Source organism: Corythoichthys intestinalis, chromosome 10, assembly GCF_030265065.1.
Source record: "Corythoichthys intestinalis isolate RoL2023-P3 chromosome 10, ASM3026506v1, whole genome shotgun sequence".
NCBI classification, from domain to species: Eukaryota; Metazoa; Chordata; class Actinopteri; order Syngnathiformes; family Syngnathidae; genus Corythoichthys; species Corythoichthys intestinalis.
Window position 1 is genome coordinate 58,673,678 of NC_080404.1, and position 72,089 is coordinate 58,745,766.

General features: G+C 40.9%; 1 protein-coding gene across 2 annotated transcripts; it reads right to left on the minus strand.

Moving 5' to 3' along the window:
* Positions 1-28,022: 28,022 nt before the first annotated feature.
* Positions 28,023-34,873, minus strand: etaa1b (ETAA1 activator of ATR kinase b). Of its 2 annotated transcripts, none has more exons than XM_057847368.1 (6): positions 34,465-34,873; positions 30,610-30,732; positions 30,478-30,542; positions 30,306-30,409; positions 29,433-30,226; positions 28,023-28,707 (listed from the first exon to the last, which is right to left on the minus strand). In XM_057847368.1, exons 1-6 carry the CDS (start codon positions 34,610-34,612, stop codon positions 28,565-28,567), a joined length of 1,377 nt encoding a protein of 458 aa, XP_057703351.1. In that variant the 5' UTR covers positions 34,613-34,873; the 3' UTR covers positions 28,023-28,564. The 2 variants fall into 2 exon arrangements, with proteins under 2 accessions (XP_057703351.1, XP_057703352.1); XM_057847369.1 differs by having other exon boundaries at positions 28,025-28,707; positions 29,433-30,199; positions 34,465-34,872.
* Between the last annotated feature and the right edge of the window lie 37,216 nt (positions 34,874-72,089).

A 72,089-nucleotide genomic window follows, 5' to 3' on the forward strand; every position in this document is an offset into this window, starting at 1 on the left:
GGCGCGCAGAGAACAGGTCCTGGGGCGAGAGAAAAAACAAGTCGTGAGCCGGTGATCAGAGGAACGTATCTAAGCAATGCGAGAAACAACTGACGGTGGAACCAGACGAGTTGATCGGGCGACGAGGTGGAGCGTCTGCTTGGCTTTTAAAGCTGGCTGATGTTAATTGCCCTCAGGTGTGGCCGCTCCACTCGTCTGACCTGTAATCAAGTAAAAACATGCACACCTGCTGGAGGTGGGCATGTCTCAAAAGGAAGGGGAAGAGGACCTAACACGGTATGACGGAAAATTTTGGCAGTTTTGAAATCATGACGTTTTCATACAACGGTATACCTTCAAACCAGTAATCGATCTTTCCAGTTTGCCATGTGGTTAATTGGGATGCTTGTTTATCGCTTTTCGTCTTACTGCGAAGAAAGAGGAAATGACGGTAGGCCCGCCGTGATATTTACAGTACGTCATCAGGCTTTGCGCTGTGATCCGGGAATTAAACGGCTGCTTTCACACATGCCGCATCCCGGGTAAGTCCCGGACATTATACCAGAATGCGACCCGGTTAATGTCCGTGTCAGTCAACCAGGGAAATTGCTTTCAGACATGGGCACTTCAAGGATTTCTGCTTAAGTCTGAAAGGGGTTTATGTACGCTTGTCCTTGATAATGACGTTGGTGCATCAGATTTGTTAGACATGTTAGACAAGTTATTCCCTGCTGCCACTAGAAGGCAGTGTATCCACCCAAATCAATACAACTAAATGCAACACTTTCAAAACAAACCATAACAACGTCACTCTAAATGAATCCTCAATGCAGCTTTATTCTAATCTAATGAAGGGAATAGTCTGTTTTCTCGTATTTTCCGATCGACTGTTTGTATTACAGTAACACACCCAATATAAAATAAATGGCACTTATACCATAGTTTAAGGAAAACAAGCAGATATAGGGCATAAGAGATACATGACAACTTCTTATCACGGAAGCCCAACGTGTTCGTCATGCAGCTGACTGAGCAAGATTGACGTTGACTACCTGGTGATAGGCAAGACAACTACAAGCCCACGTCTCCACGTCAGTTCTTCCAGACAGTCCAGAACAAATGGCAGGACGTCCTGTCCTAACACAAGGAACACCGGAGAACGCCTGATATTCAACTGATAACACGACTGGTAAGACTCCATGAACCCCTTTGACGCTGATGCGGGTAAAATCTCCCACTGCGGTTGCACCAGTAACGGTGACTCAGCAACTGTGACGCACAAACTAAATAGCCCAAACTGCAATACAAGATTATACTAAACCCACGCCCCGTGAGAGCCTTCAAAAGACTGAATGTATTGTCACCTTTCTCAGGAACCTTTTGTTGACTTGTGATATGGTGACTCTGAATCCTCGCCTGGGTCCCTCTGTGCTGTATGATTGCTGTCGACTTACAATAAATTGTCAACTTGTGCTTCGAAGCCTTTTTCCAGCTTTCAAAATGGAGTCAGTACAAGGGGTTAAGACTAAGGTGAACGTGCGGGGTTTGGCCTTTTGGCCGGGTCGTTGGATCTGTGCCAGTGCGGCTCCGGCGGTTCGGCTGGCGTGATTCCGGCAATCTGGCTAAAGGGTCAGATTCCTTCACCAATGACTCGAGTTCATCGATTAATCGTTTTAGCACTACTCACATCACGCTGGTCTGTGGTGCAAAAAAAGTTGAGGACCCCCGTCTTAACTGTCTGCAAATATCAAAATGATAATCAATAATTTTATGTATTTTCCAGCAAATATTTTAATTATAACCACGTTGGTTAATAACAATAAGATAAATCAGAACAATTTATTAAAGAAAAATGTTATTACAATGTTAATGATTATTCTATAAATAGATTTTAATTCAATTATCTCACTTCTTCATTAGAGATTATACCAATCTAAAATGTTCTAATCATTTTAGTTATTATAATAAATCCCAAATGGCAAGAAGAAGATTAAAATGTCCATTTTCCTTTTACCTTACATACAAATGACTTATTTGTCAAATCAATAAATCATCTAATGTGCCTTCTGCCGCTCTAGTCTCTTAAAAAGCCACAACGATGGACGCCAGCGCGTTTGGATACGAGAAACGCAACATTAAAGCAAAGACAAACGCGTACGGTATGCGTGCACGCGCAGGCCTGCCTGCCGTCCATCCATCCGAGCTCCTTTGATTAGATCAGCCGTTATTAATGGCGGGCCTGCCAGGCGAGCAGACAGCGGGGTCGCGGCGAGTTTAATTCCATTGCGGCCTAACCTGATTTGGCCTGATGCGATTGTTATTGCCCTGGTGCTAGATGTTTAGAGGAAACAATAGCCCCATAACACATCCAGACATCCCATTTAAGGAGGGGGTCGACTGGGGGCACCGCACACACACGCCCGGCGACAAAGTAACTTTCAAACTTACTTACGGAGGACTTTCAGTGTTGAAATCGCACGATGCCCTTGTTGCTGTAGTTCACTTGTCATCATGAACATTTTCCTTTCTGGCTTCTTCCCTTCAATAATCAGAGCCTCCAAAGAAAAGGTAATAAACATTTCAAATGTCAATCGTCTTACTTCTTGCATTCGTTCTGGACTTTTCCGTGCAGTTTCGGTTCACTTTCCGAGTTGCTGGACTTTCATTCAAGTGTATTGGAAAAGCAGAAAGTCTATTGGTTTTGGATATTCGGATACAGTTGGTGGTCTACGCTTTTTTCTCTTTATTGCGCAAGTTCCCCTTCTGATGAAAAGGTTACAGAAACACTGCACTAAGGCTTTGTTCAGACTAGCGGGCAAAGTCCCATTTTTGGCCCATTCAGATTGAATGGATGGCTCTTTTGTAGTCTGAACAGTCACAAAGCACAGAAGTCCCATTTTGCGAGACAGATCGAAACCGCATACTAGAGGTAGTTACACATTCGAGATGGACAACACGCTTCTTCATCTGAACAGCTCAGATGGGATTTGACTGTCTGTGACGTCACTCTGTGTGACGGAAAAGCAATGCAGCAGAGAGCGCCAATCCAAGTGCAGAGTGGTTAAAAGAATGGAGCCAGTCGGAGACCTGGCAGTCACAGTAATAGGGCAATGTATGGGTCCCACACTTTTCTATATGGCGGGGCTCCCGGGGCAAGGCCTCCTCTTCGCTGTTGGTTGCGGGGGTGGGGTCGGGACTCGGGTCCCACGGTGGCCCCTCTGCGTTCTCCCACTGTTAGGTTTTGTGTTGGTTCCCTCCTAGTGTGTCCCTGTGATTGTTTCTCATATTTACGGATTGACTGTTTGCATTACTCTAAAACACCCAATATAAAATAAATAGCACTTATACCATAGTTTAAGGAAAATAAGCAGAATACGTATATGACATAAAAGATACATGACACCTTCTTATCAGGGAAGCCCAACGAATGCGTCGTGCAACTGAATGAGCAAGATTGACGCTGACAATCCCACCTCTGCACCACCAACTCTCACAATCAGTTCTCCCGGACAGTCCAGAACAAATGGCGGGACGCCCTGTCCCAACACAAGGAACACCAGTGAACGCCCGATATCCAACTGATCCATGAACCACGACTAAAAAGACTCCAAGAGCCCCTTTGACACTGCGGTGGCAAAATCCACAACCCTCGTTGCCCTGACAACAGTAACTCCGTAATCCTCCTGTCCAATCCACAAACAGACAATAATCCTAAACAACGCCCAAACACACCCTTCTTCTGCCCACAGCCTGCCCCGCGAGAGCCTTCAAAAAGACTGAATGTTTAACTAATCGGTTTCATTTTTCTCGGGAACCTTTTGTTGACGTGTGATAGCGTGACCTTGCCTCCCAGCCTAAGTCTGTTTCTGTTTCGCCTTGTTGTTTAATCGCTGTCGACCTGAATACATTGTCAACTTGTTTTCGGTGAGCCTTCTTTAAACCTTTCAAAATGGTGTCAGTACAAAGGGTTAAGACTAAGGTGAACGTGCAGAGTTTGGCCTTTTGGCCAGGATGTCGGTGTCCTGCCGGCCCGGGTCATTGGAGCTGCGCCAGCGCAGGTCCGGTGGGCGTGATTCCGGCAGTCTGGCTAAAAGTTGAAATTCCTTCAACTAGAATGTTAACATCACCAAACTTACAGGTGATTTAGATAATAATGGGTTCCCCACCTTGGTGGAGGGATATATAAATAATGGCAATGCAGGTAAGTAACGTTAATGTTTGTTAACGAGGTAAACTGCTGTATACTGGATACTATAATGGTATCGTTACGTTGGTTCCCTACCTTGTAGATACTTTGTTGCATGTTGCATATTTGTTGCCGCTGTCGCAATTGTATGACATCTAACAATACTACCGCTGAATGACACCTTAGTTGCCGTAGCAACCTGTCAGATGTGTCAATCTGAACAAGCCCAATTCGGATTAGGACACTTCCTTAAAAAATGCGACTTGAGGATGAAAACAGATTGGAATCAGATATGCCTGCAGTCTGAATGCAGCCAAAGTAAGCTTCTGAGACAGGTTTGGCTTTCATAAGAGGGTTTGGTATGGTTTTGAGTAGTGAGGTCCCGATGCGATACTAGGTATCGGTATCAACACCGTATACAGCTATTTTTAGAGTATCGGATTTGGTTGTTGCATGTTTATTGCAGCTGTCGCAATTTTATGACGTCAAACACTACACGCGGTGGATGACTCTTTTGTTGCCACAGCGACCCGTCAGATAGGTCATTAATGTGGCCCGGTCTGAAAAGGCCCAATTCCGATTTGGACACAAAAAAAAAATGTGAACAGCCAGCCCTAAAAATCAGATCTGAGGACGAAACAGATTGGAATCAGCTATGCCTGCAGTCTGATCGCAGCCTAATGGGTTTTCTTATAGTAGTAAGAAATTTGAGACTTCAGAACCAGGTGATGCATTACGCTATGTCACAGCGCCTGACGTTTCTGTTGGCACTTCATTAGGACAGCATGTGAGAAAACATAACAAAACAAAAAAAAAAACGTATAAACTGCCCGTCGTGTATCGTATGTCGTCTTGCCGTTCTGTGATGGATGGCTATGGCTCCGGCTGTGACCTTGTTGATTGCGTGCACATTTCACAGACCTGAAGCTTCTTTCCCTCCCGATAACATCTCCGACACAATCAAGACGCAATGACATTCGATTCCCGCAGTGGAATTCGGATGGAAAAATGTGCAGGACTTCAACAAATGCGTTTGATTCAACAGGGTGTCAAATTTGGGCGAAGGGATTTAAAGGTTAGCAATTCCAAGACGAGGGTTTAAAAAAAAAATGCAGTTCTAAGCCTAGGTTGTAGTTTAAATCAAGAGGTGCGACATCACACTTTATGTCCAAAACAAACATTTAAACAGGTAACCAGCGTTTATCTTATGTAGATAACAACCACGACTGTTTGTTTAACACCCTTCGCCATCAAGGCTGAGAAAGTAGATACTCCAGACTCTCCTGCTCTGTTTTCACCTGGTCGTCACGGTAACCCCATAACACAGGGGCGGCCCTGAATGAAATTCCTGCGTGTCATCAATCACCTGCCAACAAAGCGACCACTGTTGTGGCGGTACTGGGGGATGGGAGAGGGCGGTATGCCAGCTGAACCCAGTTCTTAACTCCCTGGATGTTTACACGACCCTAACACCAGCGCTGATCCTGGTGAATTTCAAGCAAGGGATGAGACAAATTTTTGTGGAGCGGCTTGTAGCGTGTCGAGGAATGTGGGCGGTTCCACTACAGTGTGGTAAACGGTAGGGAAGCAACAGTGCTGAGCTATATTCATTTTTGACAAGTCATCCAACAGTGAGATGAACGCAAAAACTTTTCACGATAATTTTACATCTCTGATTAACATATTGAATATCATGTTTCAGGGCCATTGATGGTGATGGATCTATTTCGCTCAACTGAAATGAATGATTGCTGCTAGCTCTCCCGGCCAAAATTGAGTGGGAGGCCAAGATGGGTGTTGATGGCAACCAACCAATTAATTAATTGTTCAGTCCTGTAAGCGATTTTGATGCTAACAAATGAACATCCACTTGGTTAAGATGTCTTCCTGTTCAATTTTAAGACTTTTTTTGGTTCATACTGTTGTGATAGACAATACTGTCCAAAACTGGCTGCCACTGACAGTGTTAGACATCCAATCCGTTTTGATTGTGAGGAACTGATGGTCCACTGTCCACTGTAAAATCTAGATCAGGGTTCACGAAATCTGGACCTCGGTGCCACTTTTCCTGTCGTGTATGCCACGTCTCTCTTCCCTAACACACCTGAATCAAATGATTATGTCATCAGCAACCTCTCCAGAAGCCTGATAATGAGCCTGATTATTTTGATTCAGGTGTGTTGGAGGAGGGAGACATGGAAAACACGACAGAAAAAGTGGCACCGAGGTCCGGATTTAGTGAACCCTGATCTAGAATCCGTTTGATTGTCGTAGTTTTTGGTCATGCGTTCAATGAATGCATGTTTTGTTTTGCAGTGGACCAGCTCTACACCCTCGGCAGGGTCCTCGAGGGTGCTTGGGAGTTCGCCCAACAGGTCCCAATGTGTTTTGTGGATCCGGAGAAGGCGTTTGACCGTGTGCCTCGCGGGGTCCTGTGGGGGGGGCGCTCCGGCAGTAAACGGTACCGAGCCCCTCGGTAAGGGCTTTTCGGTCCCTGTACGACCGGTGTCAGAGTTTGGTCCGCATTGACGGCAGTAAATCAAATTCGTTCCTAGTGAGGGTTGGACTCCGTCAAGGCTGCGCTTTGTCATTGATTCCTTTCATCATTTTTATGGAAAGAATTTCAAGGTGCAGCCGAAGCATTGAGGGGTTCGTGTTTTCGTGACCGAAAGAACAAAATCCCGGATACAAGCGGCCGAAGTGAGTTTACTCAGCAGGGTGTCCGGGCTCTCCCTTAGAAATAGGCCACGCACCATGTTTGACTGTGTGGACCGTGTTCTTTTCGTTGAAGGCCTCGTTTTTTTCCCCCTGTAAACTCTATGTTGAAGCCTTTTCCCAAAAAGCTCTACTTTTGTCTCATCTGACTAGAAAACATTCTTCCAAAACGTTTTTGGTTTTCTCAGGTAAGTTTTGGCAATCTCCACCCTGGCTTTTTTGTGTCTCGGGACAGAAGTGGGGTCTTCCTGAGTAGTGTCCCTTTTCATTCAGATGCCGACTGCTGTACCCTCGGACTGCGGGACAGCTTGAACTTGTTTGGATATTAGTCAAGGTTCTTTATCCACCATCCGCACAATCTTTCGTTGAAATATATCATCAATTTTTCTTTTCTGTCCACATCTAGGGAGGTGAGCCGCAGTGCCGTGGCCTTTACACTGATTGATAACACTGCGCACGGTAGACACAGGAACATTCAGGACTTTTAGCATTGAGATTGCCCATGCTTCCTCGCAATTTTGCTTATCAGGTCCTCAGACAGTTCTATGGTCTTCTTTCTTTTCTCCATGCCCAATGTGGTACACACAAGGACAGAGGTTGAGTCAACTTGAATCCATTTTAACTGGCTGCAAGTGTGATTTAGTTACTGCAAAATTTGTTGGTCGTCTTCAGACTTCATAGAGCCATACACACAGTCAAGCAGTCCAGTGCCAGAGGCAGCAAAGTAACCCCAAAACATCACCGCCATATCTGATTGTGGGGACCGTGTTCTTTTCTTTGAAGGCCTTGTTTTTTTTCCCTGTAAACTTTATGTTGATGCCTCTTATTGATGACACTTCATTCAGGTCAGACGCAGGAACATTCGGGTCTTTGGAGATGGACTTGTAGCCTTGACATTGCCCATGCTTCCTCACAATTTTGCTTCTCAAGTCCTCAGACAGTTCTATGGTCTTCTTTCTTTTCTCCATGCCCAATGTGGTACACACAAGGACAGAGGTTGAGTCAACTTGAATCCATTTTAACTGGCTGCAAGTGTGATTTAGTTACTGCAAAATTTGTTGGTCGTCTTCAGACTTCATAGAGCCATACACACAGTCAAGCAGTCCAGTGCCAGAGGCAGCAAAGTAACCCCAAAACATCACCGCCATATCTGATTGTGGGGACCGTGTTCTTTTCTTTGAAGGCCTTGTTTTTTTTCCCTGTAAACTTTATGTTGATCCTCTTATTGATGACACTTCATTCAGGTCAGACGCAGGAACATTCGGGTCTTTGGAGATGGACTTGTAGCCTTGACATTGCCCATGCTTCCTCACAATTTTGCTTCTCAAGTCCTCAGACAGTTCTTTGGTCTTCTTTGTTTTCTCCATGCTCAATGTGGTCCACACAAGGACAGAGTTGAGTCAACTTTAATCCATTTTAACTGGCTGCAAGTGTGGTTTAGTTATTGCCGACCTGTTATGTGCCACAGGTAAGTAACAGGTGCAGGTGAAGTATCACATGATTTTTCAAAGGGTGCCAATACTTTTGGCCAGCAGTGTGTATATATAAAATATTTTTCTTCTATCACTCTTGGCTTTATCGGATTGTTTAAAAGTTTCCATTTTTGGGAGGTTGGGGGGGTCTCCCTGTATTTAAATGTATATATTTTGGGTGTTATTAAATTAAAATGTAATAGTTTCTATGTAATACATTTAAAATATTGGTATTTTTTTATGTAACGTATTTCAAATGTAATAGTACTTGTTCGATTTAATGCAATTCAAATGTATTCAAAATACTGTTATGTGAGGGTATGATTTAAAATCTATTTCTGATCAAAACAGAACTACAAAAATCCGTGTATTTAACGTAACACATTTATTTCAGCACCATCTTATTTTTCAAACTGGTCTTGAAGGCAGTCTGCACTAGAGGTCACTGTTGTAGCTGTGGAAAAGCAACATGCACAACTTAAATCCCAAATGACCTGCCCATGATTTATGTTTTTTTTTTTTTTTTTAAATATATATTTCCCTGCCGGTCATCTATAGGTGAATGAATACAAAATACCATGCATGCTTTTTCGATTTTACAATAATAAAAAGGGTGAAAAGACTCCACTTTTCTGTCATTATGCTAACTAAACTTTCACTGTGCATATATTGTGTTCTTATTTTCACTCGTCAACACGTTGAATTCTTCTATTAACTTGTGCTTTCCTCTGTTAAGGTCAGAGCAAGGTCTTTAATATTTCATATGGTCATTGAGTAAATGTAATGCATTACAAGGAGTTCATAAATATCAACTACATGTCCAGCAAAATATGTTTCGAGCCATGTTAAGCGAAATAAAGTTGGGTTGTTATCAGCTTAAATATCGTGAAGGTATTTCATCACCTTCCAAAAGTGTGGCGACATGAAAGTAATTCATTATTCAGACATTACCTTGGACGTGCGGCTGCTTGGCTGTGAAATACATCACCTGCTATTAATCATTCATACGCTCCATCTGTGCATTTCTGACTCAGAGACACACAAGTCATTCACTCAAGCAGGTCCAAGCCAAAGCCGTCTTTCCTTTTTGTCAAGTTCTCGTCGTTTATTGGACAAGGTATTTTATTTGGACACTTTCGATATGAGGCTAGACTGACACCAATGTATAATGCAACTTAATATTTGTGTCGGTTTGCCGGATTCGCCGCTCTTTGGCCGCCTTGGTCGTCCGATGCATTTCGATTGGGAGGGCTGGCCAACAAGTCAACATGGAATGGACGTCTATTGATTTCAATGGCAGTGAATGAAGTAAAGTGGATCAAAAAAGTCAAAAACCAATGAAAACTTTTTTTTTTTCAAGAAATAATACAGTGCTGGCCAACAGTATTGGCACCCCTGCAATTCTAAATGCTATCTTCATTTATTTTGCTTGTAATGAAAAAACACAAAGGAAAATGGGGGGCGGGGGGGGGGGTGGAGAATTAAATAATTATTCATTTTACACAAAACTCCAAACATGGGCCGGACCAAAGTATTGGCACCCTTTGAAAAATCATGTGATGTTTCTCTAATTTGTGTAATTAACAGCACCTGTTACTTACCTGTGGTGGCAATCACTAAATCACACTTGCAGCCAGTTAAAATGGATTAAAGTTGACTCAACCATGTCCTGTGTCCTTGTGTGTACCACATTGAGCAAGGAGAAAAGAAAGAAGCCCAAAGAACTGTCTGAGGATTTGAGTAGCAAAATTGTGAGGAAGCATGGGCAATCTCAAGGCTAAAAGTCCATCTCCAAAGACCTGAATTTTCCTGTGTCTACCGTGCGCAGTGTCATCCATAAGTGTGAAGCCCATGGCACTGTGGCTAACCTCCCTAGATGTGGATGGAAAAGAAAAACTGATGAGAAATATCAACGAAAGATTGTGCGGATGGTGGATAAAGAACCTCAATGAACATCCAAACAAGTTCAAGCTGTCCCGCAGTCCATGGGTACAACAGTGTCAATGCGTACTATCCGTCAGCGTCTGAATGAAAAGGGACTCTATGATAGGATACCCAGGAAGACCCCAGTTCTGACCCAGAGACATAAAAAAAGCCAGGCTGGAGTTTGTCAAAACTTACCCGAGAAAGCCAAAAACGTTTTGGAAGAATGTTCGCTGTTCGCTGTCCTAAAATTAATTAATCGATCAAATAATTAATTTTGTTCTAAATGAATGATAGAAAAATATGGGTGTTGATTTTTTATCAGGGGCAAGTGGGGTCGTGCCCCATCGGATCCAACAGTTAGTGCTTTAGAGAATATTTGAACACTGCGAGTAATTTTTTTTTTTTTTTTAAATTATAATTGATTAATTTAGTCAAGGTGGGCATTTTATTGAAACAGAAAATTAACAGTGATTTTTCGTTTTGGGCAAATGTTTCCTGCAGATGGTGCTGTAGTGACAAAGAAGACACTTAATGTAAGATGACTTATTTAAAGTGCCTATGAAAAAAATCTTAAATAACATTATTATGTGAATTTGAATCATATTTTGACACGATTCGACTATATACAACAATTTGGCAAAGCCAAGATGTTGAGAAATTAGTCTTTTAATCTGCCGTTTAGCCCCTGCCTGTCATGATAGCGCTCTAGCGTCCCCAACAGGAGGATGACGTCGGCAGGGTCACGGTTTCATCTGATTTGGAATTCAGCCCATTCAGGGGGAATTATTCAGTACGAGGAAAATGCGACGAAGAGAGCAAGAAAATGCCATTGTTTCAATCTCTCTACACCAATATTTTTACAGGATATTCTTTTTATCAAAGTATTTTTCCCCAATTGCTAGATAAATGGTATGGTCTTGTGCTAAATGGAATATGAAATATCAAAAATGCATTTATTCAGTATGACATGGCAAAATTACTCCATAATGGTCAAAACTGTCGACTTCTTGCACGTCCCAAACGATATTTTATGCCATCGTAGTTAGTCCGGCTTTTGTCATTTACCTGCCCCGGCTTCGGAGAGCGTAAATAAACCAGGAGGCGTAACAGCTAGCCGACATGCTAACCTGAACCGAGCGGCATTTCAAAGTCTTATTCTCACCTTTCGAAGCGAAAAATCACACAAACCTGCCCGGATCATGCCACACGGCGGCGGGTTCGTCGATTGTCTTTGACGATTGGCAAACTGCCTGGCGGCCAGAAAGTGACAGCGTGTCATTCTACTGCTGCGGGCAGGAGAGTTTGTTTGCCTGGAAGCAGCTAGAGAATGACCGCCGGACAAACTGGCCAACGTCGGAGGAGCGCGTAGCTGCCACATGGTCAACACAAATATGGTGTAAATTAATGCTTCACTTAACGGCGAAGTGAAACATTGAACAGTGAGAGAGCAGCATCAAGTTGTTGTGTTCAGCTAACAAGGCAGGATGTGTCTGAGGAGAACTTTTCTACATGTCCATCCATGATCAAACTTAAGTAAATATCCCTTTAGTTAAAGAAAGTTTGTAGTGTTTACTTTGTAATTGCTGTATTCGCGGCCATTTTTAACACAAAGTTGCAATTTCTGATGGGGTTGAAAATTTAACAGAACACCGGGCACACGAAGAGGGCAATAAGCTGAGTATAGCGACAAGTAGTCGGTCGTCGGCCGAGTGGCATTTTCGGTGGACAATCAGCCACAAAATGCAAGCCCACTACGTATTAAAACGTGTGTGCCGTGATTTGCCCAGTATTTGACATAATACGAAACCCGATGTTTACTCACTTCTTCGTAAGTCCAATGGTCCCACAGTAGTAGGGCTTGTTTTGACCAATATCCGCTGTGAAACCCAAAAAGGCTCACACGCCTCTCCCTGGTGCAGCAACAATTTTCTGCAGTCGTTTGGCTGGCGTGATGTGAGAAATAAACGAATTAATTCGCAAAATCAGTTGAATCTGCAGTCCATCAGCAAGCTATAGAGCAATGCTGTTTTGTGAGACGCTGACCCGGGTGACGTCACATTCGCATTCGTCCTCAACCCGAGACTGAAGCCGGAAGTCACTCATTTTCATGGGATTCAAAAATTGAATATATAAAACGATCGCTTCCACACACATCCAAGCGGTCCATTTCATTCAGAAGTATAAAACACCGCGTGAAATATGAATTAAACATGCTTTTTGGTGTCATACGCACTTTAAGTGATAGCAAGAAAGAAAAACATTTATTTTCCCTGCTAAGGGCAAGCAGAGTAGTGCCCTACCAGATCCAGCAGATGGTACTGTGGTAATAGAAAACATACTATTAGTCAAGGAGAGTTAAGGGCTATTGGCTGAAAGGAATGAATGGGTGGATGGTTTGATGGAGGCTATTTCATCTTTAGTTGGTAACTTACGTTACTTTTAGCCCACGTCTTGTAGAACTGTCAAATTGGCGAGTTTATGAATGGTGGGTGGAACAAGGTGGTGTTTGACTGTGTGCATTTACAGTAGGCTATCCAAGCAGTCACACATTAAATGGATGTGCTAGTGAGCATTTGAATGGCCAAACTCATGCAGGTGCGCGTATAGAAGTCAACACGTGTTCATCACGTGCCAAAGCGCATCACGACCTGCAAGGAGAAAAGAAGACAGGGGAGCTAATTGGCAGCTGAGAACGTTAACACCTGCAAACCGTCCGCGTCTTTTGCACGCGCGCGTACGGCCGTGTTGAAAACAAAGGGCGAGCAGTGAAGCAGAAGAAAAGTGAGAGGAGGAGGTGTCAGTGGGCGAGGCTGACAGGCAATGATTGATGTTCGAAGCCTGACACTCTTCCCTCCCTCCATCTGCAACAACAAAGTCATCCGTGTGTGCGTGTGTTCCAGCCTGAAAGCCATTCAATCAATAGAAACTGAGGCTCTGCATGGCGGCGCTACAGCCAGATTGCTGACGAGACACAAGAAGAGGCGCATTTCACATGCAGATTAAAATCCCGCCGTGATAACCTTTTGCGTGTAGCAGCAGCTCGGGACATGGGGTTAGGCATGTTCTTGCTATATTGATCGGCAACACCGTCCCTACTGGGGTTACTTGTTGAAGGGCGGTACATGGCCTCGAGAAGTGGCAAGGAATTTGAAAATGAATGTGAAACAAATTTCCAATAAAAAAAATCAAATACAACTGTACAAAATTCAGGGGGAAAAAAAGTCATATGGATTCCTATCACCCAAAATCATTTTTTGACGGCACAGTGGAAGAGTGTTTAGCACGTCCACTTTACAGTTCTGGAGAGGCAGCGAGAACCAAAAGTGGTATTTGCCATGTGGCAAAATGGATTTTGCCATGTGGCATATTTTTTTCGCTATGTGGCATTTTTTTTGCCATTTGGCAAAATGGATTTTGACATGTGGCATTTTTGGGGGGGTATGTGGCATTTTGGGGGGTATATGGCGGTTTTACAGGCCATGCACGTCCATGCCATTGACGGCTATGCACGTCCAAATCTTCCATTCATTTTAAAAGGCAGAACAACTAGTATGGCTATGATTTGACAGCCACACTAGAAACGCAGCTTCAGGAGGCATGTGGAGTCATTCAGCTCATTCTTGAAGAATACATCTTTTTGTTGTTTATTTTTTTCTAATCTGTCAGAAACTTGTTCATTCAATGCCTTGAAGGCTTGCTGGTGTCCTTAAAAGTCATGGAAGTCATACAAAATATGGCAGCTTTTGTTAGGGGTTGATTCACTTTTATGCCAACCTTTCTTTCCAACAGCTTTCACCATACTCGTTTTCACTTGTCATTCGACTGTCATTGCACTGCTAATGCCACAACATAGTTACATGCATCTCACGAAGTAAAATGTTCTCAGACACCTGTCTGAAGCTAAGCACTGCTAATCTGGGTACTGCATATGCAATATTTAGGCTACGCGGTTACATTCACAGCATTTTTTTGTTGCACTGTTACGTCAATATCTATGCACAAACTCATATCAAGTGAGCAATCTGCCTCCTAGTCTAAGAACTGTTAATGGTCTTATAAGCACTGTTGTATTACATCACTACTTGGTGCTAGTCACTTATTCACCTTGTTCCCAATCTGTGTACACTGTAACCTGTGTTTAAAAAATAGAAATAAAAAAATTATTGTGCTTTTGCTTTTGTTCTATGTGTGTTATGGCAAGCTTTAAGTACTCTGCACAATGGCAATAAAGGTTTTCTTTTCTAACGATTTTTTTTTTTTTTTTTAAATTTTGTGTTGAAGGTTCTATTGACTCTAAGGCTAGGTTCATACTGCAGGTCTTAACACGAATATGGTTTTTTTTGTGTTTTCACTACTTGAGTGAGGCATTAACTTGACGGTCTGAATGGGACAAGTCGCATAGAAGTGGACCATTTCAAATCCAATCTGGGACACATTTTGAGAGACAGTGAGAACCAAAAGTGGTATTCGCCATGTGGCAAAATGGATTTTGCCATGTAGCATTTTTTTGCCATGTGCCAAAATGGATTTTGCCATATGGCATTTTTTTTACCATGTGGCAAAATGGATTTTGCCATGTGGCATTTTTTTTTTTTTTTGCCATGCGGCATTTTTTTTTTTTTTTTTTTGCCACATGGCATTTTTCCTTTACAATGTGACATTTTTTTTTGCCATGTGGCATTTTTTCTTTGCCATGTGACATTTTTTTGCCACGTGGCAAAATGGATTTTGACATGTGGCCATTTTTGGGGGGTGGATGTCAGTTTTGCAGGCCATGCACATCCATACCATTGACGGCTATGCACATCCAAATGTTCCATTCATTTTAAATGGCAGAAAAATATGTTTGGCTGTGATTTTTGACCATACACTTTACATTAGAGCGCATCGCCATTCAACTGGCACCCAAGTCAGGCTATGCCATTGACGGCTATGCACGTCAAAAATTTTCATTCATTTTAAAAGGCAGAAAAACATGTGCGGCTGTGATTTTTGACCATACACTTTACATTAAAGCGCATTGACATTCAACTGGCACCCAAGTCAATGCGCTGTATTGTCACATGTCAAAAAAGATTCCACATGGCTAAATCAATTTTGCCACATGGCAAATACCACTTTTGGTTCTCAGCCCTGCTGCACATTTTTCCAGAATGTCGCAGCGGTCTGAACTGTCAAGTCTCCCAAATCGGAATTTCTGCAGCAATGACATCATCAAAGAGCGAGAGAAACAGGGTGCTACTGTAGCAGCGCAGCTATGCGTTAGCGCCTAGCTTGCCTGGAAAATGGCTTTCACGGTAATCATTGTATGAAACTCGGTTTTGTGTGCAAAATTTTTATTTTACAAACACAAATTTTTTTTTCGCAAGCATTTTTGTCATGCACTTAAACCGCCTCTGGAAGGAATTTGATCTCATAGAGTATTCATATCCGTTGTAAAATTGTAAAAAGCATTAAGTAAACATTGTAGTCGTACCAGTTTCTATCACGTGTCAATATTGAATTTTTTAAATCAAATAAGCTCACCTGTGTAGTTAAAAACATGACATGACAGTGACAAAAAGAGATCCGTTTTTGATTACGCATATGAGGTATAACAGCTAGAGTTGTGTGTCAAATAAGTTGAGCTCTTTACAGATAAAAGAATAAGTGTGAGCAAATTCCCTCAACAACTTGCATACTTTTGAAGCTGTTTTAAAACAACACTTTGCGAGGAAACTGCAGCCCCGGGAGCAAAATCTTTGATGGAAATGTTTAATTTCTTTGGGTCCCAAAGCAGCGGCTTCTTTAGTTTCTCCTCGTTCGCCTCGGCTCGTCTTATTTGACTGGGGAGCCCCCGTTTGGGGGATCGTGCTTGCAAACACTGTTTATTTATTCATTTGCACTTCTTGTCTGTGGGCCAACATTACAGGGAAATAGCTGCTCAGATGACTAAGCCGCTTTACACCATTTGGAGCTTCCTGGAAAGTTTGGGGAAAAAAACGATGAAAATGGCTCCAGACACTGCTCTTACCAGTCGATGCAAAATTTCATTCAATGACGATGGAACTTTGAGATTTGATTTTAGTGCTGCCATCCCTCCAAGTTCAAATAGATTAGACATCTATTGTCGTCACCTACAGTGGTATGAAAAAGTATCTGAACATTTTGGAATTTCTCACATTTCTGCATAAAATCACCAGCAAATGTGATCTGATTTTTGTCAAAATCACACAGATGAAATTACAGTGTCTGCTTTAACTAAAACCACCCAAACATTTATAGGTTTTCGTATTTTGATGAGGATAGCATGTAAACAATGACAAAAGGGGAAAAGAAGTAAGTGGACCCTCTGCCTAAGGAGACTTAAAGAGGAATTGAAACCAATTTTTACCAAACATTTTAAGTCAGGTGTGTGCCAATCACTGATGAGTGGTTTGACAAAGCGACCCTGCCCACTATAAGACACACACCTGTTAAAAAATGTCTTGATGAGAAGCCATGTCTGATGTGCATCATGGCTCGGTCAAAAGAGATGTCTGAAGACCTGTGATCAAGGATTGTTGATTTGTATAAAGCTGCGAAAGAATACAAAACCATCTCTAAAAGTCTGGATGTTCGTCAATCGACAGTCAGAGAAGTTGTCTACAAATAGGGAGAGTTTGGCACTGTTGCTTCTCTCCCAAGGTGTGGCCGTCCACCAAAGATGGGTTCAGCGCAGATTACTCAGCGAGGTAAAAAGGAACCCTAGAGTGTCTGCTGAAGATTTACAGAAATCACTGGCACAGTCCAATATCTCTGTGCACACATCAACTATATGTAAAACTATGGTGTTCATTGGATGACTCCACGGAGGAAGCCATTGCTGTCCAAAAAAACATTGTTCCTCGTTTGATGTTCGCAAAAAGGCACTTGGACACTCCACAGAAGTTTTGGCAAAATATTTTGTGGACTGATGAAACCAAAGTTGAATTGTTTGGGAGTAACACACAACGTCATGTGTGAGGAAAAATGGAACAGCTCACCAACATCAACACCACCGTGAAGCTTAGTGGAGGGAGCATGATGGTTTGGGGCTGTTTTGCTACCTCAGGGCCTGGATAACCTGCAATCATGAATGAAAGAATGAATTCAAAAGTTTATCAGGATGTTTTGCAGGAAAACCTGAGGCCGTTTGTCAGACAGTTGAAGCTAAAAGCGGATGGATGCTGCAACAAGACAATAAACCAAAACACAGACGTAAATCAACTTCAGAATGGTTTCTGAAGAACAAAATACACATTCTGGAGTGGCCAAGTCAAAGTCCAGACTTGAACCCCATTGAGATGCTGTGGCATGACCTAAAGACAGCGATTCATGCCAGACATCCCGGGAATCTGACTGAAGTAGAGCAATTTTGTGGAGAAGAATGGGCCAAGATTAGTCCTGATTGATGTGCCAGACTGATCTGCAGCTACAAGAAGCGTCTGGTTGAAGTTATTGCTGCCAAAGGGGAGGCCACAAAATATTAAATGTGATGGTTCACTGACTTATCTTTCCCCCCCTCTGTCATTATTTGCAAACTTTCCTCGTTAAAATATGAAAACCTGTAATTGTCTGGGTGGTTTTAGTTGAAGCAGACAATGTTTTTTCATCTGTGTGATTCTGACAAAGATCAGCTCATATTTGAGGGTGATTTTATGCAGAAATTCCAAAAGGTTGAGATACTTTTTCATACCACTGTACAGTGACCAACCGTAGGTAGGACGTGCCAATCCTCTGGTCTGCATCTGCTGCTCGTTTGTCTTCTCGGAAAAGCTTGAAGGTGTCACCGTGGCGCAAGCAAATGACCTCAGCCTAAAGCTGTCAACACTCCATTCCATCCCGCGCTGACTATTAAAGAGCAAGGAACTGCTTTAAGGCCAAAGCCATTGTAGCGCAAAGGTGTTGGCAGATATAAACGGCAGGAATGCTCGTTGACGCGGCCTTATCAGCACGCTTAATAAAGCGTGGCCGTGCCTGCGCATCAATACGGGATCGCCCTCGAAAAATCCCCGCCGCAGAACACAACGTGAAATGCTCGCGCGGGTTGACTCGGGATCGTAAATCTTTCGCAAAGAGATGTTTTGCCGCGACTCCCTTTCCATTCCAAAGCCGTGATTTAGTTTGGAATAACAAGATTTTTCGCCTCTGACGCGTCTGTCTTATCGCTTTTGTCTGGGTGACGTTGACCTACGAATGACTTACATGCCAGACATTAACGACTTTTAACTTATAATGTTGTGTCAGCAGCATAAATACAATGTTTTTTCTCCTCCTCCTCCTCACTCCTAAAAAGTCTCTGAACAATCTCCAACTGCTCGAGTACCAACTAGAAAAGAGATCATGGACTGAATAGAAGTACAAAGAAAACACAGAATAAAAATATGCAGAAATCGCATGAAAAATGTGAAAATTGGAGTTTCATTTTCTTTTCAACATTTCTGTTTAAATTGTCATATACATCTTGCCAGGGGCGGACTGGGACTAAAAAGCAGCCCTGGACTTTGACTCGGCCCAGCCCACAAGAATCGCTATACGAAGGGAAACACAGACCCCTCCTAGGGGGTCCGGGGGCATGCCCAACACGAGACTTTTTTTTTTTTTTTTAAACATTTTATTGTAAAATACATCAATTTCGTGCACTTTGAGAGAAAATGAAGAAAATGTGTCTAGACTGTGACTGTCTGACTTGGGGTGCTCAAAGTATTGCAAGGCTGAACTGGAGTTAGAGCTAGTACAGAAAATGAACCCATGATCACACTGAAAAAAACCAAAGAATCTTTATTTTTCAAAACAAGTTTTATGTCTCCAATTGATTACAATATATCACTCTATATAAAATGATTTCATTGTTTATGCCATAATTCAGTGGTCTCCAAACCATTCCACATAGGGCCGCCGCGGGCGCAGGATTTCATTCCAACAAAACAAGACAACACCTATGCACCAATCTGGTGTCTTACAAGTCAGGTGCTGCTTGTTTTAGCAGAAACTTCATTGGTTAAACTGTCGGTACTCGATCGGTTGAAATAAAAACCAGGCCCCACGGCGGCCCTTGAGGACTGGTTTGGAGACCCCTGCCATAATTAATCTTGCCATACAAATAATAAATTTCAATGAAAATACAATAAACATTTCAAGACAAACCCTGGATATATAACCTTCATTGGAAAGTATTAACCAGAAAACAAAACGATATATACATGATTAAAAATATATATCATATCAATTTAACAAACTAAACTTTAAAGTAAAACCATTCATTTTATGAATATTTTGTTATATTTCTTCTGAATTAATATTGCTGCTGCGTGTGCATACGTTGTTTTACAGCTAAAATATTTCTCCTTAGGAGAGTGATAGTAGGACTAGCATATACTGTAACTTGACACGATTGCAAACGGACTAGCTGGCACTAACCCTTTAATTGTCCTTTATTTCATTTAAAATGTAGCTACCTGGTGGATAACAATTGCCAGTATACCGAGCAAGTCACCCTCTTCATCCCTTTTTACTTGCCCTGCGCTTGTCTGGGGAACTTCCACCAGCTTATCATTACACCCTCCCTCTTCTTTTCTCTCTCCCTGCACCGGCTGCACGTCAGAGTGTCTCCCGCTCCCCCTCTCGCCATCGCCGGGGGCTGAGCTGCTGTTAGCCGACGTGGCCGTCGTATGGACTGCTGCTTGCGAAAATATTTGTCAACATATGACATTTTAATGCTTCGCTCTCCAGTTTCTTTATTTTTTTTCTCCCTAACCTTCTCCGCGCCACCCTTCTCTTTTCTTTTTTGCCACCACCATCCATATTGGGCATTGACGCTCGTCGCTAGTTTGCTTCCACAAAGAACCAATGAAGGCTACTTTGTGCTTTCTTCATTCTTCTATCGGACTGGTGATGAACAGCAGGCGCATTGCTGCCACCTGTCGGATTGGATGCGAACTGTAGATAATCAGAGGCTAGGGGGGATAAAAACAGTGATGTATAATGAATGGCGGCTGCCGGCCGTCCAGGGCACCGGTGTTCTGTCAAAATTTGCTCCCTTATAAAATTTTGCTCCCAAAGCTTTTGTGGCGCTGAAAAACCCCTCTTTTACATTCAAATGGATGTTAATGTTATCCAAAGGTGCTAACTAAACTAGATACATCATAAACATACATGTGCAACACGAAAATGGCGTAAATTAATACTTAACGACACGGCGAAGTCGTTAACAGTGAGAGCACGGGGTGCAGTTGCTGTGTGCAGCTAACATGGTAGGATGTGTTAGAGAACTTTTGTACATGTCTTTAAATGATCAAACTTAAATAAATATTCCTTTCTTTAAAGAAAGTTTGTAGTGTTTACTTTGGAATCGCTGCATTCGCGCGGCCATTTTTAACGTTACGCGCATGCGCAAAACCGCAAGGTAGCAATTTTTGATGGGTTGCAAAATTTGTCAGAACACCGGCCGTTCTGTGATCCTCCAGAACCCACAGATTACCAGTCCGCCCCTGCATCTTGCTTAGTGTTATGATTTCTTTCCTGCTATTCTGATCTACTCTAACTTTGCTTTTAATCTGAAATGGACCGCTTGGATGTGTGTGGAAGCGATCATTTGATTTATTCCATTTTTGAATCCGGCGCCATGCAAATGAGAGACTTCCGGCTCCGGTCCAATGTTGAGGACGAATGCGAATGTGATGTCACCCGTATCAGCATCTCACAATGCAGCATTGCTTTATAGCACGTAGATGAACTGCAGATTCAGCTGATTTTTTGGGATGAATTCGTTTATTTTTCGGATCACGCCAGTCAAATGTGCTGCAGTTTTTTTTTTTTTTCTGCACCAGGGAGAGAGGCTGGTGAGCCTTTTTTGGTTTCAACGGGTTCCCGTGCACCCCGAGATTGGCCAAAACAAGTCCGACAACTGTGTGACCTTTGGACTGACTAGGAAGTGAGTACACATCGTGTTTCGTTTTATGTCAAATATTGGGATCATGGCACATGTTTTAATACGGAGGTGGCATTCATATGCTGACAGTGCTCCTTGTCCACCGAGAATGCCACTCGGCCGACGACCTGTCACACACACCATGGTCACTTCCACCCCCTCGGCACAAGCATTGACCACGGAAAACTGGAGATATGATCCTTTTAGTTTCACAACGGGAAATATGTTTTCTCCACTAGAGGGCACTCATTCTCTTTGGACAAATAATGCTTCATTTCTGTGGATTTTTTCCTGTCAATATGATTATTATTTTTTAATTTTTTTTGGCTTAATGTGGTAATGTAATAGGTCATAGTACAGTACAATACAGGTAGTCTCTGGGTTACGAGCGAGTTCCATACTCACCCGAATTTCCACATATGTTGAAATGAATCCTTTAATTACCCCGAAATACCCCCTAAATCTCAAAATAACTATCCAAAAACATGTATTGTACGTCATTGTACTGTCCTCGCCTAGACGTTGGAGCTCTAAGTCCAAGCTAGACAGCGAGCTAAACTGTCATCTTTCCATCTCTCTCGGCTGTGCAACTTCTTCATGGTAACAAATACGCTCCTCTCCGTATGTGCGTGTGCGCAAAAATGTTCATATTCATGTGTACATGTGCTCTTACTCGCGTGCGGAAGTACTACCTGCTCTATGCTTCCTGCGACAAAATAAAAGCATGCATCACAAAATAAAAGTCAACGTTATAATCGAATACACGTTTCGCTAAGGGCTGAACGACCATTAATGAAATAAAGTAAAACATAAGATACTGGGAGGTACAATAAGGTACTGTTTACGTGACTTAAAAAAAAAAAAATTGTGGACGAGATGTAAATTCAAAATCATGCAAGTAGGGTACATCGTAACCCATGGACTCCCTGTAATTAGAGTTCATATAGATAACTAACTTTGTGCTGAGAAAAAATACCATTGTTTAAAAAAAAAAAAAAAAAAAAATCAAACATCGTAATTCATAAGCAGTTACTCACAATGTTACTCATTACTTGAGTATTCTTTTCACCAAATATTTTTATTTTTTTTTTTACCTGTACTTGAGTACATTTTTTTTGGAGAGAGAGAGAAACAAAAGTGGTATTTGCCTTGTGGCATTTTTTTTTGCCATGCGGCAAAATGGATTTTGCCATCGCCATGTGGCATTTTTTTTTTTGATATGTCGTAAAATGGATTTGGATTTTGGAAAATGTTGACGTGCGTATCCGTCAATGGCATAGCCTGACTTGGTTGCCGGTTGAATATCAATGCGCAGTAATGCTAAGTGTATGGTCAAAAATCACAGCCACATGTTTTCTGCCATTCAAAATGAATGGAAAATTTGGACGTGCATAGCCGTCAATGGCATAGCCTGACTTGGGTATAAGCTAAATGTCAACGCGCTCTAATGTTAAGTGTATGGTCAAAAATCCCAGTCACACAATTTCTGCCTTTAAAATGAATGGAAAATTTGGACGTGCATAGCCAGCAATGGCAGGGATGTGCACGACCTTCAAAACTGCCATATACCCCCCAAAAATGCCACAAACCAAAATCCATTTTGCCACATGGCAAATACCACTTTTAGTTCCCGCGTTCTCTTTTTTTGGATGACTACTTTTATTTGAGAAATACTATTTTGAAGCAGACATGGGCATGGGTGGGCATTAGGGGGCCGTGCCCGCCCTGAGGGACGGCTGTGCCCGCCCTAGCTCGATTAAACTGTACTGTGAAATTTTTTTAATTTATTTTTTTTAATCTTCCACAAAAACACACACACACGGGGAGAATGAACCCTATATTCCAGTGTTTTTCAATCGATTGTGCCGCCGCCGCGAGAAATTATCCAATGTCGCTTTTTTTTTAACATCGTCGGGCAAAGTTGCAGTAGGAAGGAAGGAAGGAATGTGGAAAAAGTTCTCGGTTGTGTGCAGATGAGTCGTGTTGCGTTCAAGAACTGCTCGGATTTCTAGCCGTCAGCCACCTTGCTCTCCGTAACAATGTGGACCCCAGCACTTCTGCTGTTCATTATTTGACTCGTCAAGTGTCGATATATACAAAAGTGTCCTTTCCATTTTATCCATATGTGACGACCGTTAATCCTCCCTTTTTGTTTTATTCCAACACATTATCGAGGACAGATAGGTGGGAGATACCTAGAAATCCGAGCAGTTCTTAAACGCGACACGAGCGGCTATCTAGCGCCATGGCGCCATACAAGCTTAAACTCATCTCCAAATGAACCCCCGTCGCTTCAGAACAAGTCGATGGATTATTTTGTACGCCTTCGTGAAAACACAGAGAAATGGGCAACTTTTTTGAGGAAAACTACAAAGGTAAATAAGAACGCCCTGAAAGCCAGTTACTTTGTTGCTAAATCCCAAAAGTCCCAAACTGTGGCAGAGACGTTAATACTACCTGTCTGCAAAGTCATTGTCAGCGAGACGACCAGCCCTGATGTGCTTAAATGCATTGCTCAAGTCCCCTGTCTGATAGTTTTTCAAGCCTAATTGCTAAACGTTTCACACTGAGTAAATATAAATACTGAGAAATTATTTTATAATTAAATATACTATGCAGAAAGTAATTTTGGAACATTTTGGTGTGGTGTGCCGCGAGATTTTTTCCAACGTAAAAACGTCCCGTGACTCAGAAAAGGTTGAAAAACACTGCTCTAGTCATCCTATCTTGATCTGTCGTCACAATCACAGCAGCGAATGTAGGCAATTTCTAGCCAATCACAAATAAGGGGGGCAGGCTGAGTAGCCGGTGCTGTGCCGAAAAATAGCCGCCCCGCGTGAAATGTCCCCCTCCGACGGGAACGCTTATTTATAACGCTTTATTGAGCGTTTATTTGATTTATTTGTTTATTTATTTTATTGTTGAGCGCCCACACGTCACTCGTACAGCTTTTTCTTACCAATCGATGGACATGGAAACGATTTTCTTATACCGTGAATATATGTATTATTTTACTCTGCTTGAACTAAATGTCATAACTGTGTGATTGTCGTTGAGATATGGTCGTGAAAACCTGTAGACTAATACATTTCTGTTCAAAGATGGTTATGTGACCCAGTCCACGATTTGTTAGTAAAATAAAGTACTAGTATTTTGTCTAATTTATTTATTTAAAAGTGATTTTACAGTCGTAAATCCATTACTGTAACGAGTCCATGAAAACATTTGATGTTTTCACCTCAATAAAGCGTTATAAATAAGCGTTCCCGTCAGGGGGGACATTTCACGCGGGGCGGCTATTTTTCGGCACAACACCTGCTATTGTGTACTGCGATTGGATAGGGATTGCTCCGGTTACAGAAATGGCGATTGAGCGGCTCCTCCGTTGCTAATTCAAATTGGAATGGACATCCGTGTATTTTTTTCAAGAAACTAAAGATGAACTCAAGCCATGACAAAGACGCAGCCGAAAGTCAACATGAAGGGATAGCGCTGCCACCTCCTGCAGTTTCACTGACTGACACTATCATCAGAAAATATAACGGGTAAAAACGCCACTGTTACGGCTAAATTTACATTGAAGAAGTGTGCCCCCCCCCCCAAAAAAATGTAATGCCCCCCCTGTAATTTCTTTCTGCAGCCGGGTCTGTTTTGAAGTAACGTTACTCTAATTCGAGTCAAATTTTTGGCTACTCTACCTACATCAGGTTACTACTAGAGATGCACGATAATATCGGTCACCGATAATTATCGGCCGATAATGGCAATTATGACGTCACACAGATAATGCAGATAAAACGAAATTCAACCGATAATGCAATCCGATAATTATATACTTGATTTAGCCTCCAAATGTGCGCAATCAACAGTTTTGTCCACTTCTGCTAGTTTTAAGGAGGTGTTTTTGCAGTGTAGTAATGTGATATATGTTAGGAATGGCTTACTTTTAAAGGCATTTTTGTGCAACTTGGGTGTTTACTCTCTAAGTAATTTTTGCCAAAAGCTTACCATTACACATCATTGCCATTGTTCAGTTGTTGGAATTTACTACTTGTTCACATTTGATGTGGAAAAAAATAGGACTAAATTACATTTTTGCACAGTAACATTTGCTCTTTGTATACTTTAAAATTTTACACACATATTTGAATAGAATTATCGGAGTGACATTATCGGTTATCGGGTTGAAGGGGCAGGAAATTATCGGTTATCGATATCGGTTGAAAAATGTATTATCGTGCATCACTAGTTACTACCCACCTGTGGTGGTGCACCTTACAATCCGGTACCCCTTATAGTCTGAAAAATACGGTAATGAAATGGGATTGACTTTATTCCTCAATGTGAGTAAGGTCAGGGTTTTGTTTTTCCTACTTTCCAAGGGGAGGAGTACGAGTCGGGGGTGTCGTCATACCTGGGGGCCTGCGAACGGAGCCCTCAGGTTGAAACAAATCCGAAGCCGCCTAATGACACGCGCCGCGAAAGCCGTCACGGGTCATTTAATGCCGCTGACAGCTTGCTGCCTGTGTGAACGTGTGTCTGTGAGTGCGCAAAAGATGAGAATGAACTGACTACGACAACATTCTTTCATGGAATGATCCTTGCCAGCCGTCCCGGGCCAAACGGATTGGACGTTCACCACTGTCAAAGGCACCGAATGAGTCAAGCAGATGACGTCACAGATGACCTCTTGCTGAATGACAAATTGCGTCTCATCCGCGCACCTGTTCCCTACATCAGATAGTGGAAATAAATCCAAGAAAAGCATAATGGTGTTCATAAAACCGAAAGTCTTTTGATGATGCGGCAAATGTCTCCACGTTGGGATTTAGGGAAGATTTAATAGTCCAAAAACACCTGGGAAGGAGACTAAGGAGGCCTGTAGGGATAAAAAAAAACTAACATTGTGAGACATCAAATGAAATGAATCCCTCGTGTTTCAACAACTGACTACTCGGGCCTTTCATTGGTGCCCGAATAAAACAGGTGTCACCTGTGCGTGACGGACATCTGCGCTAGGACTGAACAGTGACACGAGGAAAGTCAAGTGTGTACAAGAGAAGTGGAAAAAGTCAACCAGCATTTTTTGTATTTATGAAATGATTTTTAAACTGAATCCTCTACTGAAGTAATACTAGTTACTAGGGGTGGGAATCTCACGATACCATTTGCGATACCAGGCTCACGATAGTGACTATCTCACAATTTGATATAACACTTATCGATACATGGGTCAGGAGATCATTCTACAATATTTGATACACTGTATTGGCCCGAATATAAGACTGTGTTTTCAGCATTGAAATAAGATTGAAAAAGAGGGGGTCGTTTTTTATTCGCGGTCTAGACATTATAGCATTCACGACGCTAGATGGCGCCAGATATCATTGAAGCGATGTTCTGTCATGACAGATCTCAGCAACTCTCAAGTCTAACCAGTTTGCATTATTTTATTGCAATGTTTTTCCTTATTCAGATTTGTTTCAAGACTACAGTTAGACTTCACTTTGATGATTAATGCAGCTATTGCAATTTTGTTGTTTTACCACAATAGATTGGATTATTTACATTTCAAAAACCAAAAGCCATTCATTTACGAATGTGATTGCACATTAGTTTACATATTTAAATGTTCAGATATTACGATTTGAGTAAGGCAGAATAACATGCTTTTTCTCTCAAATCTATTGTTATATAAATTTGTTTCAGATGTACTGTCATTATTTTCTGTATAAAAATTTGGTGTTCAAAAAGTCTTTTTTTCAAACTTGAGTCTTATAAAAGAGGGGTTTGTCTTATAATCAGGGCCGTCTTATATTCGGGCCAATACGGTACATACATTTAATAAACAGAAAAACAAGCTCCTTTTTAGTCTTTCACTGTGAATCGAGCTTATCACAAGTCATAGACTTCATAACATATTGACATGTCACATTCGCCATTCACGTTGTGGAAAAAATCATTTATTCACTAATTATTTATTAGTGAATAATCTACTAATCTACTTCTCTATCACTAATCATTTATTTAGTCTCGATTCTTGGTTAAAAGCAAAAAAAGGGGCAGTTAGCAGTTACTTTTTTTTTTTTTTTTTTTACATACTTCACAATATTTATGTAAAATAACTGCTAACTGCCCATTTTTTGCTCTTAAGCAAGAATCCAGACTGTTTTAAGTCCATATCAATTAAAAATTCTGGGATTTATTCACAAGAATTTTCAGCAGAAAAAGCTCTGTGTTTCCACTCGGTCAGCTTTGACGGCCACGCAAACAGTGCACCTGGTCCTACACCGACCCCTACGCCGATGGCAACAAGCAGTTCTTCTTCTACTTTGACCCCGTGCACCTTTGGAAGAACATCTACAGCAGCTTCCACAACAACGGCTGTACGGTGCTGCCCAGGTGTCCTGGGGCTGAAGTAAGTGGCCAGAATTATTCAAAACACCCATCTTTCTAAAATGAACATGTTTCGAGAAGCAGAGCGTCAGGTTCATCATGGCGGACGTCAACCCCAACTCAGTTGCCGGGCTAAGGCTCCTCGCCGTGACAACAGTCAAGGAGGAACACGGCCGACATCCTGGAGATGTTCCAGAGGACAAGGGAGAGCTGGAGACGTGCCGGGCGGTCCTCAAGCGCCATCTCTCCCTATGGCCCACATGGCGTCCTTCGGAATGTCACTGTGGGACGCCCTGATGTGCATCTAGTGTCAAATCTGAGAATTTTATAGCCAGCGTAATCGAATCGTTTGGTGCCCCAAGATTCCCATCGCTACTATTTACTGTGTTTTTCTACTCTGCAAAGTCAAACTATGGCCGACATACATTTTTGGGGGGGGAACGTTTATTTGTGGTCATGACATCTTTTTTTGACTAGTGCCAAAAAAGATAAAAAAGCAATCTCTAATCTTTGGGAAAAAACAAAACAAAACAAAACAGTATGTACTTGCAACCCTCCCCTGACATATTTCCTCAAATTAGTGAAACAACAAACAAATATGATAAAGTTCACTTAGCTGTAGATGCGCAATTCCCCAGGAGAAAAAAAAAAAAAAAAACTTCCTCGGCAGTGTAAACTACAAGCAGCATACATAAAATAAAGACGTCCCGGTCACCTCCATTTATTATCAAAACTCCTTCAAACTGTAAACAGAAATAGTGGAAATGTTTCACGAACATGCTAGAAAATGTGCAAAAGTAAAGTGTCGCTTAAATGTTATCACATTATTGTCACAGACAACAAAAGCTTTACGAAACCATTTGAAATGATCAACAGCTACTTACTCAAAATTTGTAAATATAGCATTGAGAAATGAAAGAAAAGTCTTTCAATGGTGGCAACTGTAACTTAGTCTTTCCACTAGCAGCATGACGGAGTCCTTGTGTTTTTCATCGGTTTCTGTGCGTACTGCATCCGCTGGCGCCTCCTGGCTAACGCCGCTTGCTTCTTGCGTTCGATTTCGGCCTCGGAGCACTTGGCCGTCATCTGGCTGGTGACAAACACTGCAGGGGGCAAAAAGAAAAAAAAATTGACACAACATTTCCGACTGTAACAAGCCAGAACTGCAAATATGTACTACTTTGCACCAAAATATGGTAAATGTCTGTTTTGAGGGTCCCATATTATACTGTATTATGTTGACTTCTAATAAAGAGAGCTAAAGGAGCCCCACCTCCTTTAACTTTTGGGGCATTTCCTATGGAATACATTTTATTTATCTACCGTCCAGTGGTATCTGAACCTTATGGAATTTCTTACATTTCCACATAAAATCATCATCAAATGTGATCTAATCTTTGTCAAAATCACACAGATTAAAAAAACAGTGTCTGCTTTAACTAAAACCACTTAAAGATTCATAGGTTTTCATATTTTAATGCGGATAGCATGCAAACAATGACAGAAGGGGGAAAATAAGTAAGTGAACCCTCTGCCTGAGGAGACTTAAAGAGCAATTGAAACCAATTTTTATCGAACATTTTAAGTCAGGTGTGTGTGCGCCCTATTACTGATGAGTAGTTTAAAGCTGCCTTGCCCTGGTGAGTGCTACCTGACTTTAACGGTTACCTCAGTTGATCCCTCCCAAAAAGGGCGTGTTGTCTATTTTTGCACATAACAAAAAAAGCCATTTTGTTTATCCTGTTGTAGCGAACCGTGACTTTTGTATACCGTTACACCCCTACCCCACAGATGTTTATTGTTACGCATGAATAATTACCAAACGTACCTTTGCTTTTGTTGTCCGTGGTGTTGCGCCCGCTGCTTTTGAACGCCACCTGTGACGATTCACCAGCCGGGAGACTCTTCGACATCAGGGGGTTCCACTCTTGGTGGCCCTTCACAGTTTTTCCCGGTAAAGAATTGGATCGCGTGAAATTGCGTGGTGACTTGCAGACATTGGGTGACATTTGGCGGATAGGCAGAGGTGTGGTGGTGCTTTTAGGCGGTTGGGAGACCTTCTCCACGATGTCGCACGCCTGGTAGAAGAGCGCATCGTCCTCTCTGTCGTCCCAGTCAGAAATCGTCACTTTCGGCATCTCCGAGTCGGATGACCGCGAGTGAGGGTTGGGAGCCAACTTGAAAGTGCTTCTGAGAGGGGGCTTGACGTTTGGACACAATTCCTGCAGGCTGCCCCGATCGGGATTCTGGATCAGAGCCAGCAAAGAAGGATCGTTGAGCATGTCGTCGTTCTCCCAGTCGTCGTCAAAGCCTTCCTTGACGTCCTTAGCACCGGAAGTGGACCTGCTGTGCTGGCTTGGGTCTTGAGAGGATTTGGAGGAAACCGGGCTGAGGCCGCCACTGACTTTCTGAGTGGATGAGTCAAAAAGGGCTCGCAGCTCGGCTTCGGTTTGGTTCGGCGAAGACGTTTCTTCTGACGTTTTGTTGATTTTACAGTTATCATTTTCACCCGGCTGCGCCAAGGCCTCCTTGTCCTGCTGCATGTATTTGTCAAACTGCCGGGCCAGTTTTATCAGGTCGTCCATACCTTTCTGCCTGAAGAGCTCACTGTTAACCGATGGGCTACATTTGAAAACAATAGACGTCCAATCCATGAAATGAATTGGACATCTATCTCCGTCTGTGGCGGCTTGTAACTCACCGAACGGACTTCTTCCTCACTCTGACTTTGGGCCTCTCAGGTGTCAACGATATGGGGCTGTCGCCGATCCACTGCCACATTGGCGACTGTGGACTTTTTGTCTCCTGTATAATTTTAAAAAAATGTTAACTACACATAAAACAGCCATTTTCAAAAGGGAAAAACAGCTAACCTTTGGTGCAATGCGGTTGACAATGTCTGCTATTTCCACATGTTTGACATTTTTTAGCTCCCTCCCTGAATAGAAAAAAAAAAGGTTGTTTACATAAAAGTAGACATATTGGTGTAATAAATGGTGATTTACCTGTTTGGGTGGGTGATGTGGAGTCCCACACGATGTCTTGAGACGGCTCCACATCCCCTGGAGAATATCCATGATTTACTTCAAAAGGTCTGCGGTAGCCTCGGCTTGGAGGACTCTGCAATTCTATCCGGTAACCAAAACATAGAATTCAAGTCAACATCATACACTGCTGGCTAAAAGTATTGGCACCCCTGCAATTCTTTCAGATAATGCTCAATTTTGCCCCGGAAATGAATGCAATTACAGATGCTTTGGTAGTAATATCTTTTATTTTGCTTGCATTGAAAAACCACAGAAGAGAATGATTTAAAAAAAAAAATCATGATCATTTTACACAAAACTCCAAAAATGGCCTGGACAAAAGTACTGGCACCCTCTGCCTAATACTTGGTAACACAACATTTAGACAAAATAGCTGTTAACAACCGCTTCCGGTGTCCACCTATGAGTTTCTTACAATGCTCTGCTGGAATTTTACACCATTTTTTTGGCCAACTGCTCCAGGTCTCTGAGATTTTCAGATCTCTCCACAGGTGTTCTGTGGGATTCAGGTTTGGCCACTTTAGAAGTCTCATGTGCTTTCTCTCAAACCATTTTCTACCACCTTTTAAAGTGTCATTGTCCTACTGGAAGACCCATGACCTCTGAGGGAGACCCAGCTTTCTACATTATGCTGAGAAATTTGTTGGTAGTCTTCAGACTTCATAATGCCATGCACACGGTCAAGTAGTCCAGTGCCAGCGGTAGCAAAGAAACCCCAAAACATCAGGGAACCTCTGCCATGTTTGACTGTGGGGACCGTGTTCTTTTCTCTGAAGGCCTCGCTTTCCCCCCCTGTAAACTCTATGTTGATGCATTTTCCTAAAAAGCTCTACTTTTGTCTCATTTGACCAGAGAACATTCTTCCAAAACGTTTTTGGCTTTCTCAGGCAAGTTTTGGCAAACTCCAGCCTGGCTTTTTTATGTCTCTGGGTCAGAAGTGGTGTCTTCCTGGGTATCCTACCATAGAGTCTCTTTTCATTCAGACGACGACGGATAGTACTGGTTGACACTGCTGTAGCCTCGGACTGCGGGACAGCTTGACCTTGTTTGGATGTTAGTTGAGGTTCTTTATCCACCATTCGCACAATCTTTTGTTGAAATCTGTTGTCAATTTTTCTTTTCTGCCCACATCTAGGGACGTTAGCCGTGCCGTGGGCTTTACGCTCATTGATGACACTGCGCACGACAGTCACAAGAACATTCAGGTCTTTGGAGATAGACTTGTAGCCTTGAGATTGCCCATGCTTTCTCACAGTTTTGCCTCCCAAGTCCTCAGACAGTTCTTTGGTCTTCTTTCTTTTCTCCATGCTCAATGTCATACACACAGGACAGAGGTTGAGTCAATTTTAATCCATCTTAATTGACTGCAAGTCTGATTTAGTTATTGCCACCACCCGATATGTGCCACAGGTAAGTAACAGTTGCTGTTAATGACACATATTAGAGAAGCATTACATGATTTTTCAAAGTGTGCCAATACTTTTGTCCAGCCCATTTTTGGAGATTTTCTCTCTCTCCAATTCTCGTTTGTTTTTTCATTACAAGCAAAATCAATGAGGGTATTACTACCAAAGCATTTGTAATTGCAATCATTTTCTGGGAGTAATTGAGCATTATCTGATAGAACTGCAATTCTGTGCCAATACTTTTGGCCAGCAGTGTAACATTTGTATAGATTGCAAAGATCTGCTATCATCGAGGAGAGATTATTTAGTGTTTGTCCCCACTTTTTTGTTTATTTTAATAAAACAATATAAACATTGATGAAAAACAAAATAGTTTTTTACTTTGTAAAAAAATTTGGGGGCCCTTCCTTGTCGTACGTGACAATTTCCGCCTCTCTCTCTCTCTGGAGCAAAATGGCTGTGTTTTAGTAGTGGCTAGTAGCGCCGCCAAGTGCTAATACTAAAATTATTTAAATTCACCTTTGTCAATATTTTTTATATGAGGTACTGCCTTGAACTGTAATCATTTTTCAGTTTCAATCAAGGACTCAGGAGTCGTCTTTATCTACAGTGAGGCGCAGATGTATTGGCACCCCTTGTGATTTTGCAACTTCACCCATTTAGAAAATAGGCATTGGTCTGAAATTTCAATCATAGATGCATTTCCACTTATAGAGACATAATCTTAAAAAAAAAAAAAAATCCGTAACTCACATTGCATGATTTTTCAATAATTTACTGAGGTTTATAAGTATTTGTACACCTGAGAATCAGCAATAATTATGACACTCAAAAAGTTGTCAGTCCACCCTAAAAAAAAAAAAAAAAAAGTCCACCCCATGAGCAACCACACACCCACTACCCGTTTGAGCTCATTATTGTCACATTTTCACCCCACAGTCAGTCATAATCCAACTGTTACCATAGGCAAGACTAGAAATCTTTTGAAAGACACCGTAGAAAAAATTGTTGAGCTCCATAAAGCTGGAAAAGGCTATGGGACAATTGGAGTACAAATACTTATGAACCCCAATAAATTGCAAATAAATTGAAAAATTATACAATATGAGTTCCGGATTTTGTTGTTGTTGTTAACATTATGACTCCATTAGTGGAAATGTATCTCTGATTGAAATGTCAGACATCAGCCTTTTTTCTAAGTAGGCCAACTCGCAAAAACACAAGGGGTGCAAATGCTTCTGCTCCTTATTGTATCTCAAGGCTCATCATCTGTTAGCGGACATGCTATATGTGTTTAAAAGCAAGAACAAACAGCCCGAGAGACCCTGAACAACCATATGTAACCCCACATCACCCAATGTTCAATACTCATTTAAATGCAATATACTATGTGGAATACTTACTAAGTGCAATATTCAATGCCTCACTGTCAACTTCTGCTACTTAACTTCTATTCACACATATTCTATGTGCAATACTTATTTACGTGCAATATTAATGTGCAATATTCAATGCCTTCATTGTCACCTGCTGCTACTTCACTTCAATTATTTGCACTGCCTGAACATAGGACTACCTCATACATATTTTATTTAGATTTTATACTTTTATTCTTGTCCTGGACTGTAAAGGGAGATGCTCCACAATTTCATTGTACAACTGTATAATGACAATAAAGGGCTATTCTATTCTATTTGGCTGATACTTCTACAAACCTCTATTGGAATTTCATTTAAATATCTACTTCTCTACCCAGTGAATGCTGCTCTCCAACCATAAGAAGCCTGACACAAATAAACACACAATGCTGACAGTAAGCGTTTGTCGTTTAAAGTTTTGTTTTTGTTTTTGTGGTCGTGTGGACAGGTAGTACAAGCCAATTTAGTGAGCGGGAAATAGCTGTACTCCTTAAAAAATGTCTGTGGAATATACCCCATTAATTGACTAGTTTTCGATTAAACTGATAATCGATTAGTTGTTGATTAATCGTGGCAGCCTTACAGTAAAGCTCTACAATAATGTCGGGGGCAGTGTTAGCTTACCTATTTTTATTTAACACGTTTTAAAAATGTTTCTGTAGTTAAAGGAGCGCAGACATTATTTCTGTGACGCTTGATATGCTGGTGAAATACAGGTGCGTCAGTTGGACCAAACCAAAATCCTAAAAGGGGGAGAAACAAAAGCCACGGCTAATTTTTTAATTAGTGTTTGTGAAAATAGGTTTTTTCTATAATTGACATTAAAGATAACACGTAGATTCCAAAAAAAGCTAAATATGGTTGAGCCAATACCCCAAGAAAAGCCCTCAAAGATCGTTGTCCCCCCCATGTCGTGAATCCTTCTACCCACCAGTCCTAACGAGCTCCAAAGGTTTGTAAAACAAATATGCAGAGTTTTTCATGTTTACCTTTGCATACGGTCCTTGACGAGACGTCAGCGTCCTGACTTTTTCCGCGACCAACTTTGGACGCAGACCTCGACACATCAGTGGTGGGGCCACACGGGAACGACGATGATGAAGCGGTAACGGTGGACAGCGTCCTCGGCTCGGACATGGTGGGTTAAACCGATGATAGCGATGTTAATCCTGCTCAACATTTCTGTTGTTGGTCGATTTGAATCATTCTAAAGGGCGACGACACGTGTTTTGTTGTGTTTTTCACCCTCAGTCGTTTGATTTCTCGCGCGCCGCCATGTTTAGTTGTGATGTCATACGGAAGCCTGGCAGTTTAGGTGTTGAACGGAACGCGAAGGGACAAGTCAACAGTGCAGTACTGATACTGTGGTGGTACTCGGGGGTGGTACTCCCCGAGGTTTCTCATTTTTCTCCCAATTGACTCTGGAGTTTTTCCTTGCCGAACAGGGGTGTTCTGACAAAATTTGTAACCCATCAAAAATTGCTACCTTGCAGGTTTTGCGCATGCGCGTAACATTAAAAATGGCCGCGAATGCGACGATTCCAATGTAAACACTACAAACTTTCATAAAGAAAGGAATATTTACTTAATTTTCATCATGTAAAGACATGTACAAAAGTTCTCAGACACATCCTACCATGTTAGCTGCACACAGTAACTGCACTCCGCGCTCTCACTGCTAATAACTTTGCCGCGTCGTTAAGTATTAATTTAAGCCATTTTCGTGTTGCACATGTATGTTTATGATGTATCTAGTTTAGTTAGCACTTTGGATAACATTGAGAGTCCAATTGAATGTAAAAGAGGGGGTTTTCAGCGCCACAAAAGCTTTGGGAGCAAAATTTTATAAGGGAGCAAATTTTGACAGAACAGAGGAGCAACCACGGTTTCACCCTTTCAAAAGACAATTATAATTGGACTACCATCGTGTAAGGGTGTGGTAAAACATTTTACTTCTGTCATTATTGTTTTAGTGCATATTAGTCACTAAAGAAGGAGTTCAATCTGTCAGGAAACATTTTTTTAAATTGCTTGAGAAAAAAAACACCCTAATAATTATAAGACAAATAATATGAAATTTTTGCATCCTGCACGACTAATCCATAAATAAAGCACTAGACTAGATGGTACATGCTATCTATTTCTCACTTGGTAATTGGTGCTTTTGAACTGTATGGTTGATCTACAACTCTACATCTACAACTCTTAATACCTAGAACAGGCATGAAAATGGGTCAGGGGTTAAAAAGGTGATAAGGCTGTGGAGGAAATATATTCTACAACTAGGGCTGTTCCAAAGAAAAATTTTTGTTCCGATTAGTCAGCCGACCATTTTTACGATTAGTCGATTAATCTAATAATTCCCCCCGCCCCCACTTTTTTTTTTTTTTTTAACTAATTAAGCAATGAAATTTTTGATGATGCTTATGACCGCTAATTCACAAAAACATTTTAGAACCCTTAAATTCTTTATTAAAGTACAAATAAACATGTACTGTAAATAACAACTAAGGACAAATAAACAATGAGATCAAATGCTGATAGCATTAACTAGTGCAAAAAATTGAATGTAAACAGATTCAGAACACTCAATTCACCTTTCCAACATGATTCCAAACAATTCTTCAAAAATAATATCTAGCATTAATATTATAGTATACTACTATACTAGTGTATAATAGTAGTATAATAGTTACTCATTGCCAAGCAGATTTTTCATAAAAGGTGTCATTTTAAAGCTATTCTTAGTGTAGAATCTGAATTCTGAAGTATGTGGGATTAACTCCAGAAATCGTTATTTATATGACAAACATGACGTGCTTTTATTTTGAAATGTTCACCAGAAGTACATTCGCTAGACCGCTAACCTCAAGCTTTACGTGTGGAGTCCCTCAATGGTCAATTCTTGGACCACTCTTATTTAACGTCTATACGCTTCCTCTAGCTCAGATTATGGAACAGTATGACATCTCCTATCACACCTATGCAGATGACACACAACTCTACATTTCTGTGTCCCCACATGATTATAGTTCCATGGTCTCCCTGAGTAATTGCATTCATCAAATCAATGAATGGATGTGCCAGAATGTTCTCCAGTTAAATGTGGAGAAGACAGAAGGGATCATTTTTGGGCCAAAAAAGGAAAGGTCAAAGATAAGCAGGCAACTTAGCACAATGTCACTTACCGCTACAAATCAAGTCAGAAACCTTGGCGTAATTATTGACTAAGAGCTAAAATTTGATAGCCATCTAAAGTCCATTACTAAATCTGCTTGTTAACACCTAAAAAAATATAGCCAGAATTAAGGGGCTTCTGACTCAAAAAGACATGGAAAAAGTTATGCATGCATCCATTTTCAGCCGATTGGACTATTGCAACGGTATATTTACAGGCCTTGATAAAAAATCAGTCAGGAAGCTGCAGCTAGTACATAATGCTGCAGCCAGAGTCCTCACAAATACAAGAAAACTGGACCACATTACACCGGTTTTGAAATGGTTACACTGGCTTCCAGTGAGTCAAAGGATAGACTATAAAATACTACAAAACACTTAATGGCCTTGGACCAAAATACATGCTTGATTTGTTAGATGCCTATGAAACATCTAGACCCCTAAGGTCGTCTGGAACCGGTCTCCTGTACCTGTATGTTCCAAGAACAAGAACCAAGCAGGGTGAGGCAGCATTTATTTATGGTGCTCCTCACCTCTGGAACAAGTTACCTGAAGGTCTGGAGTATGCTCAAACTGTTAGCTCCTTTAAATCAGGGCTAAAAACGCTTTTGTTTAGCACTGCATATCCATAACTGTCTATATATTTCAATCAATTTGCTTTCTATTCCTCTTGTGCATTTTTATTTTTTTTCTTTATTTGTTATTGTTATTATTTTTTTCTATTCATGATTAATTGCGAGTTTTATGTATAATTTTATTTCCTATTTCGTTTGATCCGTTCGATTGATTTTAATGTGATTTTTATGATCTTCATGTGATGTAAAGCACTTTGAATTGCCTTGTGTTGAATTGTGCTATATAAATAAATTGGTCTTGCCTTGCCTTTACACTCCGCAAAAAAAGCTCTTTTTGTCATTGCATGTGGTGTCTGTAATCAATTTTTTTCCCTATCTTTTTTCCGTTTGCAAATGCTGTTAACCAGCAATTTTTCATGTTTGAAGTGTCACCTTTTAACCGCAAGTTTACGTTTTGGAGAAGACTGCCAATGTTTTATAGCAGGCTAAAGTAGGTTGTCTTTTTTCCCCATTAGCCTCAACGTAGTAATGCTAGCGTTTATTAATATAGATATGTTTTCTTAATTTGTATATCTGAACTTTAATTCAATGGCGTTTTGACGACGAATAAACATCTGTTAAAGGAACTGGAGTCTCATATGCCATCAGCACGCACGCACAAATGTATGCACGCAATCGCGCGGGGATAAAACCAAGCCGTGAAAATTACCGCCCTCATTTTTATTTACCGTGCGATAAATGGACTCATTGCATATCGCGACAGGCTTAGCAACTTCAATAAAACATGTCGTCAGTTAGTTAGACGGACTTACGATCTGCCAGCTTGTAATTGTCTCCTGTCGTCTTCTAAAATGACAACTGGGTGACGGCGTTTTAGGTGTTCATTCATGGCCGACGTGCAGCCAAGCTTGGCATTGAAAAGACAGAACACAAAAGTGTACCCTCCTTTGTTTCGTTGGAGTAAGTCAATGTTTTGGCCACTCTGGTGCGCTTTTTTGGCTTTGTGCCGCTTTACCCGCTTGCATACCAAGCGTTCGACATTAAAAAAATCTCCCAGACCCCCCCTTAAAAATGTTCTCCTCGGAGCTACACAATTCACATAGGTCACCCTTATTGACTTCAAAACGGCGAAAGGTGAGAGACTTTCATGCCTGCTAGAAAGGGGGCGGAGCATCATAAAAGACAAAACACACCCAAGCTTCTAGCTATTCAACCTGTTGCCCTCTGGCAGGCGCCACAGAGCCATAACTGCCAAAACAAGCAGACTGAGAGACAGTTTCTTTTCAAGAGCTGTCACCATACTCAAGTATTCACTAAAATTATGTCACTGTAATAGCATTTCTAATGCCACTATATTGTCACATGCATCTCACGAAGTAATATATTATCAGACATCTGTCTCGATCTGGGTACTGCATATGCAATATTTGCTCTGTTAAGTTATAGCATTTTTGCACTGTTACAGCAACATCTGTGCACAAACTGTCATTTGCATTAACACTTTATTCTCAACCTGTGTATACTGTATTCTGTATTTTTATATTACCCTTATTGTACTTTTATTTTATGTGATGCACGTCATGGCAAAGCTTTAAATCTCGGTGTACTTTGTGCACTGACAATACAGGCATTCTATTCCATTCTATTCTATTCTATATAGATAATCTGATGTAAATAACATACTATGAAAATAATGTTCAAACCTTAATATAGTATATTTGGCTTTTTTTTTTTTTTTTTTTTTTACTTTATAAGACAAGAATAATTTATTATTAACATTTTAAAATCAAAAGCCAATGACATACTAAGATGAGGAATAAGTTGAGATGACTGAAAGGTTGCAATTTTATGAGAATTAAGTCACACAATACAGTCACGTGCAAAAAGAATATTATAAGAAAAAAAGTTGTCATTTTATGAGGAAGCCATCAAAAATATTAGAACTATCTTTTAAACATTTTATACAAAATGAAAAATAACAAAACAATATGTTAGCTTTAATTGATATGATGTGAAATTTGATATATTCATTTATATACAAAAATATTGAACGATTTTAATGAAAGAAGTGAAAAATGTATTCGGGGAACGACACACGAAGAAATTAGAGTTAAATAGAAAAATTTGGAAAATTAGGTGAAAATTCTATTCTGTCAGTAAACAAAATACTAGACTAACATAGAATAACAACAAACAAATATTATTCCTTGTTTTGTGCAGGCGTAGCAGCCAAAGCCTTTAGGGGGCGCCTCTTCCCTCTCGTTTTTGGCACACGGCTCCCGTATGACTCCTCAGTGATTCACTTTGAGGCTTAGGCAGCTTTTGGGTCATTTCCAGAAGCTTCTCTCGAGTGTTTCTACCACCTTCAGTGGCGCCTGGCTTGTTTAGAACCAATTAAGAAGCTAATTGTGCAAAATTTCTTTACGGGCGGGCTTCGCGTCCGTCCCCAAAAAGTCAAAAATGCGTGGCTGCTTGCCCGACCAGCTGCTGGAAAAGAAGGAACCTTGTCGTCGGGGGATCAGGGCAAGTATAGGCTAGGAAGTGGAGCGTATTGGATGAACGCCAGTTTGTCGAGATGATGAGAAGTAAACAATAACTCCTCTGAAGCCTCGCAGCAATGCTTCTCCAAGGTGTCCCAATGAAGGGGATATGACGAACCCTCCAATGAGTTACGGTACATTATTTGCCCTTGTTAGGGTCAAGATTAGGGCTGCCAGGATAAATCAACTGATTATTAAATTAATCGACAATTGTTTGAATAGTCGAATAATCATTTCAAGATCTTGATCTCAAAATTGGAGAGACAGCAAGAACCAAAAGTGGTATTTGCCATGTGGCAAAATGGATTTTGCCATGTGGAATTTTTTTTGCCATATGGCCAGATTGCTTTTGTCATGTGGCATTTTTTTTTTTTTTATGTGGACGTGCATAGCCGTCAATGGCATAGCCTGACTTTGTCGCCAGTTGAATGTCAATGCGCAGTAATGATAAGTGTGTGGTAAAAAATCACAGCCACACATGTTTTTCTGCCATTAAAAATGGATGGAAAATTTGGACGTGCATTGCCGTCAATAAAAAAAAAAAATCCACATATCAAAATCAGTTTTGCCACATGGCAAAAAAAGGCGACGTGGCAAAATCCATTTGGCCACATGGCAAAAAAAATGTCACATGGCAAAATCCATTTTGCCACACGGCAAAAAAAAAAAAAGTGCTTCATTTTGCCACATGGCAAAAAAGTGGCACGTGCCCCAAAAAAATGCCACATGCCAAAATCCATTTTGCCACATGGCAAAATCAGTTTTGCCACATGACAAAAAATGCCACATGTTCAAAATCCATTTTGCCACATGGCAAAATCAGTTTTGCCACGTGGCAAAAAATGCCACATGTTCAAAATCCATTTTGCCACATGGCAAAAAAAAGCCACATGGCAAAATCCATTTTCCCACATGGCAAAAACCATTTCGACACATGGCAAATACCACTTTTGTTTCTCGGCCCTGCTGCAAAATTGTCCAAATGCTCATCTTGAGCCACTTAACAGAAGCACTGTATAGTAAATCACCAATCCTATCCCGGTGCGATATTGATTTGATAGGCACACGATACGATATTTGCGGATATTACAGTCCACCACAATTTGATTCAATTTAATAAAATATTAGCATAATCATATACATTTCATCTAAAGCAATATAAATAAGTTTTGATGTTTTTGACCAATTTCTTGCTGAAGCTGTCACGGCAGGGCACACACCGCTGAACTCAAAACGCACTGACAAAGGACAACAAACTAGAGGAGTATTTAAGGAGGACAGCTAATGGGGAACAGGTGTAGGCACTCAGGTGATTAGGGGAGGAAGACAAAGCTGACTTAAGTGAACACAAAGTAACCTACCAAAATAAAACAGGATATGGAAAGACTAAATCAATGCCGCTGATGGCGGCTTGTAACAGAAACTTTTGAGATATTACAATGAAAAGCATTCTTTTTAGCAAAACAGGATATCTAAAAGACCACGATATTGATCAATGTTTTGCATTTTGATGAATTTCTATTTGATTGCGCGTCACCAATGTCCCTTTGTCAATGGATGTAAAAGATGCGGACTGAACAGAAATGGAATGTGACAAAATTTGACGGATGACATTTAATGTCACTGTCATGAATATTCGTTAATGCTCTTGACAGTGTCATGTCATAACTGTGACGGTCTTAATGCCATAAGACCGTCAAATCCACCACTGTCAAATAAAGTGTTACCAAATAAATGTATATGTATTTTTTTCATTAAACAATAGAAATTGTCCGATTTCTGTAGTTCTTGATGAAAGCAGAGGGTTATCTATGTAATGAAACATAATTAAAGTACTGGCAAAGAGCTGTTTTTTTTCCCCTTTGGAAAACAATGATACCGTTACATACTGTAGTTACAATTTGTCACTTTGTTTTCATTTATTCTTTGGTTCTAATGCAAATTTACATCTAAAATCACTTAAAGACTAGAGTAATATAACAATAAATAACTTGTGATTGAATCTTTCCTTTTCCTGCACAAAATCACTATCAAAAGTGATCTGATCTTTGTCAAAATCACACAGATTGAAAAACAGTGTCTGCTCTAACTAAAACCACTCGAACATTTTAGGTTTTCATATTTTAATGAGGATAGTACTGTATGCAAACAATGACAGAAGGGTGTGGACAAGTGTGTGCCCAATCACTGATGAGTGGTTTAAAGCTGCCCTGCCCAGTATAAAACACACATCTGGTAAGAACTGTCCTGATGAGAAAAATCGCGCGTAAGAACTGGCCTCATGGCTCGGTCAAAAGAGCTGTCTGAAGACCTGCTATCAAGGATTGTTGATTTGTATAAAGCTTGGAAAGGATACAAAACCATCCCTAAAAGTCTGGATGTTCATCAATGGACTGTCAGAGACTTGTCTAGAAATGGAGAGAGTTTGGTACTGTTGCTTCTCTCCGAAGGAGTGGCTGTCCACCAGAGATGACACTAACAGTTCAACGCAGAATACTCAGAATGGTAAAAAAGGCCCTTAGAGTGTCGGCTAAAGATTTACAGAAATCACTGGCATAGTCCAATATGCCTGTGCACATATCAACTATATGCAAAACAATGGCCAAGATTGGTGTTCATGCAAGGACTCCACAGAGGAAGCCACTGCTGTCTAAAAACAACAACACATTTTTGCTTGTTTAATGTTTGCAAAAAGGCACTCGGACACTCCACACAGGTTTTGGCAAAACATTTTGTGGACTGATGAGACCAAAGTTGAATTGTTTGGGAGTAACACACAACGTCCTGTGTGGAGGAAAAATGGAACAGCTCACCAACATCAACACCTCATCTCAATTGTGGAGCATGGTGGAGGGAGCATCATGATTTGGTTCTGTTTCCTGCCTCAGGGCCTGGACAACTTGCAATCATAAATGGAAGAATGAATTCACAAGTTAATCAGGATGTTTAGCAGGAAAACCCAAGGCTGTCTGTCAGACAGTTGAAGCTAAAAAGAGGATGGATGCCGCACCAAGACAATAATCAAAAACACGTAAGTAAATCAACTGCAGAATGGTTTCAGAAGAAAAAATACACGTTCTGGAGTGGCCAAGTCAAAGTCCAGACTTGAACCCCATTGAGATGCTGTGGCATGACCTAAAGACAACAATTCATGCCAGACATCCCAGGAATCTGACTGAAATACAGCAGTTTTGCTGAGAAGAATGGGCCAAGATGAGTCCTAATCGATGTGCCAGACTGATCTGCAGCTACAGGAAGTGTCTAGTTGAAGTTATTGCTGCCAAAGGGGTGGGGGCACAAAATATTAAATGTATGGTTTACTTACTTATTTTCCCCCCTTCTTTCATTGTTTGCATACTATCCTCATTAAAATATGAAAACCTATAAATGTTTGGGTGCCTTTAGTTGGCGCAGACAGTTTTTTCATCTGTGTGATTTTGACAAAGATCAGCTCACATTTGATAGTGATTTTATGCAGAAATGTGAGAAATTCCAAAGGGTTCAGATACTTTTTCATACCACTGTAACTGTGATTGACCATTTCAAAAATTGTTTGTGGCAGGCCTAGTGCTTGTATGTTACCCATTCCGCGATAATTCCCTCTGTTCAAACAGATAGGATGTCTATCGCCGTCAGTGCCTGCCTTTTCCGAGTTTGGTCCCGTATCTATTGTATACTACTGGTACATCTGGACTGGATCGTATGCCTTGATGAACTGTATATCACCAATGCCGTCCTTATCTCATGGTGTGCCGACACGGCCTCGGGCTCCCGGGTGACGGCTAACATGTGGCTTCTCTGAAGAGGAGCGATTCGTGCCAAGTCGCTCTCCGAGCTGGGATTCTTCTTCCCCAGGCTTCCCGTCATACGGAACGGATGGACGGCTATCAGGCAGAATCCCGCCGGACGTTTCGCTGGCATGCATGGAAAGAAAGCGCTACAAGAGGCAAAACCAAAGCACAAGTGTTAGGAACTAAATCAACAAGGGTGAACATTCAACATGGAAAGTGGTGGTGGTGGACTCCGAACCTCTAACCTGAGAGGCAGATACACCGACCGCTAATTTGCCGTGTTGCAGCTCGCGAACAAAAAAACATCATTGTGAAGGACGAGAGGTCGCCATTTTGGTTCCACGCCTGCTTTATTGTGTTTATAATAGCACAGTTGATGATAAATGTCCCGCAGAGTGCTCACATGATCAAATATTCAGACCCCACCGCCTCTTTTGCGCCCCTCCACCCTCATCACATCCACACCTCCTTCATTTGCTTGGTGGAGGAAAAGCCATCAATTCCCATGTGGAGCGACAGTCATGTCATATTTATATGAATATGCAAGAGCATGGCTAGCACATTAAGATGAATTTGGCACATATGCACTTTTAAGCACTCGGGATGCACTCGTGTTGGGATGGGTGAGAGGGACGGGAGGCAGGGGTGCTGGAAATCACTCACAGCGGTTGGTGCTAAGGATCTTCTTTTCTTTTTTCCCGCGTGCATTTTCTCCATACAAGGCGTGCACAATGGCAGTACCCACAACTACAAAGGCGGCGTTCTATTTCACCTACAGTGTGTGTTGGAGTTTTTGTATTGGAAATAAAAGCGCCCGTGTATTACTACGCTAATCTCCGCAGCGAAACGGCGCAATGACACACAAACACATTTGAAAACTAAAATGCCCAATAAGCCTCAGTTTAACACCCACTTTCCACAACACTCAAATAAATTGATATTCTACAAAACTGCATAAAATTCCAAAAAACAAAAAAACCTTTTTCAATTTATTAATTTAATCCCCAAAGGTAAATATGATATTGTTTCAATATGTTTTATTCACTGATTTATTTAAAAAAATAAAAAAAAAAAAAGAGAGAGAATCTACCCCCCCCCCAATAATTAACAGCACCTGTTACTTACCCGTGGCACATAACAGGTGGGGGCCAATAACTAAATCACACTTGCAGCCAGTTAAAATGGATTAAAATTGACTAAAACTCTGCCCTGTATCCTTGTGTGTACCACATTGAGCATGGAGAAAAGAAAGAAGCCCAAAGCACAACTTGAGAAACAAAATTGTGAAGAAGAACTGGCCATCTCAAGACTACAAGTCCATCTCATCCCAAGACATGAATGTTCCTGTGTCTACTGTGCGCAGTGTTACTAATAAGTGTAAAGCCCATGGCACTGTGGCTAACCTCCCAAGATGTGGACGGAAAAGAAAAATTGACGAGACGTATCAACGAAAGATTGTGCGAGTGGTGGATGAAGAACCTCGACTAACATCCAAACAAGTTCGAGCTGTCCCGCAGTCCGAGGGTACAACAGGGTCAACCCGTACTATCCATCGGCATCTGAATGAAAAGGGACTCTATGGTAGGATACCCAGGAAGACTCCACTTCAGACCCAGAGACATAAAAAAGCCAGGCTGCCAAAACTCACCTGAGAAATCCAAAAACGTTTTGGAAGAATGTTCTGTGGTCAGATGAGGCAAAGTAGAGCTATTTGGGAAAAGGCATCAACATAGAGTTTACAGGAAAAAACACGAGGCCTTCAAAGAAAAGAACACGGTCCCCAAAGTCAAACATGGCGGAGGTTCGCTGATGTTTTGGGGTTGCTTTGCTGCCTCTGGCCCTGAAGTGCTTGACCGTGTGCATGGCATTATGAAGTCTGAGGACTACCAACAAATAATGTAGGGTCGAGTGTGAGAAAGCTGGGTCTCCCTCAGAGGTCAAGGGTCTTCCAGCAGAACAATGACCCAAAACACAATAGAAAATGGTTTGAGAAAACACAATGGAGACTCCTAAAGTGGCCAGAAACTGATTTTGCCACATGGCAAAAACAAAACAAACAAACAAAAAAAAATGCCACGTGGCAAAATCTATTTTGCCACATGGCAAATCCCAGTTTTGGTTCTCACTGTCTCACCAAAGCTCTATTTATATGTAACTTTAGCTAATGTAAAACCTAGCACGGGAAAAGTAGCTTTATCACCTTATGTTAACATAGTTACATTAAAACGTCAACTTTAATCTGCTTTTGTTGACATCATGTGATTTATTATCTTGTCACATAAAAATGTACTGCGTTAAAAGGGGAAACCTATCAAGTTAATGTGTGAAATTCTCATGGTAAAAAGTGAAATTTCCTACATCAAAAATGTGAAAAACATTTCACTGCAAAATGACTTTTTTTGAATAGAAATTTACTACATTAAACTGATTATTTCATCATGCTAAAGTGCAATTCATAATGTTAAATGTTAAAACTATTGTCACTATTAAAATATGGAATTTATAGTATTGAAATGTGAAACTTATTTTCTTGAAATAACATTATGTTGTATTGTAACTAGGGCTGTCAAAACTATCGCGTTAACGGGCAGTAATTAATTTTTTAAATTAATCACCTTAAAATATTTGACGCAATTAACGCACATGCCCCGCTCAGACAGATTTAAATGACAATACAGTGAAATGCCCACTTGTTAATTGTGTATGTTTGGAGTTTTGCCGCCCTCTGCTGGCGCTTGGGTGCGACTGATTTTATAGGTTTCAGCAGCCATGAGCATTGTGTAATTATTGACATCAACAATGGCGGGCTACTAGTTAATTTTTTGATAGAAAATTTTACAAATTTTATTAAAACGAAAACATTAGGAGGGGTTTTAATATAAAATTTCTATACCTTGTACTAGCATTTATCTTTTAAGAACTACAAGTCTTTTTATCCATGGATCACTTTAACAGAATGTTAATAATGTTAATGCCATCTTGTTGATCTATTGTTATAATAAACGAATACAGTCCTGATGTACCGTATGTTGAATGTATATATCCATCTTGTGTCTTATCTTTCCATTCCAACAATAATTTACAGAAAAATATGGCATATTTTATAGATGGTTTGAATTGCGATTAATTAATTTTTAAGCTGTAATTAACTTGATTAAAAATTTTAATCTTTTGACAGCCCTAATTGTAACATTATAACATGGAAACTATATATATATATATATATATATATATTCATGTCATAAAAGGAATTTAATCACGTTAAAATGTGACATTTCACATGCCTTTGCATGACCACAATACACTTTGGTGGTCATAGACATTTTCATACAATTTATATTGTTTTTCGTTCACTTGATTATTTTTGTCACGATAAAAAAAAAAAAAAATTGCTACTTTTACTCCACACTATTGTTGTATTTGCTTTGATATGTCGAAGAGAGACTTTTTTCTGTTTTTTTCTTCTGCTCAGGTGTGCAACGAGTGCGCGTACTCCCGTAATGGTGTACGCATCCCTGCAGATCCAACCTCTCCTGGGTTAATAATGACAGGAAGCGGCCAGATGGCAGCGGCGCGCGACCTCCTCTTGGGAGAGCCGGCAGCCGAGGAGGATGAAAGATGCCAGGTGAGAGCTAACGGTGATACATGACATTGCGAGCTGTGATTTACAGTCACCTGTTTTTTTTGTTTTGTTTCTGCCAACCCCCTCAGTCAATTACATTTCCAGTCATACATGCACTTTATGATATTCATTATTTACAACGTGTTTTGTGCACCGCATGTCCTCCAGTCAGTCCCAAATTTGCAATTTTACACTCTTTTCTACAACACCATCTGTGTGTCTCTCACACAGCCACACGCTCAAACATCAAAACGTTCATTTGCATTTTGCCAAATTCATGCTAGTACAGTACACAATCAGTGTATTTATTTACAGTACCAGTGACTCGGGGAAAAAACGCGACATCAACGACATCCAAATTGCTTCACCAAGTTATGTGTCGCAATTATGAGCACCAATACATTTCCATGTACAAATGTATACCCCGGCGTGACCCCCCCGCTACCCTCTCGTCCATCCCGTCGGTGTTTGATCTAAATTTGGCTCTAGTAGCAGAAGTCTTGTACCCGCCGTGATGCTCATATTTTCATTGGCCGCCTTTGATGGAGGGCCTACGCTGTCTTTTATCCACCTGGCAAGCATATGGGCACACTCCCCGCACCGGGAGAATCCACTTTTAACGTAATTCTTGGTGTAACCATGACGACAACAGTCGTCCGTCTCTCCCTTTATGAGGTGAAGCGTATTTGGCGACTTAAGTGGACCTTGTAGTACTCATTAGGAGGAATCATTTCTCTCTACCATTCAGCCAAAAATGGCAATTATCAGCGCAGTGCTGTCAGATTTTGCTAATCTACACACGAGTTCAATAAATGGTTTTAAAGGTGTTTTTTTGTTTGTTTGTTTTTAAAAAATCTTTGTAATTAAATCACAATTTATTTTGTGCCTTTCAAACTCAGACCAAAATAGTTTTTATCAACATTTTCACTATAAATCGTAATCAGTTCGTCAGGATTGTATTGACGGGACATGGGGCCGGTAAATAGGGAGCGTGCATTGTTGGCGAGGTTGTCACAGCTGACTGAGTGGAATCACAGACAAAGAGCTTTTTTCGTTGAAAATTCTGGCGAATAAATGCTTAAATCCCTGTATTCTTTATAGATATGGATGTAAAACGGTCTTGATTCTTGGCCAAAAGCAAAAAAAACGTGCAGTTAGCATTTATTTTATGTAAATATGTCAAAGTACAATGCTAGTCTGTTAATAAATGTAGCTAGCGGCCGCCTGATGTAAACAGAGCTTTTCCGGTGAAAATTCTTGTGAATAAATGCTTAAATCCCCAAATTCTTGATAGATATGGACGTAAAACAGCCTCGATTCTTGGTTAAAAACACACACAAAAAAAGTGCAGCTAGCATTTATTTTACGTAATTATGTCGATGTACAATGCTAGTCTGTTAGTAAATCTAGCTAGCGGCCGCCTGATGTAAACAGAGCTTTTTCAGTGAAAATGCTTGTGAATAAATGCTTAAATCCCCCAAAACCTTTATAGATATGGACGTAAAACAGTCTCGATTCTTGGTTAAAAGCAAAAAAAACAAAAAACAAAACAGGTGCAGTTAGCATTTATTTTACGTAAATATGTCGATATACAATGCTAGTATGTTAGTAAATGTAGCTAGCGGCCACTTGATGTAAACAGAGCTTTTCCGGTGAAAATTTTTATGAATAAATGCTTAAATCCCCGAATTCTTCATAGATATGGATGTGAAATAGTCTTGATTCTTGGTTAAAAGCAAAAAAAAACAAAAAAAAAACCATGCAGTTAACATTTATTTTATGTAAATATTAGCAATACCAAATCTGATGTCTTTGCCAGTGTACTTCATATGTTGAGAAAAGTAGTTCCAAAAGCACCCCTCCGGTCCACGATAGAAACTAACCTGGAGCTTGCAGCTCCATTCTTTTATCTTTGTGTGAATTTCGCTTATTTATTTAAAAATTGGTATTTCATTCTAAAGATGCAAAATAGTCGGTATTGTTTTTCCTTTTAAATTGAATTACACCCATCAAGAAAGTTATTGTAATTCATCAAGAAAATGTCAGTTCAATCTCAAGAGAACAGAATTACAATGTAAACGTCTAAACATTGTAAACAAGTGTACGCCGGAGGGTCTCCACGAGTTATCTGATTAGCATTTGTAAAATGTTTACAGCCATTCACCACAAGCACACGACTGTGTTTTTAAAAAAAAAAGAAAAGGAGAGAAAAGTGCTGCCGGGCTTGTTTTGCTGCTTTTCACTTTAAATACATTCACATCCAGATTGTAAAGCCCGTGAAGTGACTCATTAGCATATATTACCACCTGCGCCAGTTGCCATGTTTGATGTAATTACATCACTCCCTTGTCGCCACCACGTTCGCTCTACAAAGTAATCCTGGAAATTTGCTGGCAGTGAATGATCATGTTTCAGTGCCGTTTGACAGCAATAGACGCTCAATCTATTTGAATTAGAGGGTTCGGTAGAGGACGCCTATTGCTGGCAAAGGCAGACAAAAACGTACTGTATTTTTAGGACAATAAAATGCTACTTTTTTTCTAGCACTTTGAACCCAGTGACTTTAATTAATAATAATAATAAATTTAGCATTCTGTTAAATGTACCTATTATGGATTTTAATGGGCTAACTAGCATCATGCTAGTCCTAAAGATGGTGAAATTAAGTGTGTATCAAAGGGGCACGGTGAGGGTCGGTTGTTTGGCCGGGTGCCTAGGGGGCTGGATAGGGTCGATAAACACCTCCCTTAACTGGGTTTTTGGCAAAAGAGAGATGAAGCCTCATGAGGCCTTGAACCACTTGAGCCAATCCGTTCGTTTATTTCTCGAAGCTTCATGTGCGTACTGTACAGCGTACTGACCAAGTGTACAATCACAGTCAGTTGTCTTTCAACCGCATGAGTGAGTTGTTGATTTTTTTGGGGGTGTATTTCTGTCAATTTACAAAATATTGGAGAGACATCGAGAACCAAAGGTGGTATTTGCCATGTGACAAAATGGAGTTTGCCATGTGGAATTTTTTTGCCATGTGGCAAATGGATTTTGACATATGACATTTTTTGCCATATGGCATTGTTTATGCCATGTGGCAAAATTGATTTAGCCATGTGGATTTTTTTTTTTTATTAGCCGTGTGGCATTTTTTTTCTACCATGTGGCAAAATGGATTTTGCCATGTGGCATTTTTTTTGCCATGTGGCAAAATGGATTTTGGTATGTGGCTTTTTTTTTGGTATGGGAAATTTTTTTGGTATATGGCAATTTAGCAGGCCATGCACACCCATGCCATTGACGGTTACAGACATCCAAATTTTCCATTCATTTTTTTGCCATGTGGCATTTTTTTGCCATGTTGCAAAATTGATTTTGCTATGCGGCATTGTTTTTGCCATGTGACAAAATTGATTTTGCCATGTGGCAGTTTTTTTTTCCCATGTGGCACTTTTTTTTTTTTGCCATGGGGCAAAATGGATTTTGCTATGTGGCTTTTTTTTCGCCATGTGGCATTTTTTGGGGGTATGTGGCAAAATGGATTTTGCTATGTGGCTTTTTTTCCTATTTTTTGGTATGGGGATTTTTTTTTGGTATATTGCATTTTAGCAGGCCATGCACGCCCATGCCATTGACGGTTACAGACATCCAAATTTTCCATTCATTTTTTTGCCATGTGGCAAAATTGATTTTGCTACGTGGCATTGTTTTTGCCATGTGGCAAAATTGATTTTGCCATGTAGCATTTTTATTTGCCATGTAGCAAAATGGATTTTGACATATGACATTTTTTGCCATGTGGCAAAATGGATTTTACCATGTGTCATTTTTTGGGGGGTATTTGGCAAAATGGATTCTGCTATTTGGCATTTATTTGGTATGTGGCAAAACGGATTTTGAAATGTGGCTTTTTTTTTTCTTGCCAAGTGGCACTTGTTTTGCTATGTGGCATTTTTTGGGAGGTATTTGGGAAAATACATTTTGGTATGTGGCATTTATTTGGTATATGGCAAAATGGATTTTGGTATGTGGCTTTATTTATTTATTTTTTTGGTATGTGGCATTTTTTTTGGTACATGGCTTTTTAGCAGGCCATGCACGTCCATGCCATTGACGGGTATGCACATCCAAATTTTCCATTCATTTTAAAAGACAGAAAAACATGTGGCTGTGATTGTTGACTATACACTTACCATTACAGCCTTTACCGCATGGAAAAAAATGCCACATGGCAAAATCCATTTTCCCACATGGCAAGAAAAGGTCCACATGGCAAAATCTATTTTGCCACATACTAAATACCACTTTTCGTTCTCGGCCGTGCTGAAATATTGTCTGACCAAATCCTCTATGTATAAATTCAATTTTGGAATACAGTGTGTGTCTGTGAAAATGTACTATGGCAGGTTGTGCAATGTTTTTTACTGACAGTAAAAGTGCTTGTGTACCTTGGAAAGGGCACTGATTATGCCCGTGTAACTTGAATATTCATGTGCAGGATGGGGAGGGGATTTTAATTTGTTTTTTATATAAAGACAAAAGTATTTTGACACAAGGGAAGTCCTCTTTATTGCTTGCTCCATCCTATCAATGACTGTACGACTCTTACTCTCCTCACTCCTAAACTTTTCATTCTCCAAACTACCTCCAAACGATCCAAACTCTCACCTGATCGCAACTCTCCTTCAAACACCCACATCATGAATGTAGCTTGAGGTGTTTAAAAACTTTAGCTAGCTGTCAAACCGCGTGCCAAATTCTAAACCACTTCCTGAAGCAATCACGTGGTACAGCTGGGCAGCGAAGCTTCGGACATCATCGGCGCGGCGCACCTCATTACATCACTAGTTTATGGAACTTGGGATGTCTCACATGATGACTTGTCAAGAGAAGACTCTTTGTGCCACTACAAAAGAACAATATATGGTTAAGCCTCCGCACAAAAAGGATATCTGTACTTTGCTAGGATAAAGCTGCTATGCTAGCCAGCTGGTAGCGGAGTTTGTTACACACTATAGGGATTTCATCGCTGAAGAAGGCTCCGTGCGATGCTTTGGGGTCATGACAGAAGAACAAGCAAAGACTAGTCATGACTGCTTTGGCAGATTTAAAAACTGACATCCACAGTTTACTATGAAGAAGCTCTTATGCTAAAGCTAGCGCCAACAACCGTTAGCTAGCTACTCTGGGATTTTTAAGAGGACTTGGCCCACTGCAAGCTAAAAGGTCAATGTAAAGTGGATTTTATTTTTCCTTCTCGGTAGTTTTGTGGTTTCATTTGATGAAATTTGGGTAATGAAGCTTAAACTCAGGAGCCCGCTATCGTACGAAATTTACGGTAGTTGTTGCCTTCGCTCCTCCGAGCACTCATAACTCACCACATAATAATAATCCCCTCCCAACTCGCACTCTACCTCGTGCTCATTTGCAACCCCCGAGCTTATAAACTTTACATGCCGGTTCTCGAGTCGATTGAGGCTCCAAGGGCCAGATTTTTGGCAGGTTGCGGCAGTTAATTTATGAAAAACAAATGTGCAATATGCAGATGTCTTTTGTTTGAAGCAGCTGTTTGTTGCCGTTGCCAGGTTTCAATCGGGCGAGCAGCGCCGCCCCGCCTACCACCCCCCAACCCCCTGGCCCGTATCTTTGATGTCTGACAGCGATGAAGGGACAATTGGATGAAGTGTGAGCCATCTACAATTACTGTACTCTGGAGTATGTGCGCATTTGTTACTGATGACATTGAAGGCCTCGCAGCATTGTTAATACCAGAAAAAGTGAACTCACATTTATCGCGGGGGACAAACCCAGCTATAGGTAAAAGGAAAAACGTTGAAAGTTTAACGCGTGGTTCTCCAGGATCGGATTCTCCTCTATTTTCCGTCAAGCCGCGTAACGGCTAATTGATGGCACTCATTAAGGGGTGTGCACGACATTAAAAATGGCAGCAATTATCATTTATCTTGATCAATTATTTAGTGGGGATCATTTTCCTTCTACCTCAGGGAGCGGGAGGCGGGACAGATACACTGCTTGGCTCATTCCAACCATTTTTACATTATTTTCGATTTTAAATTGATGACCGCGAATATGCTTCTTTTCATTTATTCAGTTAGAATTCAGCACCTATTATCGCCCCCCGCAGGACTGGGGTGGAACGGCACAATTTGCAACCAACTGAATGCAGCTGTAACTTATTGATTTTTGTCAAGTGTGGCATGAATAACAACCTCTGCAGAGGTTTTCACTATAATGGAAGGACAGTTGGTACAGTCTAATCTAGCTATTTACCTCATATGGCCTTATTCTGATTCTCAGTGTTCGTCTGTGCGGCGTTGACAGCGACTTAATCGAATGATGAATGCCCCTTTTTTGTTACAATTCCCTAATTGAACCAGCGGCTCTCCTGTTCGGCTCTCACCAATGTGGCGGCACCTGATTGGTGGCGGGACAATGGCGTCGTTGCGAACGGGTAGCTCGCAAACATCTCCATCTGTTCTCGCACAACACATGCGCACACACAACGTTGGAAGCACCTTTTTTTTCATCAACAAATTCTGACTGTTGAGAGGCAAAAAAAGGTGCATTTTTAATTATACCAGCGTATTCTTGTCTCTTATGTTTTGCCCTTGTTGTCAAGTCTGGTGTTATTTTTAACACCCTCGCATTGCACATATGCTTTAAGCCCCCGCAGACGCACACCACACAGTGACCTGACAACAAGGGGCCGGGCGAGATGAATGCGTCTTTTGTGAGTGACAGGTGTGGCAATGGGGAGGGGGGAGTTGAAGGGCAGAGGGCCCCGTTAATCAACAAGCTGACAGGTGTCATTCAGGCAATCGCCTCCCACCCGAGCACATACGTATGTGACGGTGCTTTGTGATTTAAAGCCACCCCCCTCACAAAATGCTCCAGTTGGGTTTAGTAAAGTTGCTTCTTAAGTCATAATGACTAGTCGTGAGTCTAGTGAGCATTTTGTATCAGTGTGCTTTATTTCGCTGAATGCTAAAAATACAATTTGGCTCTTTCACACATAGAAAGGTAATAACCCAATTGCTCATCCATGATGTAAAGTGCCTGCAGCACATGGATAAAAAAGTGGAATCCTTATCTTATTGTGACACAGCGCTGCTTTATTTCTATTGGCTGACAGCATTTTCACATTTAGGCTTAGTGAGCATCATTAACCATCACCCCCAAAATTTTATTGGCCCATAACACATTTAAAATGTGTGTGTGTGTTTTTTTATTATATTACATATATCAAATAGATCAGCAGTATTTGTGTGTGTGGCATTTTTTTGCCATGTGGCAAAATGGATTTTGCCATGTGCCATTTTTTCTTTGCCATGTGTCATTTTTTTTTTTTTTGCAATATGGCAAAATGGATTTTGACATGTTGCATTTTTTGGTACGTAGCAAACAGGATTTTGGTTTGTGGCATTTTTTGGGGGAGGTGGGGGGTATGTGGCGTTTTTTGGGGGGGTATATGGCAGTTTTTCAGGCCATGCACGTCCATGCCGTTGACTGCTATGCACGTCCAAATTTTCCATTCATTTAAATGGTAGAAAAACATGTGTGGCTGTGATTTTTGGCCGTCCACTTACCATTACAGCGCATTGACATTCAAATGACACCCAAGTCAGGTTATGCCATTTTAAAGAGCAGAAGACCATACTTGGTACGCAAGAAAGCCCGCAAACAGTTTGCTGAAGACATGTCAGCAAAGCACATGGATTACTGGAACCATGTCTTATGGTCTGATGAGACGGGCAAGCTTTCTTGTGTACCGCCTTCAGAAGAGGCTTCCTCCTGGGGTGACAGCCATGCACATCAATTTGATGTAGAGTGCGAGGTATGGTCTGAGCACTAACAGACTGACCCACCACCTCTTCATTCTCTGAAGCAATGCTGACAGCACTCCTGTATCACATGTCACATGACATTTTGGAGGCAAAATGACAAGCAGTACTCAATTTGGACATTTAGGGATGTACATAGTTTCTAAGGGGTGTACTTACTCACTTTTGTTGGTAGGAGTTTAGAAATTAATGGCTATATTTTGAGTTATTTTGAGGGAAATAAATAAACTCTATTATATAACCTGCACACAGACTACTTTTTATTGTGTCAAAGTGTCATTTTGTCAGTGTTGGCCCATGAAACAATATACTTAAATATCTGCAGAAATGCGAGGGGTGTACTCACTTTTGTGGTACACTGTATATATATATATACATATGGATGTTTAAAGTCATAGACAGATATATTTTTAAAAATGTAGACACCATTGTGAGTGGAGTTCCTCAGGGAAATGCCCAATGCCTTTTCATTTTTATGAAGGTTAAACCAAATAGCATCATAGTAACAGGAGAGAAACAAAACTCAACATACATATTAAAAGCTCAGGCAATGAGCAGCATGATTGTGTGTGGAAAGTGTACACGGAGTCGATATTTTATGAGCTATTAATTGCAGGGCAGGTTGCTAATTAGTGCGGCCGTGTCGTGTATCATCGTTAGGCGTCACACTTTTCATCTTCATTACAGAAACGCTCCATGTCGTTATTCACGCTCTCATTAGGCTTTTTGTTTTACTTTCACGCGTGCGCCCCTGCAGCGTATGCGCTCGTTAAAGAGGGGGGACACGCCCTTTATTGGTCCATAGCATATTCATCAGAATAATCATATGTATGTGTACAATGCTAGCAATTTTTTCAGCCTACTGAGTCCAGGAAGGAGAAATTCCATTGACAACATCAGACAACGTAACGTTATTTGGAAGCAAAAATAAACTTCAAATCTTTGCTCTATACGGTGGTATGAAAAAGTATTTGAACCTTTTTGGAATTTCTCATCTTTATGTATAAAAATCACTATCAAATGAGATCTGATCTTTGTCAAAATCACACTGATAAAAAAAAAAACACCTTAAACTAAAAGCATCCAAACATTTATAGGTTTTCATATTTTAATGAAGGATAGTATGCAAACAATGACAGAAGGGGGAAAAATAAGTAAGCGAACCATTACATTTAATATTTTGATTTTGACAAAGATCAGATCACATTTGATGGTGATTTTATGCAGAAATGTGAGAAATTTCAAAAGGTTCAGATACTTTTTCATACCACTGTATCTATATATATACTTATATATAAATGGAACTTTGTCTGTTTGTGTTCGTTCCCTATGGACTCCAAAACGGCTTGGCGGATTTTGTCGAAATTTTACACTGAGGTACTTGATGTTTCTGGGAGTGTTCTTTGATGGGTTTGATCTCTGTAGGCCTTCATTTTGTGCGGAACATTTATTAGAAACTTCAAAATTAGCATCGAATATCCTTGCCGTCTTTTGGGCAAAATCGCATCTCTTGCGATTGCAATGTCGCAGTTGGCTTTCAAACTTTATGGTGTCATGTACAGATTTAAATGTGCTGCAGTGAAACGTTGTGGCTTTGAGTACTCCACAACAAGACGCTTGGTTAAAAAAAACAAACAAAAAAACAGTTTTCCGGAATATCGATAAGGGATTCATTTTAGCTTGATATTCACAATTTATCGACTTATTTATTGTGTGTTACGCTCGCAATGGTTCATGGGTAGTTGTGGAAATCATGACTGAGAGTAGCTATTTGCCGTTGTTATGTCCTGATGTTTTCTGTTCGATAAAGGTGCTGTCTCTTGGGCTCGTGGGGTGTATTGGGCACAAGAGCAGTAAGTGTGAAACATTAAAACTGCCTCTCTCATTCTTCTCCGCATCGCTTGCCACAATACTGTACACAGACTAGTGATGGAAAAGCGATTGCGCGTCAACCCCTTAATGGTGTCCTTTTACTAATACAGCTGCATCTCCGAGGAAAGAATGTTTTATCGATTTGGTTGTATTGCGTTTACATTATACAAAGCCGAGCAACACCAGGTCATACTGCTAGTATGATATAATTGAACGCACATTGTCTAAAGTTTTCATCCTCTTTCTTGAGGCCTAACAGTGTTGGCATTACAAGAAGAATATTTAAAGTTCTCTTTATCGAGTCCATTGGCAGGAGCGTGTCAGTGTAAATGAAGACCAGCATTTGCTGCGTTCACTTACTTTAATCAATGGAAGCCACCGCCGTTGACCTCTGACCTCAGTAATGGTCTCAGCAGTGCTTTAAAGGCACAATCGCACATTAAAACATGCATATGTTTGAAGCGTCCTCAACTCACTTCAACATAGATCTGTGATCTTTCAGTACTTCTGAAGCTGTAAGTCCACTGGCGGAGGGCAGTGAAGTTGCAAATGTGGTTTTACAAGCCCTCCAGTGGGATTGACTGATTGCCACCAATGACGAGGCCACGCATGACCGTGCGCACGCGCCGTCACCATTTCCCGCCGTGTTATCTTAATTGTCCCGCCAAGTATGTTCAATGGTTATGTCATGGATTTACGGCCACTTTTGCCACCCCATTAATCCTGCCGTTAAAACACAGTAACCGCGCCGCTCCGGCGCATAAAAAGCGGTCTTGCCGTCGCCTCGGGCTGCCTCATCCTTTTCTTTTTTGCTCTTTTTTTTTATTTCAAAAGCTGTCTACTTGAAGACAAGTTATTGTATGGCATAAGAATAATAAGTAAGAGATTAACAGGCAATATTCTTGCACACAAACAGTAATGCCTCGCAACTTTAAGAAGTTCAATAAAAGCCTATCTTTCTATGTGGCATATATTCTGCCAAGCAACAACAACGAATCAGAGACGGACCGAGAAATGTATTGATGGGGTGGAGAGAGGGGGGCAGGAACTTTTTGAGGTTGGCAAATATTAAGTGCTGGCACCCCTGCATATCTGTCAGATAATGCTGAATTTCTCCCAGAAAATGATTGCAATTACAAATGCTTTGATAGTAATATCTTCATTTATTTTGCTTGCAATGAAAAAACACAAAAGACAATGAAAAAAAAAGAAATAATTATAATTTTACATAAAACTCCAAAAAATGGGCCGACAAAAGTATTGGCACCGTTTGAAAAATCCTGCCATGCTTTCTAATTTTTGTAATTAACAGCACCTGTTACTTACCTGTAGCACATAACAGGTGGTGGCAATAACTAAATCACACTTGCAGCCAGTTAAAATGGATTCAAGTGGACTCAACCTCTGTCCTTTGTTCTTGTGTGTACCACATTGAGCATGGAGAAAAGAAAGAAGACCAAAGAACTGTCTGAGGACTTCAGAAGCAAAATTGTGAAGAAGCATGGGCAATCACAAGGCTACAAGTCCATCTCCAAAGACCTGAATGTTTCTGTGTCTACAGTGCACAGTGTCATCAATAAGTGTAAAACTCACACCACTGTGGGTAACCTCCCTAGATGTGGACGGAAAAGAAAAACTGATGAGAGATTTCAACGAAAGATTGTGCGGATGGTGGATAAAGAACCTCAACGAACATCCAAACAAGTTCACGCTGTCCCGCTGTCCGAGGGTACCACAGTGTCAACTCGTACTATCCATGGGAGTCTGAATGAAAAGGGACTCTATGGTAGGATACCCCGGAAGTCCCCTCTTCTGACCCAGAGACATAAAAAAGCCAAGCTGGAGTTTGCCAAAATGTACCTGAGAAGGCCAAAAACGTTTTGGAAGAATGTTCTCTGGTCAGATGAGACAAAAGTAGAGTTTTTTGGGAAAAGGCATCAACATAGATTTTTACAGGAAAAAAAACGAGGCCTTCAAAGAAAAGAATACGGTCCCCACAGTCAAACATGGCGGAGGTTCCCTGATGTTTTGGTGTTGCTTTGCTACCCCTGGGACTGGACTGCTTAACCGTGTGCATGGTATTATGAAGTCTGAAGACTACCAACAAATTAATGTAGGGCCCAGTGTGAGAAAGCTGGGTCTCCCTCAGGGGTCATGGGTCTTCCAGCAGGTCAATGACCCTAAAAGCACTAGAAAATGGTTTGAGAGAAAGCACTGGAGACTTCTAAAGTGGCCGGACCTGAATCTCATAGAGAACATGTGGAGGGATCTGAAAATGGCACCCTTCAAATCACAGAGACCTGGAGCAGTTGGCCAAAGAAGAATGGTCTAAAATTTCAGCAGAGCATTGTAAGAATCTAATTGATGAATACCGGAAGCGTGTGTTTGCAGTTATTTTGTCTAAAGGTTGTGCTACCAAGTATTTTGCTAAGGGTACCAATACTTTTGTCTGACCCATTTTTGGAGTTTTGTGTAAATTGATAATGATTGGGGAAAAAAAAAAAAAAAAAAAAAATCATTCTCTTTTGTGTTTTTTCATTGCAAGCAAAATCAATGAAGATACTACTACCAAATCATTTGTAATTGCAATCATTTTCTTTTTCTAGGAGAAATTGAGCATTGTCTGACAGAATTGCAGCGGTGCCCATACTTTTGGCCAGCACTGTACCATGATGATATAATACATCATCGAATCTTTGGACAATGGTACAATATTCTGTGACGATTCGACTTGGACTTAATCCAAAATTATGATATTTAACACAATCAGTTCCAATTTGCCAAAAACAATAAAAGGAAACAACAAATCAGTTTGTATGTGTATGACAATTTGAGAAATGCAGAAACAAACATTAGAAATAGTTTTGTCCGATATTATTTGGTAGCTGATAATATCCGCCGATAAATGCAATTCAAAATTATATCGATAATATCCACATCGGTTTTGGGCCACTATGCATGTTACCTTCAGAGTTAATGTAGAAGCCTTCTGCGTTTGTACAATGGCTGGTCACAGCTCAGCACTGCAGTTATGTTTATTGACCATTAGATGTCTCCAAACTAAGATGCTTGGAATTTGTTTTTTTGTTGTTTTTTTTAAAGCATCCAGTCGACATCACAATACAATTAGCCATAATATGTGAAGGAATCTGACCTTTTAGCCAGACTGCCAGAATCACGCCAGCCGAACCACCGGACCCACGCTGGTGCAGCTCCAACGACCCGGGCCGGGGAAAATCAGACAGCCCGGCCAAAAGGCCAAACTCCGCGCGTTCACCTTAGTCTTAACTCCTTGTACTGACTCCATTTTCAAAGCTGGAAAAAGGCTTCGGAGCACAAGTTGACAATTTATTCAGGTCGACAGCGATCAAACGGCAAGGCGAAACAGAAACAGACTCAGGCGACTCGTTCCAAGATCACCATATCACAAGTCAATAAAAGGTTCCTGAGAAAAATGACAACGATTAGTTAAACATTCAGTCTTTTTGAAGGCTATCGAGGGGCGGGCTCCGGGCAGAAGAAGGGTGTGTTTGGGCGTTGTCAAGGATTATTGTCTGTTAGATTAGGCAGGAGGATTCGGGAGTTACTGTTGTCAGGGCAACGAGGGTTGTGGATTTTGCCACCTTTAGCGCAATCCGAGTGCTGAGAGTTCACTTCTCGGTCACGGGTTCCTCCTTGTCGGAAGTTCCTTGTCAAGACATGTCCCGCCATCTATTCTGGACTGTCCGGAAGAACTGATTGCGGGAGTTGGTAGTGCAGACGTGGGCTTGTAGATATCTTGCCTCGTCAGCATCAATCTTGCTCAGTCAGTTGCATGACGCACACATTGGGCTTCCGTGATAAGAAGGCGTCATGTACCTCTTATGCCCTATGTCAAATATATTCTGCTTGTTTTCCTTAAAGTGCGTATGACACCAAAATGCATGGTTATTTCATTTTTCACACGGTGTTTTATGCTCCTGAATGAAAAGAACCACTCGGATGTGTGGGGAAGCAATCGTTTTATATATTCAAATTTTGAATCCCGCGCCATGAAAGTGAGTGACTTCCAGCTTTAGTCTCGGGTTTAGGACGAAGGCGAATGTGACGTCACCCGGGTCACCGTCTCATCATACAGCATTGTTTTATAGCATGCAGATGGACTGCGGATTCAGCTGATTTTGCGGATTAATTTGTTTATTTTTCGCGTCACGCCAGCCAAACGGCTGCAGAAAATTGTTGCTGCACCAGGGAGAGGCGTGTGAGCCTTTTTGGGTTTCAAAAGGTTCTCATTCATTGCGGATATTGGCCAAAACAAGCCCTACTACTGTGGGACCATTGGACTTACGAGTAAATGAGTAAACATCGTATTTTGTATTATGTCAAATCATGGCACACGTTTTAATACGGAGGTGGCTTGCATTTTGTGGCTGATTGTCCAACAAGAATGCCACTCGGTTGGCGTCTGGGGGCTTATTTGCACACACCCCTCTATACTTGGCTTGCTGCCCTCTTCATGTGCCTGGTGTTCTGTCAAATTTTCAACCCCATCAGAAATTGCAAATTTGTGTTAATAATGGCCGCAAATACAGCGATTACAAAGTAAACACTACAAACTTTCTTTAAATAAAGGACTATTTACTTACGTTTGATTATGGACGGACATGTACAAAAGTTCTCCTCAGACACATTCCGCCATGTTAGCTGCACAACAACTGCACGCCGCTCTTTCACTGTTTACGTCTTTGCCGTGTTGTAAAGCATCATTTCACAGCATATTCGTGTTGACCATGTGGCAGCACGCGCTCCTCCGAAGTCGGTCGGTTTGTCCGGCGGTACTCTCCAGCCGCTTCCCCGGCGAGCTCTCCTGTCCGCAGCAGGGGAACGAGCTGAAACTCGCTCGCCGCTGGGCGGGTTGCCGATCGGCGAAAACAATTGACCACCCCGCCGCTGTGTGAGATGATCCGGTGATTTTTCGCTTCGAAAAGTGAAAATAAGACTTTGAGACGTCACTCGGTTATCATGTCGACTAGCTGTCACACCTCTTGGTTTGTTTACATTCTTCGAAGCCGGGGCAGGGAAATAACAAAAGCCAGACTAACTAGGGTGGCATAAAATATCCATTAGGAAGTACAAGAAGTCGACAGTTTTGACCATTATGGAGTAATTTTTTTCATGTCATACTGAATAAATGCCTTTTTATGATTTCATATTCCATTTAGCACAAAACTGTTATTTGTCATGACCATACCATTTACTGTATTTAGCAATTGGGGAAAATACGCCCATAAAAAGAATATCCTATAAAAATATTGGAGTCGAGAGACTGAAACAATGACATTTTGCGGCTTTCTTCATCGCATTTTCCTCGTTCTGAATAATTCCAGATACTATTCCCTGATCGATTATATTAAGTGTGTTAGAGTAACACAAACAGTCGATCGGTAAATACGAGAAAGGATACTAATCCCGTCATATGTTACGTCCACGACCGCATATATCGGTTGGATATCGGATTTTTGGAGTCGGACAATATCGAGATATCGGTTAAAAAGTCATCATAGAAGAACTCTAATTGTAAATGTAATGTTGGACCATTGACGGCGATCAATGTCCAGTCCATTTGGAGTGGGAGGTCTGGTACGTCTGAACAGGTTAAAGGCAACCAGCATCAATATGTGTGTGTGTCAGAGGCGGAAAAACTGCAGCAGCAGTAATTGCCTGACCTTTACGGCAGGCGGGATAGTCTCATTAAGCCTGATGGATAATGATGGTGCTGCTACGTGAAGCACCGCGATAATGAAACAACAGCCTTCATGCTGGAGGCCGTGTGTGTGTGTGTGTGTTGCGACAGAAGGCTGATAACCCGGCGAGAGCGGCCCTTTCTGGGATAACGATGGCACGCCGTGTCCACCCGACTCCCGACAGTGTCAGCCTTCTGAGGCGCACGGGCCCGGGTCAGGGCCACGTGTCAGTCGTGTCGCTGACGTCTCCCATTTGATTGGACGCCTTGGCGTTGCTAAATTGGGACCTGTTACCATTAAATTTAATGAGTGGGCGTGCTGAGTTTTTGTATGCAAATCAGCTTCTAGCGGCTTTTTGAAGACATCTCATTTTTATGCGCAAAGGTTGCAGTTTGATTTTTAGTAGCAGTGGCATATATGTCGGATTTTCTAACATATGCTTCAATAGCATGCACTCCTATTCCAATTTCATCTAATCTTGAATCACTTTATTTCATAACCTGTCCTCTCTAAATTTCCCCGATGTATGAAAGCAAATGTCTTTGTTGAATTTATATTAACATTTTGACAGTTGAAGATAAATTATTTCATTAATTATAAGATCTGTAGATTGTTACATATTTGCAAAAAATATTTGACACGATAGAAAATTAAAAACATATTGCCAAAATTAAGAGTGAGTACTAATATAACTAGTGGTAATCCAAAGATCCATAAAAGTAAGAAACGTATAACAATAACACAAGTATAATAGACATAGTATAATTATATAGAATATCAATACAGCAAATGAGAATTTTTTTTTTTTTTTTGATCTTGTAAAATGATATGATGATACAATTTGAGAGTGTGCTTTACAATATGATAGTCATTGTAAATGGTTCTATTGTCATAATATTCATCATCATCATAATATCGAATCCGATAAACAGTTTATTGTCATTCAACAGGACAAACAGCAATAACGCAATCAGGGCCATTTCAGGTGGAATTACACAAACAAAAAAACATTTTATATAGTCATTTAAATACGGTTTGATAAATATTGAACTTGGATTTGATGATGATCGCAATCTGACGTCATTAATTTGGCCTGAAGAGGAAGGGGTCCACTTGAGGATGCCGGTCCAGCCGCCAAAACCAGCAGGGGGTGCTGACACCCTGACAACCACTTTTTCATGCCGCGACCCGACCTACAAACACACACTTTTTCTTTTTCTTTTCCTCTCCTTCTTTTTATTTGCGACAAGCAGCAGCAAACTTAGAACCGTCAACATCCAAATATTTGTATTTGTCATATATATATTTTTTAAACTAACAATCTATAAAAGACAAAATATGAGTGCACACTGATGCACATAATTTGACAATTGTCACATATTTCCTCTTCTAATGATTAAGAAGTGCTTTTTATTCACCACATTGAACTATTCGGGTCACATGAAATGTCCCATTAATTACACAATGATAATTATTATAACTTTCAATCATGCCCCAATTATTCAACTTGTTCCATTGTGCACGCTGGTAATTAATTCAGGTTCTTAATTATTATCATGCATGCCGTAGACGCTCAAATGGAACTGCTGTGTGACATAAGAGGTCGATGATGATTTGTCACCTTCATTTTTGAAATATATTTAAGAAAAAATGTGTACTCAATGAATTAAAAAAAAAAAAAAAAAAAACACTCAAAATTGCAACGAGTCAGAGATAAAAATAACTTACATAACTTACACAAACAAAAAACAAGATAATTGTGACAATCACTTGTAAAAAATTATGGCATTAATTAATAAGATTAAAAGCGGCGTGACTTATTAAATTCCACATGGGAAAGGATTCAATTTAGTTAATTAATTAATCGATTAATTCCATTAGAAAAAAAAAATCCAAATAAATTTTGCTGCTTCGAGTATTCCTTGAATTAAAGTGGCGTTGTAATGGTTTGTTTTGAAAATGTTTGCATTTAGTTTCATTGATTTGGGTGGATACACTGCCCTCTAGTGGCAACAGTGAACGCGATATAACTCATTTCACATGGCTGAATCCAGCTGCACCTTGTTAAACCAACATAAGCAAAGTTTTTGTTTGAGGTAATGTTATTTTAATGCATTCATAATTTACTGTATAGGTATATTTACCCATTTTTGTGGGAATATGTGTTTGAACCATTTGTTAAGAGCATTGTAAAAAAAAAAAAAAAAAAAAAAAAAAAAAAGTTAGCATTTTATAGCATTTAAGCTAGCGGACTTTTGCTATGTAAGTTAGCCAATTGTTCTTTTGTTGTACTTAGATCAACATTTATTTATAAATTTTTTACCATTTGAGGCTCAGCTCAGGTATTTTAATTTTTTATGTTCCTTATCCGATTACTCGATTATTCGAACTGACTAGTTCATCAATTAATCAACTACTAAAATCATCGATAGCTGCAGCCCTAATTTCATATATAAAACAACAACTTTATTACATGTTCTTATGTAAAACTGAATCATCAAATAGCACAGTTTTTTGCACAATTAATATGAATATTTAATTGTTTTCCTTTTTTCACTTTGTAAATAAAAATATTGGGTAAAGTACTTTTAGTTATGTTTACTGTGTTAATGATAATATTAATATGTCTATATATGAATTAGTATTGCTGCCTCCAAGGCCTGTGTTGGACAAATGTCTCTTTCAAAACGTCTCTGCACATACGTACATCTCCTATTTCCCATCATAATGTACAAACGTCCGTAAGACTCCCTCATGTGAGTTATTTCGACCATGCCACTCTATTAATTGATGTTTGATGACAATATTACCTTTATGACTTCATTTGGCCTCAACTACAATGAATGTACACCCGCGCACCACATGATCGATGACGTGCTTTTAATAGAGGTGGGGGTGTAGGTTTGCTAAACTCACATTTTCTGCCATGGTTATTAAGATCGAATATGATAGCAGGAGCAAAAATATGAAGATAATCTTGCCCTTTTTTTTTTTTAAACTGGTATTTTCTTTTACTCCATTTTCATTCCGATTAAGACAAATTGTACATGTGGAATTGTTAAAGTTGTCAGAAGGGCCGAGAACCAAAAGTGGTATTTGTCATGTGGCAAAATCATTTTGCCATGTGGCATTTTGGGGGGCAAGGGGGGTGGGGTAAATGGCAGTTTTGAAGGCCATGCATGTCCATGCCATTGACGGCTATGCACGTCCAAATTTTCCAAAATCCAAATCCATTTTGCCACAAAAAATGCCACATGTCAAAATCCATTTTGCCAAATGGCAAAAAAAAAAAAAAAAAAAAAATGCCACAAGGCAAAATCAATTTTGCCACATGACAAAGAAAAAATGCTGCATGGCAAAATCCATTCGGCCACATGGCAAATACCCCTTTTGGTTCTCGCTGTCTCTCAAAGTTGTTGTGGAAAAACATGAATGCATAATATGTTAATACTTTCCTTTAAAGGTCTTTACACACTATTATTTCACATGTTATTTTCACACTGATGGTTTGGTAAACTTGTTCCTTATGGTATGGTTATCTGAACAACTCTTCATAACTCTGTTACGTTAACATACCAGGTGCATTCTCAGTTCGATGTTTATGCCTCATGTAATGTTAGCATACCGTACACTTATTCAGCCTGCTGTACTCTATTGTATTTATATTTCAAGATGACATGTCTGTTTTTGTTGTTGGATTTTATCCTATTAATTTCCCAACAAAATGCGACTTATACTCAGGTCGGACTTCGCCACACATTTCTGATTAAAACCACCATCAAATGTGATCTGATCTTTGTCAAAATCACACAGATGAAAATACAGTGTCTGCTTTAACTAAAACCACCCAAACATTTCTATGTTTTCATATTTGATAAGGATAGCATGCAAACATTGACAGAAGGGGGAAAAATAAGTAAGTGAACCCTCTGCCTAAGGAGACTTAAATAGCAATTGATTTTACCAAACAATTTAAGTCAGATGTGTGTGCCCAATCGCTGATGAGTGGTTTAAAGCTGCCCTACCCACTATAAATCACACACCTGGTAAGAATTGTCTTGATAAAAAGCATTGTCTGATGTGCATCATGGCTTGGTCAAAAAGCTGTCTGAAGGATTGTTGATTTGTATAAAGCTGGGAGAGGATACAAAACCATCTCTAAAAGTCTGGATGTTCATCAATCGATTGATGGTGATTTTATGCAGAAATGTGAGAAATTCCAAAAGCTTCAAATACTTTTTCATACCACTGTATAAGTCCAACCTGAGTAGAAGTCGCATTTTAGGGGGAAATTTAATGCGCATTTTTTGGCTGGTGCGACTTGTAGTCCGATAAATACGGTATCACTCAATTACGAATGATAGCTTTTTATGATACCAATGAAATCATGATATGATTATGTAAGTTCCGTTCCTAAATCTGACAGTGCAACATATCTTTAACAATTTTTGAATGGTTTGTTTTGGTTCATTTCTGTCTCCAGATACTGTCGGTATCAGTTATGATATCATGAAAGTTTATTTTCTCCATTCCTTCCACATGTTTCTTGCAACATGTAATGTTTGGTTGTACCCTCCTCATTTGCAGGGTGAAACGACAGGAGTGAAAATACAAACCAACCGTCAGCTTGTGCGGTAGGTACGCCGTGTGCTGCTACGTGCGGAGACCCACCCCCTCACAACCCCCTAGGACCCTGCCGGGCCTCCCGACCCGGGACCCCGGGGAGGTTCACAAGTTCAGCTGCCTTTTGTGCAGCAACACGTTTTAATGCAACGACACAACTTTTCTTAACGTCGCGTCCACAGTCTCCGCCAGCCGAGTAGTCAAGCTTGTCTACAAAAACATAAACGCGTAAGGCCGGCCAAGTTAACTCGCAAATGAATGTTATGAATCGCTAGGTTATTATGCTGTTAATCACAATTAAGAATTTGAATTTTTGTCATTACAAGCTGTGAGAGTAGAAATGACACATGCCGACATGAGTCTTTGCCGTTTTGGCAGTCTCCACTTTGTTGCAGCACTCCCTCTGCTAGCTAACACCGATATATCCACCTTGGAATTTGGATGACATGCCGAATTTCATCATCTATTAGCAGCGAAGCAGATTTATTCAGCTCGGTTTTCTCTCAGTGTGGCGGACTTAGGGGATCAGACGGTCGCGGCTATCAATCTGGGAGGCTTTAAGGGAGGCCGCTGATGGATCTTCTCCATATTTCACGGGCCAGGCCTCTGCAAACAGAATAGCCCGCTGTGCTAAAGAAAACAATGTGCTCCCGAGCTGCAAAATATCATCCATCAAGCCACCGGGCAGCAGAGCTGGGGTGGAAATGTTAGAAAGCGTGAGACATGTGGCTTGGAGGGATACCTGCTTTTCACATCAGAGACGCCAGGCGCATTCGCCGGCCGCCATCGCTCACGTATCCTGAGTCTTGGAGCGACTCTGACGCGCCGACTGCCGTCAATCAGCCGAGAAGGCATTCCGAGAGATTAATTGTGCTCCTTGGTTCGGGGCCTGATGTAAACAAGGAAAGGCTCCAGCTCGAAGAGGGGGTGAAAGTGGGGTTTCCTGCTGAGAAGCAAGACTGGGGGAATTCATTTAATTGCCATTCACACAAAAATGCCATGAAAGATGATTTTTTTTACCGCGTTGCCAGCCAATGTATGCAAAAAACAGAAAGAGTTAAGGACACGCAAATGGACATTCTCTTGCCCCCCTTCTCCTTACATTCACACTCATCGACCTCTTTATTTGCGCACCCCCAAGCAAAAGCGCTGCTGTGATTTTCCTAATGATGACCTGCGGGGACAAGCAAAGACACCTCACACTTTACCAATGATAACTAATCTATTAATGTTGACTGATGGCCTCATTAAAAGGTTCAAATAGAAGTCCAATCTTACGTGTTAATGACGTGTTAATGTTTCCGTCAATTACCAGGCGAGCTAATGACACCTGCAATCAGACCGTATTGCTGCTAACGGTTAAACTTGGATCCCCGTCCCGACGTGGCACCAGAGGTTAAGTGGGTCCATTGATGGTGAGTATGGTTGGACGTGGTGGAGAGGGTTCACGATATTACCGTAGATACCCTACTATTGAGCGCACTTGACTAAAAGCCGCACTACCCATTTCAATAACCCTTTATCCCGGTCAGACTCGCTGGAGCTTATCCCAGCTGACATCGGAAGGAAGGCGGATTACCCCCCTAACTGGTCACCAGTAGGTATTAGCACTCACAGTGTCACTGAGCAAGAATTAATCCCACACTGCCTGCGTCATGTCAGATGAATTTAAGGGCGCTTTCACTGTGTTCTCCTTTTTGACCAACCAGAGTACTTTTTCTCTGGTAGTCCGATTTGTTCTGTAAATATGAACGTGCATCCGATCTGTACTACGGATCAAACGAACCAACTCTGGTCGGGTTAAAAGTCGTGGGTCTCGGTCTGCTTTGCCAATGCTAAGTTATGTGCCGTGTCACAGCTCCATGCTGGAAGGAGGAGGGAGGTATTTCCTCTTGTAAATTTGTCCAATCCAAAAGAGCACCTTTCGTCCACTTGATGATACTATACCTATACTAAGATAGTTTGGTTGGTGCAGTGTGAAAGCTGAACCTTTTCAACAAGTCATTTGCAAGTGTAGCTCTTGAAGGAATCTGACCTTTTAGCCAGATTGCCGGAATCACTCCAGCCTGCGCTGGCGCAGATCCAATGACCCGGGCCGACGAGACTCCGACAACCCGGCCAAAAGGCCAACCTCTGCGTGTTCACCTTAGTCTTAACCCCTTGTACTGACTCCATTTTGAAAGCTAGAAAAAGGCTTCAAAGTATAAGTTGACAATTTATTCATGGCGACAGCAATCATACAGCACAGAGGGACCCAGGCGAGGATTCAGCGTCACCATGTCACAAGTCAACAAAAGGTTACTGAGAAAAAATACGACAATGCTTAGTTAAACATTCAGTCTTTTGAAGCCTCTCGCAGGGCGGGCCGTGGGCAGGAAGAAGGGTGTGTTTAGGATAATCTCTCGCAGTTTGGGCTGTTTAGTTCGAGCGTCACAGTTACTGGGGCAACCGCAGTGGGAGATTTTGCCCGCCTCAGCGGCAAAGGGGCTCTTGGAGTCTTATCAGTCGTGATATCAGTTGGATATCAGGTGTTCTCCGGTGTTCCTTGTGTTGGGACAGGACGTTTGTTCTGGACTGTCCGGAAGAACAGACGTGGAGACGTGGGCTTGTAGATGTCTTGCCTATCACCTGGTAGTCAGTGTCAATCTTGCTCAGTCAGCTGCATGACGCACACGTTGGGCTTCCGTGATAAGAAGGCGTCGTGTATCTCTTATGCCCCATATTCTGCTTGTTTTCCTTAAACTATGGTATAAGTGCTATTGATTTTATATTGGGAGCGTTAGAGTAATACAAGCAGTCAAACAGTAAATACGAAGAAAGATACTATTCCCTGATTGAATATATTAAGTGTGTTAGAGTAATACAAACAGTCGATCGGTAAAGAGGAAAAAAGATAATATTCCCGTCACTCTCCAACCGGACCTGGTCCTCTTGGTCTAATGTGAAAGTGCCCTGACACTACACCATCAGCTTTCAAACCACTTCTGGTTAGCCCTAAATGGCACAAACAGTCTTCTCTGGACAACAATTCAGCAAGTACCCGTAAATAACTCAGGCTCAGACACAGGCTGGGGATTGCTATTGTTAAAGGTTCATTCGGCCGCTACACTAGGAAACTCAGAGTGTTGATGAATACTTGCATTAGTAGGTAGGGACACAAAACGCAATAGATAAAGATGGATTTTTCAACAAAACGGAATGGTTTGATTAGGGTTTGGGATAATGAGTTGTTTCTTGGTTTGATCTGTTTTTCACCTCGAGGCTCATCTCATTTTATTTGCGAATTCTACCTGTGTCGATGAAAATCCAAAACTAATGAATATTTTTTAGAATTTTTTTGTAAGTCATTTGAGACAAAGCAAGTTCCTTTTCGAAGGAATGTAGGTTGATAAAGAACATCCCTGGAGAGGGTATTACTTACACTGCCACATGCAGATGTTAATTACGTGACTATTAGGTTTGTATTCAGATTCAATGTTATGAAGCCTAAGCACCATCCCAAGCCCACCGGAAGGCGGCTGTCTCCTCGTCGCCTGGTGTTCGTGTCACTCTCCTTTGCCAGCTGTGCCATCCAAACGCTCCATAACTATGTCTCTTGCCACCCCCCCACCCCCCTTCTGACGTCTAATATGCCGTGACAACCTGACACAACGCACAGAACAGGCCCTGGCTCCATATGCTTTCAATTGAATTTGGCGAGAGAAGCGGGGGGCCAGTGTAGTAGATGAAGGGATGGAGGACTGGGACAAGATGAAAGCTCGGCGCCCCAATCGCCTCGCCTCGCCTCGCCATCCTTCATTCTTCCCAAATTGTACGCCTCCCTCCCACTTTCCCTATACTTCCCCTCCTCTCGCATATAGCATTAACACCCCCCTGAAAAGTTTCAAATGATAGCTGCTCCATCAAAGGCCTCCTCAAATATGTTAAAGATCTGTAAGAGGAACAGGCCATTATCAAGCCAATTAGAAGGCAGAAGTGCAGAGTGGGCAAACTATGGCCCGAGGGTCTTATTGGCCACATGTAACCAATATTTGAGTTAAAATCAATATGATCATATTTTTTATAGATGTTCAGAATAATAGATTAAATGAACAATTAAATAGACAATCAAACACAAATGAAGTCATTGGTTTCCACTCAAACCAAAAGCATTTCATTCACAATATAACAACTACTTCCTTTAGTCAAAAAAACAAGAAGATGTCCGTAGTGGGTTTACATGGCCAGATATTCCCTTTAGAAGAAGGCTAATCCATTGGGATTTTAAAAACCGGAATTGGCTACCATTGACGCCAATTCATTTGAACTTGTAGGGCTGGTGACGATCATTTGCCGCCAGCCTTCACCGTCCAAATGTACTGGACGATGATCACTGTCTAGCTATAGTTTGTTTTCAACCACATCTCCATTTTATAAATGTCCCTTGAGCACAAGTTTGCTGCAGGGCGGAGAACGAAAAGTGGTATTTGCCGTGTGGCAAAATGGATTTTGCCATGTGGCATTTTTTTGTCGTGTGGCAAAAAAATTGTGGATTTTGCCATGTGTGGCCTTTTTTGCCATGTGGCATTTTTTTGTGAAATCCCTTTTGCCACATGACAAAAGGGATGGCAAAAATGCTACATGGCAAAATCCATTTTGCCACATGGCCAAAAAATGCTACACGGCAAAATCCATTTTGCCACATTGCAAAAAAAATGCCATATGGCAAAAAAAAGTAATGCCACATGGCAAAATCCATTTTGCCACATGGCAAAAAATGCTACATGGAAAAATATTTTGCCACATGGCAAAAACAATGCCACATGGCAAAATCAATTTTGCAACATGGCAAAAAAAAA

Coding starts and splice junctions, on each gene's coding strand:
- etaa1b (XM_057847368.1), bottom strand. CDS start 34,612: ATGTCCGAGCCGAGGACGCTGTCCACCGTTACCGCTTCATCATCGTCG. Junction 30,227..30,305: donor GTGAGGAAGAAGTCCGTTCG/GTGAGTTACAAG, acceptor TTTCAAATGTAG/CCCATCGGTTAACAGTGAGC. Junction 28,708..29,432: donor CACGGACAACAAAAGCAAAG/GTACGTTTGGTA, acceptor TGCCCCCTGCAG/TGTTTGTCACCAGCCAGATG.